This window comes from Misgurnus anguillicaudatus, chromosome 22 (assembly GCF_027580225.2).
Source record: "Misgurnus anguillicaudatus chromosome 22, ASM2758022v2, whole genome shotgun sequence".
NCBI classification, from domain to species: domain Eukaryota; kingdom Metazoa; phylum Chordata; class Actinopteri; order Cypriniformes; family Cobitidae; genus Misgurnus; species Misgurnus anguillicaudatus.
Window position 1 is genome coordinate 3,436,278 of NC_073358.2, and position 72,089 is coordinate 3,508,366.

General features: G+C 37.5%; 1 protein-coding gene across 2 annotated transcripts; it reads right to left on the reverse strand.

Moving 5' to 3' along the window:
* Positions 1-5,044: 5,044 nt before the first annotated feature.
* On the reverse strand, positions 5,045-36,575 carry nrgna (neurogranin (protein kinase C substrate, RC3) a). 2 transcript variants are annotated; one of them, XM_073860674.1, is made up of 3 exons: positions 36,291-36,575; positions 11,732-11,874; positions 5,045-6,640 (listed from the first exon to the last, which is right to left on the reverse strand). In XM_073860674.1, the coding sequence occupies exons 1-3, from the start codon at positions 36,307-36,309 to the stop codon at positions 6,620-6,622; spliced, it is 183 nt and encodes a 60-aa protein (XP_073716775.1). In that variant the 5' UTR covers positions 36,310-36,575; the 3' UTR covers positions 5,045-6,619. The 2 variants fall into 2 exon arrangements, with proteins under 2 accessions (XP_073716775.1, XP_055056385.2); XM_055200410.2 differs by lacking the exon at positions 36,291-36,575 and having other exon boundaries at positions 11,732-11,911.
* Positions 36,576-72,089: the final 35,514 nt, after the last annotated feature.

Here is a 72,089-nt window from a genome sequence, read left to right on the forward strand (position 1 = left end):
GTTATGTTTTGCAGGTCAATACTGCAAAAAACACAAACTTACAACTCAGAAACGCCCACTAACAATCTCCAAACAAATGATTATTCCTCAAAATCTGAATCTTCTTCTATACAGACTCAAATGATTTTTACTGAACAGTTACACTTTTACTCACTGATCGTTTTTAAATTGTCCTAGTTTTGTCTGCATTGATTGTATGGATGTTTTTAGTCCTTGTATTTGTTTAGGTTTGTGAGTTGTGTTTAATGTTTTATGTTCTGCAGAACAGAAACCTGCTGGAAACCAGTTTTTAAACTGAGTCAGGTCCGTTTAAATTGTATCTTAATGTTACTTTTTAACCTTTCCTGTATAATAAATAAAATGAAACATAAGATCTGTTTACACACACACAGAACTACTGAAGAAGCTGCTCTGAGAAACAGCCAATCAGAGCAGAGCTCAACATTATTATTCATGACCCTTTCAAATAAGGTAATAATAGACCATTTCATTCTAAAGACAAATCTTAGGGTTGTTCATGGACACGTAAAACGTTTCTGGATAATTTTTGCACTTAATAAAGTTACATATCTTCTGTGTTAATATCAAAGAACAATTTAACAGATTATTTCAATGCATTCTTTGGCACCTTTAATATTTTGGAAAATGTCCCATAATCTTGAAAGCATTATGATGGCACACCCCTTTTCAGAAAGTCTAAATTTGTACTAAATTGCTTGTGTTTTATGTCTTAATGCAACAGACATAAACAGATGTCACTTAATAAAAAGAATCGTAAATGTCCTTAAGCTTTTGTTTTAATGGGCATAGCATATTAAATTAAATATAAATACACAGCGATACATTTATTTATTATATATTATAAAAAGCTATTGTACAAAAACACATGATTATAATGAGATGTACATTATAAACTTGAATCTCTTTACTTGTAAATCTAGAAAAGTCAGATTCTCAGTAGATTGAAAAAGTCTCTTCCAGTTTTGTCTGGATTGTGCATTAGACAGTAAGCGACTGTGGGTGGTTTGTGGGCGTGCTGTCTGTGATCAGGTATATATTGTTTTGGAGTTATTTAGAAAATATATTTTTTTAAGTCCTCAAAGGAATATATTTGGATTTGAACATTGGTGGGGTGCCAACTGTATGTATGTTTCATTAATCACTGTTTTTTTAGGTGGGGGGTAATAGTACCATTGATACAGTTACAGTTCATAGTTGGCAAACCTTTAAAGCACCAAAAATACGAGCTATCATGAAAACAGTGCATGCTTTTCTGAAGGGACACTGTAGCTTTTGCATTGATAATGTATTATAACACACATTAAAATGAACAAAAAATAGACTGTACAGGCATTTAGAAAAACAAATGCTGGGTGGTGTTTAACCCACAGCTTGGTAAATATTAAACAAAACACACCGCTGAGACAAAAGTTAGCCAGTGCTGGGTTGTTGTTACCCAACCATAGGTTAAAATAACCCAACATTGGGTCATTTCCATCCCAGCTGTGTGTTTTGTCCAATATAGTTGTCATTTTCTCACCGTCAATTGTTTTTCTAGAGGGTTTTCACGACGCGTCATCAGAGCGGTAGTCGCCATACTGGAGGCACTACAAATCACAACAGAGCACAGGCACTGTCAAGGAAAATGGTTAATTATTGCCGTGTTTGAGGTTGTACCATTAGGATAGTTTGATAAAAAAAAAAATTGGAATATTATCGACTTCCAAAAGTTATTAAAACCAGGGAAAGGAATGCAAGAAATTATCAGAGGAGGCGCTTGCGGTTGGCAAAGCTCAAGAAAAAGAGTAGTATTGTATTAGAAATATGATTGAAGTACATGAAGTATAAAACAAGTAACGTTATGCTTCTACTTATTGTGCTTTATTTAATGCCAGTGTGCTTAATTGCTCATAACAAATTTTCTATTGTAATGATAATAATATTTTTAATAGTAAATGGTAAAAACAATTATTGCTTTTGTTTTACTGTGTGCTTATTTTACTGTAAAGCACTTTGGTAGGACACTGGCTATTTTAAATTTGCTATATAAATAAAGCTGACATTGGCATATGGGCTCGGCATGAAAACCAGATAGTTGACTATATCGGGATATGCAACTGAAGTAAGAATCGCCGGGTCGTGATATGTTCACGCAAAAAGGCGGAAAAACGTGTCAGTGTCACGGAAAAGATACACAAATGTACGTGACTACAGGTACATAATTTCGTGATACAGGGTTGAATAGCTATATAGACCAAAATCCCTTTTTGTACCAGGCTGTAAACATATTATTTTCTACTGTATAAAGTTGGCCATTTTAACATGGAGGTCTATGGGATTGACTCTCTTTTGGAGCCTGCCTCTAGTGGCCAGTCAATGAATTGCAATTTAAATCACTTCCATATTGGCTTCATCAGAGAGATCAGAAGGTTGCCCCTTGGTTGAAACAACCGAGAAGTGCAGGAAAATAGAGAATACAGGTTTGGAATGACATGACGGTGAGAAAATGACAGGAGTAGACTTCTTTTAAAGGAATATTCCATTTTCTTAAAAGAAAAATCCAGATAATTTACTCGCCACCATGTCATCCAAAATGTTGATGTCTTTCTTTGTTCAGTCGAGAAGAAATTATGTTTTTTGAGGAAAACATTGCAGGATTTTTCTCATTTTAATGGACTTTAATAGACACCAACAATTAATACTTAACTCAACACGTAACAGTTTTTTTCAACGGAGTTTCAAAGGACTATAAACGATCCCAAGCGAGGCATACGGGTCTTATCTAGCGAAACGATTGTCATTTTTGACAAGAAAAATAACAAATATGCTCTTTTAAATCACAACTTCTCGTCTAGATCCGGTCCAGCGCGACCTCACGTAAATGCGTAGTGACGGGAGGTCACGTGTTACATATATAAAACGCAAATTTGCGGACCATTTTAAACAATAAACTGACACAAAGACATTAATTAGTATCAGTTGACATACAACAACGTCGGAACGGTCCTCTTTCAACACACTTGTAAACACTGGGGCGGAGTTTCGCGTTCGTCCTCTGTGACCTCTTGACGTATTGCGTGTTCACGCTGGCGCATCACGACCGGATCTAGACGAGAAGTTGTGGTTTAAAAGTAGATTTTTTTTATTTTTCTTGTCAAAAATGACAATCGTTTCGCTAGATAAGACCCTTATGCCTCGTTTGGGATCGTTTAGAGTCCTTTGAAACTCCATTGAAAAAACTGTTAAGTGTTGAGTTAAGTATTAAATGTTGGGCTCTATTAAAGTCCATTAAAATGAGAAAAATCCTGCAATGTTTTCCTCAAAACACATAATTTCTTCTCGACTGAACAAAGAAAGACATCAACATTTTGGATGACATGGTGGTGAGTAAATTATCTGGATTTTTCTTTTAAGAAAATGGAATATTCCTTTAAGGCTATACTGGATTGTTTGTAACCCATGACTAGGTAAATAATGGACACGACACAACGTTGGGTTAAAAATGACCCGATATTGGGTTATTTACAACCCAGCACCTGTTCATTTTTAACACAGTGATGTGTACTTTTCACTATTAACCCAACATCTTTGAGTGTATTGAGTGTCTTGTAGCTTGCAGAAATCTTGTGCCACTACTCTACGTTAACTGCTAGATATCATTGTGGAGGCAGAGTAGATGTGCTAAAACTGTCAGGGGACAGGACAAGAAGACATAATTACAGCGTGCTCTACTTTCCCCCATCCATTGTGTGTTGTGTACTGTAATTAAAACACGAGTTCTGGAAGTACTCCAAACAAGAGTGTAGGAAGGATGCGAAGAATAGGGTTGTACTAAACCTGCCAGTCGAACGTCAGTTTGACCAGTATAAAGTAAACACTGTGCACCACTTGTAAAGATTCATGCTATACTGTATGTATTATCTGTACTTGCATTCCCTGGGATTCAAACCCATGCCTTTGATGCATTACAGTGGGTTCTACCTAATCTTGCCATAAATGTCACCAACAGATGATCTGATACATACAGACAGGTAGAGAAACGCAAATGCACCACAAGATGAGCCCAGGCACGGCGGCACGCAAGAAATGCATTTGTGCAAATCCATTTTTAATGAGCATCTGTGCTATTTGAATGGCTACAGTCACACTGTTTAAAAGATTGATTAAGCAATGGGAATATAATTTCCTCAATCACATTTGAAACATGCAGAAATATCTTTTTTTTGTGTATAATGTTTGGACTTTGATCACACTGCATTATGATTATTCTTATTACGCATCTTTCTTAAATGCTAGATTCTGATTGGTCAGTCTTTTTAGATAACTATCGCTCAATATAAATAACAGCTGCAAATCATTTTGACAGGTACAGTTTAATATCACACTAAATTAAATATAAACATGTCTTTTAAAAACATATCCAGCGTTATATTTAAAAATTATTAAACCAAAGAGCGTGGTCGTGACATTTTAACGTCTTGTCTTAACGTCCAAAGTAAATGTGTTTTTTCTTCATGGAAGGACTGCATTTGTTTAAAATGATCAAATAACATATTTCAAATCACTATTTGAAGAGTTTGGTTCCAAAACGCAATAAACGGCATTTAAAAAAAACTAGTTACCACCAAAATCAGTATTTTATCAGGTCAGTATTAAAAAGTAAATTCTTCATTTGATGTAAAATCTGATATCCCCTGTGTTATTCTGTCATCTTTTCTCCCTTTTTTCCCAAAACGCGATAAACAAAATGGATTTATTTTGGAACCCTTCATTTAATGTTCCTTAACTTATATATAAGGTAAATAGCCATATAATAAGCGGGATAATGTATAGGAAGCAGGTTGTTATCGCAAAATAAACCCCGCCTTCAGTGATACAAGAACCTCTGCTTGGTCCTGATTACACTGTTAGATCTTTTTTCTGCGATAGCAACCGGCTGACTATATCTAACCCCCTACTTAGTAGTTGTTTTTCATAGTTGTTATTAAGATTTAAATACCAATCGCAAACATACTGTAAAAGTTTTAGTGAACACTGAAAGTCATTATTTTGAACTTAATTTGCTTTATTAAACAGGCATAAACAAAATTTATGCTAGAAAAAACACTGACCTTTAGTAAATGCATACTTGTATATTGTAAGATTCAGTACAGCCAAAAAGCACAAAACGAAGAAACAAACCTTCTGACAGAGTATTTGGCTTGCCCTGTTTAAGGAAACAAGCACAACACTTGAAAGCTGACAAATCACAAACAAATGTCTAGGTTAAAGCGATACTCCAGCCAAACATCAAAATCACCCCATGATTTACTCACCATCAAGCAATTTGAGATACACTGTAAAAAATACACAGCATTTTTGTCAAATCAACATATATTTTTATGTTACTTTAACTTGAAAATTAATTTCAACTTGATTTTATAAGTTTACAAGCCAAAACTTAAAATAGTAGGTTGAATTGACTTGCTAAACAAAGTTGTTTCATCTTTCAGACGAACACATTTGAATTTCCTCTGGCAAATGTCCTTGGTCTTCCAAACTTATAATGGTAGAAAAGAGGGATCAGGGAACAACTTAAGACTTTGAAGCCCCAAAAATTGCATTCATCCTTCACAGAAGTAATCCACACATTGTAAAAAATCTTTGCTGCCTTAAATGTTTTCGTTGAATAAACTCAGATTTACAAGTAGAAGAAGAAGAAGTTGATGAGTTGCTACAACTTCTAAAATGAAGTTGACTTTTTTCCAACTATGTTTTATAAGTTACAACAACTCATCTGTACTTATTACAACTCATCTCTAGTCAAGATAAATAATAGTAAGTTGAAATGACTTGTAAATCCGAGTTGATTCAACAAAAAAAATGTAAGGCTAAGAACTTTTTACAGTGCACTGCGCCAAAAATAAAGGTATTTTGCATGTAATCAATGTGATTTTGTAGGAAAATATCCATATTTTAAACCTTATAAATGATAATACCTATCTTTCGGTAAAGACGCCATCTTGGACTTATGCAATTCCTGAGAGTCACTATGCAACGTACCCATGGCAACCAACGCTCACTACGCAAAAACGTTCTCATGAATTGTGTGAGTCCAAGATGCCACTGTTACCAGAAGCTAGGTATTATAGTTTAAAATATGGATATTTTTCTTACAAAATCGCATTGATTACTTAGATAAGGCCTTTATTAACCCATTGGAGCCTTGTGAATTACTTCTGTGATGGATGAATGCACTTTTTGGGCGTTCAAAGTTATAAGTCCATTTTTTATGCCATTATAAGCTTGGAAGAGCAAGAAGACCCACCAAAATAACTCCAAATGTGTTCGTCTGATAGATAATGGACATCATTGCTTCAGGGTGAGTAAATCATGGGGTAATTCTGATATTTGGCTGGAGTATCGCTTTAATATAAATTTAATTGAAAATGTCATGCTGTGGGACTATTTCAGGTAAGAAATGATAAAAAAAGAATAGAGAAGTGTAAAAGAGTTTGCTAGTCATGTGCATGGAGTTTGGCTGTTGATGTTTTACACATTGAAGGGTTCTTTTTGAACAAAAGAGCTCTGGTTATTGCAGTGATGGGCTGTCAGGGCGGTGGCGATGTGCTCCTCTTAGCTACTTCTGCTCTCGTTGTTTCTGAAAATAAAAAGACACATATTGGTTTACACAATTTAATAGCAAAACTTCTGAAGGATTGATACAAAATTTACTGTTTTACATCATTTTATGACACTTTTATCCAAACCATTCAAGTTAAGTACATGTATGTAATCCCTCGGAATCAGATCCATGACTTTGGCGTTGCGAGTGCCATGCACTACTAGTTAAAATAAAGGCATTAAATGCATCAAATAGAAAAGTTAAAGTATTGAAAATTTACATTTATGCATTTGGCAGATGCTTTTATCCAAAGCGACTTATGGTGCATTAAAAGGTATACTTTTTTATCAGTCTGTGTGGGATTGAACCCATGACCTTTTGCGCTATTCACGCTCTACCACAAGAGCACAAATGAATAAAGGACAATTTAATGAATTTGTTGTCTTGATTTGTTTTGTAAAATGCACTGAAAACACTAAACCACATTATGTTATATGGGTGATTCTCACGAAACCATTGAAACACCACGGCACTAATGATTTTAGCTTTAAAATGTGTAATATAGTAACATTAAAAAGAATCAGAATTAACACAATACTGTGTTCTACCTTGCACAATGTGTGATTTCAACATAAGAATATATAATTGTAAATTTTATCTCATTTTCTGCTGAAATTCTCATTACCGCAATGTGTCCGGCTGTGTTTGAACATGCGTTATGTTGTAATTTAATCAAATTAACACAAAAATATTAAGAAAAAAAATAAATGGGTGTTTTGCTAGACTACTTTAGATGACAGAAAAAATATTTACTGAATATTCATGTATAATAATAATGAAGAAAAATTAGGAAAATGATGTGTCCATGCCTCATGTTCTCATCCTCCGCAACACTTTTTGAGAACAGTTTAAGCACACATACAGAATTTTTATAAAGTTTGATTTTGAGTGACCAAGCACATGGACCAGTTACTTCAAGATGGCTACCAGGTAAGATCATTTTTTTACAGTTAACTTGAAATATTGTCTTGTCAGAATGCTTACACGACATTTTGATTATCATTACCGCAACAGATGCTTATTAAATGTTAATTTAATTAATAGAAGCATAATACTTTGATTTTAAATGCATGTGCAGAATCTCCAAATTATGTTCTTTCAGGCTTGTCATGTCATTTTGAAAATATGTCAGTGTTGATGTTTTCTGACTGTTGCGGTAATGAGATTTTTAGGACTAATTTTTTAAATTATGTTACAAAAAGTGTTAAACGATAAGTAAAAGTTTTTAAATTAATGTTCCCATTTACTCCAGACTTTGTTTTTCAATGTCTGGTGGGAAAAAAAGTAAATTTAAGCAATTTTTACATTTTCATGCTTCACATTTTTAAAATCAAGTTTTTTGTGAGAATCACCCATATAGCTTCATTTTTTAAATGTAAAAACACATTTCAAGCATTTCAATACTTAAGCAATACAACTAAGAAGGATGCTCACATGACATCAACTGAGTACCATTATTATTGCTTAGCAACAAGCAATTAAGGCGGTATGGCTAGGATACTGCTTAACAAAATTGTGCTCCACTTGCAAACACAGATTTTAGAAAGAAGTGATTGCAGAAGTGATTGTGATAACACTGGCTTTATGGGAATAATACTTAAAGATGTGTTTTGGTGCGTTCTAATAAATGATACGTTTACATGTTAATACAAGACAGATTCAGATTTAGTTTTTTACTACGACCTTAATTTTCCAGAAACTTTCAACTCTCAGCAAGATAATGCATACTTTAAAGGTTTAAAAATCGAATTCATGAGGTTTCTGATAAAATATTATCCCCACAATATTGTTGAATTCTTCATGACACAAACCCCAAGGGTGTTTATTTTACTGCAAAGCTATGACGTAATTTTTGACATTACTGTTGCACATCACTCTGCAATGTTATTTTCTAGACAATTTAAAACTAGTAAAATCAGGCCAGACTGTTTCCGAGCAAGATATTAGTAACTCATAGTTTTATAGTGTATATAAACAATGGATAAAACCTTAAAATGTCAACATGTAAGATGGTATAAGGGCACTAACTAATGACAGCCTGGTAATGCAGTGTGGTCGCTACGTAAAGCAAGATTTGATTCAATTGATTTGTATAACAGTTTTTACAATACACATCAGGCTATAGTTCCATTGCTGTTTTAACCCAGTTACAAATGTGTAAATGAAGAGTTTGGTTCCAAAAAATGAGTTACCGCCAAAATCAGTATTGTATCAGGTCACTATTAAAAAGTAAATTCTTAATTTTAAGCAAAATCCAATATCCGCCGTGTTACTCTGTCATCTTTTATCCCTTTTCTCCCAAAACGCAATAAACGCCAGTCCTCCTTTTCTGGAGAATGCAATAAATCCGCTCAGCAAATCACAGCGCATCATTCCACACATTGTAAACAATAATGGTGGCGCGTTGAATACACACTGAATCCTAGTTTCCCTCATCTACTTTGTACTTCGTGATCAACAAACAAACATAAACAAAATAATACTTTTGTTGGTCTGTGACGGGAAAAAACGAAAGCCATCAAAATCGAATAATTTACGCGAGAGGCACTCGGGAGACGGAAAAATGGCAGCTGTTGCTTGTTTTCCCACCTGCATCAAGCTTCTGTCATGCTAACACATTGACCCCAGAGGATCTTATGAGAAACTTCATAAAAAAAATAAACATTATTTTACTCAAAGTCAACGAAAATCGAGCAGCACCAAAACATTTTACAGCTGATCGCTGTCAAAAAAGTATAACAGCAGCAATGACTAATATGAAAAAGTAAGTGTTTTGATTAATGCCATTAATGTTTATTTTTTAATCAGTGTATACCACTAGTCAACTAAATGAATATAACATGGCAAAGATGAATGCACATATTGATTTAATAGATTTATAGCATTTGGAAAAAAAACTTTATTTATGGATTTATTGCATTTTGTGGAAAAACAATTTCATAATAAATCTTTGAAAATCAAATCATGAATTTGACTTTTTAAAGTTATTATAACCTAAATATGCTATGTGAAAGTTTGTAACAAAAAATAGTGGTTTTCATCTTGTCACTTTCTCGGTATAGCAAACACGTTTTTACCGAAATTAGTCAAAATGGATTTATTGCGTTCATAAACTCTTCAAATATAGCTTTGTATACTACACTGGCTCCTTTGACAAAATGATAAATGCTTTCTCATTTGTAAGTCGCTTTAGATTAAAGCTGGGTTTTTAAACTGTAGGTCGGGACCCACTTGTTGTAGGTCACACAGTAAAGGTGAGTCACACAAAGCCGCTTTCCTGTTGTGGTGAATGACACAGTTTAGTCCAATTAATGACTAGCAATGACAATGATTTTGATATAATATACCATCGATTATTTTGATTTTTTTATTAAACTTAATTTCATTAATAAAACTACAAGCAAAATAAAAACTAGGGGAGAACCGGGGTAAAAGTAACGCGGGGCGAAAGTAAAAAAGTGGTTTTCTCAGAGCCCTGATTACATTTCCAATCCAAACTATGCATCTTTAGCAAACAACCCTTGACAGAGCTGACAAAAATTGCGTTATTTCCTCACTGTTTCACGCGTGTAGGTCCAGAAAGCTTTTTTTAACAATTATAAGTACATTTCTAAAGCGGACGTTACAATACTGATCAATCTACAGGTTATTTAGTGCTCTAACACATCCTGAAGTTTGATTTCTCATAGTTTTTCAAAATAAAAGTAAATTGGGTTTAAATGTCAGGAGTTCCTGTCAGGACAAAAGTAGCCTCAGCCTCAGACATCACGCCCACAGACTGTTGGCTAAACGTCTGATGTTTATCGTACACGTTTCTGGAAGCCCTGTGGGAAAGTCGAAGTCATCTTTGATTGGTTGAAATAAACTGGATTTCCAGGAGTCGCGAGTGTCACGATTAGTTTTGGTCCCTGGAAAACAAAGCTCTGATGTTCCATTGAGGAAGAGAATCAGTCGTGTTCACGTGGATAATAATGACCAGTTATCATGATCAGCTAAACATTGGATTCTCAAAAATATGCAAAATACACTTGTTACTTCTCCCCTACTCAATTATAAAAGAGGTAAAATGCATATTTTTCTCATATTTCAATTAAAAATATGTTGGTGGGTCCCGGGATCAGAGTTGTATAGTACTTAAGTATTTTTACTTTCTACATAAAAGTAAATTTTCAATTATTCGTATTTTATTTGTGTTTTTCTTTGGAAAACAAACATTCCAAAACATATTATCATAATTTTTACTCCACTACATTTCATAATTACAAGTTTTTGGTTTATATTTAATATTTAAGTACATTAAACATCTAGTAATTTTTTGTACTTCTACTCAAGTAAAAAATGTTTTCATACTTTTACTCAAGAAAGTAAAAGTACACAATTTTAATATGCAATATATAATGAATACACAGTATGATTTTATGCTTTAGAATGTAGTGAACATTTTTTTCAAAGAAAAATAAATTTTTTCCCAAGTCAAACACTCTGATAAAGCACAGATGCTTGGAAAATGTAACTAAAATACTTTTTATTATACACTGTACTATACTTAAGTATTATACACCTCTGCCCGGGATAGATTAAACATATTTGAGTGGGTCGCAAAATAAAGTTTTTGGTTTGGGGAGCAGCTGGAGCACTGGATTAAAGCATTTGCTATGTTTAATATGCCCTAAAATGGTTAATAAAACATTTGATTAACAAAAATAATTATTAGTTTAAAATAGTGTGATTTATTGTTATATAAACTCATCCTACATAATGTAAAGAGCATTTTGTAAAAATATAACTTTGATATCTTTAATAGTGACTGAGTAAAGTCATGTCAAAGAATAAAAATTCAAATGATGAAAATAAAACGTTGATGCTCCTTATCTTATAATTACATTATGAGACTTTAGCCTGGATTTTACAGGTGGTACATTTTGAATTCCAAAATATTTAATAATCGAAGTATGTGACGCAAGGGATAAGAAATATTTTACACTAATGTAACATTCATTTGTAATTAAAAAACAGTTTTTGAGTCTATTTTTGTGTCATAAGTAAAAAACTGCCCATTTTGCTAACCTCTTCCCTAGGCTTGTCATCCTTCATTTTCTTCCTGGTCATGTGACCTCGAAACCCAGCTTGAATTTTAGCAGCAGCCTTGTTTGCGGCCGGGTCATCAAGGGGGATGTCCATGATGTCCTCATCTTGTGGCTGAGTGCATCCTTCCTGCGGTCCACAAGAAAATAAAATCATCAGCCATTTCAGTTGTGAGGGCAGATACACAAAAATCCTCCAAAAATCACAACCTAATATTTTGTTTGTGCAAGCACCATATTACGACATCAAGGTACGTGTAAGTGATCAGTGCCCTCAAGCACCCAGCAGCTTTTGGTCATGTTTTAAGGTTTTGTGCCTTATACATCAGATTAGACACATTTTATTTTCTGCATTTGTAAATCTAAAAGTAGTTTCATAAACATTTATGGTTTTAAAGATATTTTGAAGCATCTAATTCACAGTCAAAAGATGATGTTTCATCGCTTCTTCTGGCAGCAGTTTTTCAACGAGTGTACAGCACCGAATCAACCACTTTTGTATCTTTTCTTCATATAAATCAGTCTTTTTTTTTTAAAAGTTGTGACTGTTTGTATGCTGTGTTTTATATCATATAGTAAATATATGGATACATGATTTGCCCTAAATGCCAGAATAGTGTAATCTGTAATATAAATACAATTAATCCTGGGGGTTTCAATTGAAAATCATCATGTCATCACTTCAAAATTATACCCCAAAATATCATTTCATACCCTAATAAATTAAGTTTCACCTGCTGCCGATAGAGGTGCTAATTTAGTAAACACATCTGTTGATCTTATAGAGGAATGGACAAACAACCAAAACAATTGTACGGGTTGGAGGATAAGTTCACAATTCTTCATGGAAAGAGAACAAACTGAGCAGATTTTACAAATTTTAAAGACTTACAAATTAATCCCAGCCACAATCTACACTAAACTGATGATGGACATTTACACCTTATCTAGCAATCCAAGTAAAAATTGGGAACTGCACGCTATGCTCTGGGCTGCATTTCCCGATAATGTATTTTCTTATCACCCAACAAAGACCTTAACTACAGCTATACCATTTCGAGGTGTGTTTCCCGATCTATACCTTAGCCGGATGCTTAAACTTACAATGAAATTGAAATAAAAAAAATTGTTTTGGAATATTGTGGCATTTCTTACAAATGACTTAAATTGACTTGTCCTCATAATCTTTAATCAAAAATGCAACCCCCCCTCGAAACAATCTCTTTTTATTTCCGGTCACGGGGTAATGGAGGTGGCCGGTGCCTGAGAAAAGATTGCAGTGTTTAGCAAATAGCAACATGACCCAACTTCCAACAATCTTACAATTCTACGAATTCAATCAATCCCTACCTTTATTTTATTTCAATTGGATGTATATCACGACGGGGAAAATAAGACAATCTCTACTTCCGTTTCATTGTGACTTTAAGATATACTTTCTTACGTATGGTAAACTTTTTTTTCTATACTGTCTTACTTCTTGGGGACTATTTAAACAGTAATCAAGTGTTTCTGAGAATATGGCATGCAGTTGCCTAAAAGAAAGGTATAAAACATTTGAAAACTTTGCAAGTAAAATCTAATTAAAATTAAAGGAAAACACCACAGTTTTTCAATATTTTACTATGTTCTTCCCTCAACTTTAACGAATGAATACATACCTCTCTTTTCTCAATGCGTGCACTCAATCATTGTACAGCGCGTCGTGAATATTAGCATTTAGCCTAGTACCATTCATTCATTAGAATTAGGGATGGGCACGAGTAATCGATTGCTCGAGTACTCGAACGTGGCACCGATGATCAATCACGAAAACAATGATCATGTGGGTTTATTTATTTATTTATTGTGGATATGGCGGCATTTGGATGTCTGGTTAGCGGTACAAGCGCATGTTGTAGTAAAGACTGGGTCTGGAGATGCGTGTTTGACGTCGTGTCGAGCTGCGCAGACCGGCGTATGACATCAGTAACATTACCATGCATGATTAAAAAACAAACAGATAACTCTGCACACCGACGCAGCAACCCGCCGATCCGCGCAATGCACGGCAGCCCGCCAATCCCGTGAAGCCGGCCACACCTCACATCACTGAGGCACTATGGTTTAAAATGATGCTGTGATTTTCGGAAATACAGTCAGTCAGGTGCAAAATCTCATATTTAAACATCAAATGTCAAGAGATACAAGAGAGCCATCCGAGCATTAACATTACATCTTGACTGAAAAAAGGTAAGGGGACAACACGACACAGCTAATCGCTAAAATGATAGCAAAAGACTTAAAGCTGCTTAATGAGAATTAAGAAGGTTTCGGAAAACGCAGCCCTGTTCATTGTTAAATTTAAAGGTAGTATACCTACTGAACCTATAGAACCTTTAGGGGCCAGTCACACCAAAAGTGTTTATGGCAGTTGCAGGTGCCTTTTTTGAATGATATTCTATAGGCAGTGCGTCGCGCCTTGAGTTTGCAAGCGTTTAAAGCGCTTTTGGTGTGACTGGCCCCTAAGGCGGGTTTTAAAACTGTGGGTCGGGACCCATTTGTGCGTCGCACCTTGGGATAAGATGGGTTGCTTGGCTGTTGTGACCCATGACACAAAAACTGGTTAGTTATGGGCGGCAGTGGTCGAGTGGTTCATGTAGGTTGTCTACAAATCGGAAGGTTGGTGGTTCAATCCCCGGCTCCACCTGACCAAGTGTCGAGGTGTCCTTGAGCAAGACACCTAACCCCAGCTGCTCCCGACGTGCTGGATGGCGCCTTGCATGGCTGACACCGCCGTCGGTGTATGAATGTGTGCGTGAATGGGTGAATGTGAGGCAATATGTAAAGCGCTTTGGATGGCCATTGGTCTCTGACAGCGCTATATAAATTCAGTCCATTTACCATTTACCATTTACCATTTAATGACTAGCAATTACAAACATTTTGATATGATATACCAAATGGTATTTTGGTATTGCATTTATATTTCATTCATCATTCAAGAGAACAAAGGTGTGTTTTCTCCATATTTCCATTAAAAAATATTGTGGTGGGTCCTGATTAAACCTGTTCAAGTGTGTCACGAATTAAATGTTTGGGATCCCCTGCTCTAAGAAACTTTCAAGATGAAAAAAATGTTAATGGCTTCTCCATTATCACCATAGGGACCTTCAAACAAAGGTTCTTCTAAACTGTTTCATTTTAGAATATAATATTTGTATAACTTATATAGTTTAGCACAGATAACCAGCAATATTATTAAACAAAAGAAAAAAAACTTATATAATTTTATTGTCTGATACAAAATTTATATTTCCAAAATCTGTTCTCTCTGAATAAAAAAACATTCAACTGAATGTGATCTTTTATTCTCATTATCTTGTGATATACAAGCTGGCACTGATCCCCGGCGAGACTCAAGTTTCCAACAGCTCGACAAATTTCTCTTGCCAGCTGGGAGTGCGTTATAGTCAAGGGACTGAAGCTAAAAGCATTCAAAGCTTCACCACCGAACAATTCGAGGATCCAGCTGCGTGGGCTGGAAACCTGACAGTCCTCTGAGGTTTCAGCAGTATTTTGCGGGGATAAACAATGATCTATTACACAACAAACAAGGACTCTGGGGCTCCCTGTGATTATAACCCATAAAGCTCTTTATGTGTCAGAAGCACACAATCTTAGGCATCCTACATGGTTTTTTTTACTTCTAATGTAAAGTTGTTTTAAGGATGTTTATCCTGGAAATCGATATATAATACTGATGATATTCTGCAGCATAACTCCTGTTCAACCAGATGTCTAAAAGTGTTACTAGCAACAGACGAGCATGACGGGTACTGTCAATCAATATGATCACTTGAGGAATCAGCATGTAGATTTTGAACGTCCATGTCACTAAATACCAAAAAGTATTTAAAGGTGCAATGTGTAAGATTAAAGAGGATCTATTGACAGAAATTGAATATAATATACATAACTATGTTTTCAGTGGTGTGTAAAGACCTTACATAATAAACAAAGGTTTTTATTGCCTTAGAATGAACCGTTTTTATCTACTTACACTGCGTGGTCCCCTTACATGGAAGTCACCGTCCTGTTTCTACAGTAGCCCGTAACAGACAAACTGCTCTATAGAGCACATTTGTCACTATGTTGTCTCAGACAATGATGTGTTTGTCCTGTGGTGGCTACCATAGCTTTACTATGCATTTCAAAAAGGATGGGTGACCTTTGAATCTAGCCGTTGATTGCAATTTACAGTCTCACTACTAAATGCCGTCAAAACACCCTGACTGCACCTTTAAAGAGGGTCGCACACCGGCCGCGCAGCTCAGCGTCGCACCATTCTAAAAAACTCAAACATATTGCTTTCTATGAGTATACACACACCGCCCAGTTACGACTCAGGAAGTTGCTCAAATCCCTGTCGCGTCACAGAGTGCCATTCACATAGTTTAACATTAAATAACATCATATTTGTCCCAAATCATTAACGATTAACATTGGCTGCTAACGTATATTTTGCATTTTGAAATAGACGCTATCTGATGAAGCTTGTGCTATTTAATGTGTACTTCCGGTTTACGATACCTCTGAGTTGTCCTAGACGCGACTCGACGCGACGCTGAGCTGCGCGGCCGGTGTGCGACCCCCTTAACTATTTCCCCGCCATTGACGAGTTAACACTTCCCTGCCTATGACAATATTGCTCGGCAACCGTATTTCTGCTATTTTCTGCCAGGTGGTGCTCTTACCCAACTTATAAAACCCAGAAGCAACCCCTTAGTAAAAACTCTATGTACTGTATTTTCCGGAATATAAGTCGCATCAGTCAAAAAATGCGCTTTGAAGAGGGAAAAAACATTTATAAGTCGCACTGGACTATAAGTCCCGTTTATTTAAAAATGATTTCACAAAATCCAAGCTGAAGAACAGACATTTAATCTGGAGAGGCAAGTTATTCAACTATACAATAGCACAGAACAGCAGGCTGAATAGGTGTCTGTACATGTTAAAGTAACATAAACAGTTATTTTCATGATACACAATAGCATACAGAACATACCTGAGAGGCTGAATAGGCTAAATTAACACGACAAGGCAAATCAAGTTCAAAAGGTCCCAAAGTGAATTCACTGAATTCATTGAATAACATAAATACAGGAGAAGTATACAGCGGACTCTCGCGGCTGTAGACGGTAATGGTTTCACTTGGTTCATATGAAATAAAATTTGACGTATAAGTCGCACCTGACGGTAAGTTCCAGGACCCGCCAAACTATGAAAAAAATGTGACTTATAGTGCGGAAAATATGGTATGTTTTGATCATCGCTCTGAATCTGATCTATCAAAGTCCTTCACAAAATATTTGAGAGGTGATAAAAGAAATCAAATGAAGATAGGATAAAACTTTTTTATGAAAGCAGAGGGTCTGTTCTTTCATTTTTGGAAGGCATTAAACTATTTTGAAAATCATAAAAAAATGCTGGTTGGTGACTCTTTTTTTAAAAAAAACACTGGCGGGGATAGAGTTAAAATCACTACCAAGAATCTTTGACATGGTAGCCAAAACTCTGCTCTTTAAAAATTTTAATTTAAAAACTTAATTAACAATTTACATTGAAAGAACGTAGTGTTTAGTCTTAGTAATGGTATGGCAATAATTTAGTAATGGTAAGGCTAGGTCCATATAAATGTATAAAGTCAATTATTTGGATGTTTCTGTACCGCATTGGACCACAACCGTTACAGACAGTACAGACAAAGTGTATATGGGCCGCATTTATAAAATGCTGCATAGAAACCATCCTAAATTTAATCTTACGATCATTTCTCTCAACGTCCAAATCCATTACAAGCGGCTAACATGGCCTATATTTCCAAAATATCCAGCACTTGCACAGGATTACTTCTGTGAAGGCTGGACTTTTTTGTAAAAGTCATGGACCCTGTTTTCTACCGATATAAAGCTTAGAAGAGCATGGCATTTACTAAAATAACTTAAATTGTGTTAATATGAAAGATTATGAACATATATATCTCCAGTGGCTTCATTAATATCAGAGGGTAAGTAAATCATGGGGTAATTTTCATTTTTTGCTGATCTATCCCTTTAAGATTTGATGTGCTGTTGATTCAGAGATGCTCATCTGACTACCTTTAATGTAATGAATGGTTATTAAAGCTTTTACATCAGTTTGAACCACTTCTGCTATTTAGCAGTGACCACTGCCAAGAAGACATTTTCATCCACAGAAATTATGCTCAATAGATTTTTTCAAACGTTACAGATGGTTGTGCATGGAAATCCCAGTAGATCAGCTTTGTATGAAACACTCAGACCAGTCTGTCTAGCACCAACAACCATACCACATTCAAAGCGACACAAATCACTTTTCTTCTCTACTCTTTTAATTGTGTAGCGAATTTGCGGGAGGAGGGAAATAACGTTATTTGAAACACTATGAACCTCCGACCGAAACACTACGGGGATTCCCAAGGGAATCTTAGATTTTAGCTCAAAAGGGAATATGTATAATTAACTGTAATTAATTATACAAGTTTATCAGGTTTTACCTGGCGTAGCAGAATTAATAATAACAATTAATTAATATGTTCGTCCACCGAAGACATATATCCATAATCGTATATTAACGTCTAAGAAATGTTAATTTCATGGCCTTTAAAATTAACCTTCTCACTGATATACAGTGCTACTCGCAGCGTGTAGCTGGATCAAAAGGCAGAAATAGTGACTTTAATTTCGTGAGCATTGAACACAGAAACAATTCAATTGTGAAAATGCAAACCGGTTTATTAACTATAAAATGAAGTACACATAACGACTAACTAAACATACACACATACAATAACATAAAACATAGATGAGAAAGAAAAGATTGAAAGAGCTAGAGAGAGAGAGTAAAAGATTGGCAAAGCACTATTGCTTAACATCTGCACAAACCATCGGAAAATCTCTAAGTAGCGCCTTAATTTTCATAAGGGGTAAAGCTTAAACATCAGCGAGTAAGACAAGTTTATACTTGCATTTGGCTCTTTGTGTTTTCGTTGCGAAGTTTCTGCTGCACGCGGTGCGAGCAAGGAGAGAGAGAGAGTCCAGATGTGTTCGTAAGATGTAGTCCGTTAAGTTGTTTCGTAGGGCGGATTGGTCCGCGTGGTTTTCCGAACTCTAGCGCAAAGTGCAAGCCAGGAAGACTGTCCCGAAGAAAGACGGGGCTCAGAGAAAAGATGATAAATCCAAGGGACTCTGGTTGAGTCTCAGCGAGTTTCCAAACTGCGCTGGCGGGTTACCTAAGTAACCGGGCGATTGAGCGCTCATGAGTGAACTAAGCCACTGACTGAGATACTGAGCGAATCGTTCGAATTGAGCTATTGAGCGATGATCAATGAGCAACGAGCAATGATCTAATGATGGCTTGGGCGATAGGCCGTTTTGACCTTTCACACGCCCAGCCCATTTTGGGTGTCCGACCAATGTGTGAAGTGTTCGGTCGCGCGGGGAAACAAGCCTTTGTTCTTTCAGACCTCACATTTGCGTAATTGCATAATGATAAAACTTTGTTTCCATAACTCTTCAAATCGATACTAAATGACATTGATGCGGCTTATGGTAATATGATACATAGAAATGATTGGGAAATAAAGAGTAGATTAATTTGATACTAGACAAGACATGGGTTTAAGATCACGTTGAATAATAATTTCATACCTAAGATATGAACCATGCTACAGTGAACAAAATCTAACTAAAGTGTTAACACACAGTTACATCACACATACATGATCATGCAGTAAAGGGATATAACATATATATACATTTAAACAGCTCCTTGTGATCTTTGAATGTGGTTTCATCACAGACATACAGTCTGCGCCCCCTGTTGTGTCTCTGGCGATATTCGTTTGAACGGCTCTGATGGAATTCCTTTGAACGTCCTTTTACGACGGCATTTGTTTTAATTGTTGCCCACTTTACAGCCTTGATAGGTGATAGAGGAGACAGGGTTATCTGATTATCACAATTTTAGGGCTGTTGAAATCCAGATGCCCAATGGCCTCTATTTGACTCCGAGCCATTTGCTACATATCCCCCCTTCATGGCCACCAGGGTCTTGAGAGACTTTGGTGGGCGATGGTTCAATAGGCGATGATTGGAGAGGTCATTTGGTCTGGATGGCAGGTGTATCTTAATTTTCTGCAGCGCTTCGGCGTGCCTGCAGAGGGGTGATTTCGATGAGGTTGGGCTCTTGCTCGGCTTGTGTGTCTTGCTTCCCACGGTTCCGCTTGAAGGCTCGAGAGGCGGCAGCTGTGCACTTGTTCACTGTTTCCTGCATCCCGCTGACTCTTCGGTACAGGATGAAAGTGAGGCCAAGAGTAAGGGCGTATCCTACTCCTGTGGAGAGGCACAGTACCGTGTCAGCGGCGGTCCAGGCTCTGAAAACAGGGAGGCTGTGCAGAGCTGGCATGCGAGCAAGTGCCTGGAGGGCAGTGTCGATGGGCGTGACATCAATTAGTTGGGTCCCCCCTTCTGCAATCCTCATCTCCAGTTCAGGGTCTAAAGTGAAGTTGTGGTCCCTGAAGAAAGTTGAAAATTCCAGTTCGGTGTGGTACTCCTCACTAGGAAGGTGATAGAGTGCGAGTTCATCGATGTGAAGAATCGCACCTTTTGGAACTTGGATCCACATCGTCTGGTTTGGTAGACTGATGCGGGTGGCTGTGTCGTGTTGGTCGTAGGTCAAAGTGGCCGTGCTGGCTGGGGTGTTGACCAGCCATCGGTCACCTACGATTTCAGCTTGGGTGTTAGTGACCTCGGCTCGTGGTTTAGCTGAGGCAGGACAACGAGAGTCAATCTTCATGGGCCGCAGCCCACAGATGCCGTCAGTGTTGTCCTGAAGGAAAGGTTTGCTGGGGCGGAGATAATTAATGTCTTTAGTGAGGCTGCCCATGTGCAGGTTTGGTGCAAGGTACAGCTGTTCATTGCTGTCATGGTAAGCCACCACAGTGGGGGTGCGTATTCTGATGTGGGTGTTTCCCTGCCAGAAGCCAACATTGACAATGTCTTTGAGTCTGTAGATGTTGTGTGACTCGATGATTGGCAGGTTTACCAGAAAAGCAAGTTCGCCTTGTTCAGGGGCTATGCTTAGTGGAATTGTGCTACCTAGGGAGTAAGCCAGATGTGCCTGCAGGGTGTTTGTTGGGCCTGCAGTGGCAGAGGATAAAATGGTCTGTACCAGGCTTAGGGGTACCAGGCAGGGTGGAATGGCTGCTGCGGCGGCTCCGAGTAGAGCTCCCAGGAACCGCTTGGGACGCTTGGTTTGTCCGCCAAGACCTGCCTGTGTGACAGTCACCTTCTGAAGTTGGTACAGCATGTGTTTAATATCGGCCTCTGCGTGAAACATAGCGTTCTGCGCCCATCGTTCTCCTGCCCAACTGGTTTCTGGTGCTGATGCTGTGTAGTGTGCTCTGTAGACATCACAGGGGTTGAGTCGGACATAGACTTTTTGGCTATGTGTTCTGCAGTTCGTGATCAGGAGTCCAGGTTGCTCTTTAAGGACGATGCCTGGGACGGGACCCGGCGACACGATTTCAGGTTGTGGCCACCCCCCCTGTAGGCTGATGTACAGAACAGTGATCCACAGCAGCATCCTGGTGACAGAGAGGGAGAGAGAGAAAGAACAATAGGCGAGCACTACAGGTCCTTGTTTGGTCAGGACAGTTCTCTTTCTTTTCATTGGCGGCTGTTCCCTAGGTGGCAGAGTTCTAGTGATGAGGCAGTGTGGAGGAAGTTTGGCCTGGTTAGTGTTCGTCCCCCCTTTACTATCATGCCACAATGTTGAGTGTCTCTTGACTTGGTTCTGGGGGACCCATCTGAAAATTGGTTCCTTCTGACTCCTGCCCATCTTGATCTGGTATGCAATGGGGGAGAGTTTGTCCACAATCTCATGAGGTCCTGTCCAGTGTGGCGGAAATTTCTTTGACAGCTGACGGTGAGCTGTCTGAATTGGCTGAGCGAAACTGCAGTACCAGATCTTAGTCGTTTGAAAAGCGAAGGTCGTTCCCGGATGAAGTTCATCCAGATACTGGTGAGTGGTGTGTGCTGTGGTCTCGATGGTGTCATTGGGTGCTGGAAGGCATTCTACCAACTTTGTGAATTTGCAGATGACCGTGAGAAAGTATTTGTTGCCCCTCGTTGACCTGGGTAATGGTCCAACCCAGTCTATCTGGAGGTCTGACAATGGGAAGTTGACACCTCTTTTTTGAAGTGGTGCTCCATGGTTTGGCTTAGCCGGTTGGAACTGGCAGCAAACCAGACATTCCTTGATGTGTTCTGCTACATCGTGCTGTATTCCAGGCCAGTATGCCACCTGTTTCTGTGTTTCATATGTGGCTTTTGTGCGGTGGTGTGTGGCACATGCTGTGTCATGCGCGTACATTAGTATGACCCCCCTATGGGCCTGAGGAACCACAAGCGCAGGTGTAGTGCGGTCACCAGGGACATACCTGAGGATGTTGTGTTGTATGCACAGCAGGTGCCTGACATCGTTGAGACGTTTGCGGGTTGGAGCAGCAGACACGTCAGAGTTTGTGATAGGGTAGGTGGAGGGGTCTGAGAGGTGGTTTAACATAGCTTGGGTAGCGATGTTAAAGGCTTGTAGTTTCTGATGATCTGCATCATCCTGCATGGCATCTGCATCTTTTAAATTTTGTTGCACTTGTGCCTCAAATCCTGGGTATGGCTCTGAGTCTTTGGCTGGATGCAGAGTGCAGAGCAGTGAACTTTTGGAGTTTAGGTCTGAGACGAAATTCCCGCGGCTGGCTGGGGGGTCGTCCATGACCTGTGTGACCTGGCAGTTTACCTCAGACGATCTGGCTGATTGAAAGGGTAAAGGTTCTCGCACTTGAGCCCAAATTTTTAACTGTTTAAAGTCCATTAAGGGTTCAAAGCGGTCTAGCAGGTCTTTGCCAATGAGGAGAGGGTATGAGTCCATTGGTGAGATGTACACAGGGTGTATGATGCTCATAGGACCGACTGTCAGGTGGATGGGAATCACCTGTTGCAGTTGAACTTCAGTCTGGCTGTAAGACTGCACATTCAGCATACACCTTTGGGGTTTAAGGGTCAAATTTTGGGCTTTAGCTCTGTTCTGGAGTCTGGTGAAAAGCTGGGATGACATCAGCGTTAGGTCAGCTCCGGTGTCGACGAGGGCTTCTAGTTCAACCTCATTTTCCAGGGTGATGGATAGATATAGCTTTTTAGCTTCTCCTCTTTCGATCAGGTTTCCCAGGAGGCTTGGTACTGGGGCTGTGGTATTAACGGGAAGGCAGTTAAGGCTGGTTTCTTGTGACTCTGTAGGGAAGGAGACACTTAACACAGCACTCTCTGGTACTTGCAGGCTTTGGTTTGTTGGTGTTTGAGATATTGTTTGTATGCCAAAGTCTTTGGTTTGTGGGATGAATAAGGAGTCGGGTTTGTCTTTGTGGTCCTCCTTGTGGGGCCTGATTTGGATTAACTCCTTCAATATTCTCAGAATCTCTGCTGTCTCAGACGTGTCTGTGTCACTCTGTTTCTGGGGTAGTTCAGACTTAGCCTTGCTCTGTGTGTATCGAGACTGATCTCTCTGTTGACTGTTACCAGTATTTGATCTGCCAGGTGCAGGACGGTTACCTCTAGGTCGTCGGCCAGGTTCCCACGAGCCGCCACCCTTCTGGTTGTCTGATGAGTTTAGCCGGCTCCATGACCTCTCGGCGCGTCCCATTTGGTGCTTGGGACGAGCCCCTACATGGCCGTACCATTCCTGGCTGGCTGTAAAGTCTCTTGACCCTCTTGGCCCTCTGTTGAAAGGTCTTTCACTGTGGCGTTGTCGTGCGCCCTCCAGTGGTAGTTCAGGGTACAGTTCAGAGACAGGGAGAATGACAGGGTTTTTAACAGTCTTTTCAGAGGCCGCTCTTTGTTTACTATAAGCTTTATGGGCCAAGTCCCGCAGCTGCCTGGTTGTCATAGTGCGAGGGCAGGCCATAACCCCTAAGTGTTGGCTTACTGTGAAGTGAAGATTTCGCAGGAAGAGGGTCCTGAAGTTAAAGTCCTCCTCCATTCCTGGCTCATTCCGTGAGCCAAAGTAAGCTCGCCTGAGTCTGTTGTAATAGGCCTGTGGAGTTTCGTTTCGGCTTTGTTTGAGGTCCATTGCTGTAACAAGTCCTTGTTCTGCCTCTGGATCCGAAAACTCTTCTATTAAAGCCTTTTGCAGCTGCTCGTAATCCATCTTGACGTTTTCTGGCTGCCGGTCAAGGAAACTCCTCACCTCACGACTGGAAGTAACCCGTAGCAGATACAGTTTGTCTCTTGTGGTTACATTTGGCAGTGTTTGCAAATAAAAGTCAATGTCCTGCAGGTAAGAGTGGATATCATAGCCACCTGCAGGCTCTGGGGTAAATGTTGGGATATTTCTAGCCAGCTTGTCAAGGTCTTTGGGTGCCACGCCGGGCATGTCTGCAGGTGACCTCGGGAAATTCGTCTGTCCCCACCCCCCTATGGCAGTGAGAGGTTCTGGGATGCTGGCTGATGTCTTTAACAGTGGGCTCCCGCCCCCCTTTTCAACAGAAAAGCTTTGGTGGGGGGGTGCAGGCTCACTGGTTGAATGAAAGGGAAAGGTTGCTTTTTCCCTTACTTGTTCAGCTTGCAGTTTATATGCATAAATGAGTTCTCTTTGGGCGGAGTCAAGGTCGTCCCTCGCCTGGTCTCGTTGCTGAGCCAGAGCTCGACCTTCATCTCGAGCCGCTCGCAGGTGATTCTCACAGGCCTTCAGCTTGGCATCACGTTCCTTCAGTTCTGCCTTTGCTCTCACCAGAAGATGTTCAGCCTGCTGGAGCTTTCCAGACAGCTCTTCTCTGGCTGTCTTTTCCTGTTGCTCCTTGTGCTCTGTGTCTGTGCGGAGTTTTGACAAGGCCTCTTGGAGTTGCCCAATCTCGTCCTTTAGTCTCCAGTGTTTCTCCTCCATCGACGGGTGTTGATCCTCTAATCCCTGTGTCAGCTGAGCTAGACGATTCTGCGCGTCCTCCTGATTCCTCCGTGCCTCGGCCGCTTGGAGCTGTAGAGCTGCTGCATCCTGTTCCAGTTGGGCGATGTTCCTTTCGCCCAGTTTAAGCTGGATGATGAGGTTGTGAGCGATGGCACCTGTGATCTTGGCTATGTCCTTGTGACTGTAGCTCCTCGTTGGGTCGTGGGCTATGAACTTGTCCAGGGTGCCGTCGAGTTGCTCTCTTTCCAAGTGTTGCAGTTCATTGGCGAGGTTGGGCAGGAGTTCAGATGTCACAGCGCTGAGCCAGGCCTCTAGCTGGTCCCAGTGGTTGACAGGGCTTGGTAATCTGGACATGTTCACACACTGGTAGAAGAGAAAACACAAAGAGCCAATGCGAGTCCGCACAGTTCAGCGAGCTACGGCAATAAAATATATATATGTGGGCTATAAGCTTATTATCAGGGCCTTTCTCCGGCGGCACAGATAATCAGTGTGGGAAATAAGGGAAAAATTTTAGTAATTTGTCGCTTTGTTAAAACCTATAGGTCGCCTTGGACATTTGGTTATTCGAGCGTATTACTAATGAATTCTCCTAATGGTTTGTGCAGTTTTGCTCTTTCAACCCAAAATAAAGTGAATCAAAATAATTAAAATTAATTAATTATAATGATAAAAATAAAATAAAACATAAAGCAAGGTTGCTGGAAATGAAATTAAACAGGAAAGTGAAAAGAGAGGAAAAAACAAATAAATAATAAAAATAATAATAGAAAAAAAAAATAATAATAAAATAAACTGAAAATGGGAATTGAGACAGCCAACAGACGAAGTCCTAAGGCTGGGAAAATGAAGAGGAAGGAGGTGGAAAAAGGGGTTTCCTGTTTCAGCTTAGCAGGTTCTCTACCCTAAATTTGATGACAGGGCCTTACAGGGAGAGGGCACTATGGAGTCATGTGAGTTAGGGGAGTGGCTTAGCTAGATTGGCTGGGCTAGACCCAACCTGATAGGGATCTGGTGCCTCTAGTGGCTATAGAGGGGAGAAAAGTGCATCTCTTTTACACCAACACTCGTTGACTATTTAAGGAAACCCAGGGTGGAACACAGAGACAAGGCGCTTCCCTGAGCACGCAGCCAAGAGTGCCGGGCCTTCTGCCCTCCCCACCTCGACCGCTCAACAGTCACACCCTTCACACCGCCGGGCCGCACTCAAAGGTGTCACCCACCAACTGGCACTGCCGCTAGGGCTTTTGTGTGTCAGCTGGCAAGGTTAGCGATTGGAGTGCCCGGTGGCAGAGGTTGCACTGTGTCTTGCTGCCTAAGGTGCTAAAGGAGGGAGCTACCACACCACCCCGACTGTACACACTCGAGTCAGTTCAGCGGGACCGGTCTCTTGTAGAACTCACCGCTGGCGAAGCCTCTGATTCATCTATCAAGTGTTAGCTTTCAAGAGATGCACAGGGGCTTATCCTATTGCACCAGTTAAAACATAAATGAATTCACTGAGAATGGGACTTATGGGGCTGAATTCTATTCACAGTAAAGGATTGATTCAATTAAAATTTAAAATAAATCAAACTGCATTGAATTTAAATTTAAACTTAATTAAAAATACAATCTCTACAATAGAAAAGAGAACAGGAGAGTAAGGAGTGAGAGAGACCAGCAAAAAATGAAATAAAATAAAAATAAAATAAATCAAAATGAAAATAAAAATTAAATAAAGAAATAATAAATTAATAAAGCCACAGCAATATTAATTATTATTTATAATTTAAGACCATAACATTCAATATGTAGGAAATAAAACTACAAAGTAGTAGAATAACCTAGTTATTGAAGTAAGGTCAAAAATCCAAGTTTGATTCCTGTCACACACTCCCAAAAGAGTTTATGAGAGGACCAAACGAGCTTTTCCCACTAGATGGCGATATTTCGCCCAACAAACAAAGAAAGCGGAAGTCAGACGTAGAGTAATGGAGAAGAAGAAGTGTTAGACACTCAAGACTGACATCTAGTGTCAGAACTAGGTAGTACGCTTTAAACTGACAAAGATTCGCTTCTATACAGTAATTACATCGGCGGCCGCTGCGTTGCTAAGACGACGGATGTAATTTGCTCGTGTTCAGCCGGTGCCTCTTTTGGCTTACGTTACCGGGACACGAAATAAACAAGAATCCAACGTGCTTTATCATACGTTGTGACTATAAATACTTGATCAAGTTTTTATCTCCTTTAAAATTGAAAAGTCTTACCCTCGGTGCTTACAATTTTAAAAATCCACGTACGTGAATAAAATGGAAAAATACAATAGACAGCTTCTCTAATTGTAAATCATTTCCTGGAGATTTAACAAAAAGGCCTTATCAGATGGGAGTGCTCACTCGACCACCGCTTCGCTCTAAATAAAGGAATTCTACTCTTTATTAGGCGGAATCAGACGGTAATGCAGCGTATTTTTTTAATACGGTTACCTTAAAGACTGCAGTTAACTATACATAACAGGGGCGCGAGTCTGTTACGTCCTGAAAATGATACAGGAAAATACATTTTCATTCATACAAAGAAAGAACGAAATCAGTTATAGCTGATAGTTCTTTTTCCTTCACACAATGCAAAAACACATTTGATTTGTAACTGGTTTGCTCAGAAAATAATGTTTAAATCTGCCCGCGCGTTCTCCACCATTATATGTAGCGAATTTGCGGGAGGAGGGAAATAACGTTATTTGAAACACTATGAACCTCCGACCGAAACACTACGGGGATTCCCAAGGGAATCTTAGATTTTAGCTCAAAAGGGAATATGTATAATTAACTGTAATTAATTATACAAGTTTATCAGGTTTTACCTGGCGTAGCAGAATTAATAATAACAATTAATTAATATGTTCGTCCACCGAAGACATATATCCATAATCGTATATTAACGTCTAAGAAATGTTAATTTCATGGCCTTTAAAATTAACCTTCTCACTGATATACAGTGCTACTCGCAGCGTGTAGCTGGATCAAAAGGCAGAAATAGTGACTTTAATTTCGTGAGCATTGAACACAGAAACAATTCAATTGTGAAAATGCAAACCGGTTTATTAACTATAAAATGAAGTACACATAACGACTAACTAAACATACACACATACAATAACATAAAACATAGATGAGAAAGAAAAGATTGAAAGAGCTAGAGAGAGAGAGTAAAAGATTGGCAAAGCACTATTGCTTAACATCTGCACAAACCATCGGAAAATCTCTAAGTAGCGCCTTAATTTTATAAGGGGTAAAGCTTAAACATCAGCGAGTAAGACAAGTTTATACTTGCATTTGGCTCTTTGTGTTTTCGTTGCGAAGTTTCTGCTGCACGCGGTGCGAGCAAGGAGAGAGAGAGAGTCCAGATGTGTTCGTAAGATGTAGTCCGTTAAGTTGTTTCGTAGGGCGGATTGGTCCGCGTGGTTTTCCGAACTCTAGCGCAAAGTGCAAGCCAGGAAGACTGTCCCGAAGAAAGACGGGGCTCAGAGAAAAGATGATAAATCCAAGGGACTCTGGTTGAGTCTCAGCGAGTTTCCAAACTGCGCTGGCGGGTTACCTAAGTAACCGGGCGATTGAGCGCTCATGAGTGAACTAAGCCACTGACTGAGATACTGAGCGAATCGTTCGAATTGAGCTATTGAGCGATGATCAATGAGCAACGAGCAATGATCTAATGATGGCTTGGGCGATAGGCCGTTTTGACCTTTCACACGCCCAGCCCATTTTGGGTGTCCGACCAATGTGTGAAGTGTTCGGTCGCGCGGGGAAACAAGCCTTTGTTCTTTCAGACCTCACATTTGCGTAATTGCATAATGATAAAACTTTGTTTCCATAACTCTTCAAATCGATACTAAATGACATTGATGCGGCTTATGGTAATATGATACATAGAAATGATTGGGAAATAAAGAGTAGATTAATTTGATACTAGACAAGACATGGGTTTAAGATCACGTTGAATAATAATTTCATACCTAAGATATGAACCATGCTACAGTGAACAAAATCTAACTAAAGTGTTAACACACAGTTACATCACACATACATGATCATGCAGTAAAGGGATATAACATATATATACATTTAAACAGCTCCTTGTGATCTTTGAATGTGGTTTCATCACAGACATACAGTCTGCGCCCCCTGTTGTGTCTCTGGCGATATTCGTTTGAACGGCTCTGATGGAATTCCTTTGAACGTCCTTTTACGACGGCATTTGTTTTAATTGTTGCCCACTTTACAGCCTTGATAGGTGATAGAGGAGACAGGGTTATCTGATTATCACAATTTTAGGGCTGTTGAAATCCAGATGCCCAATGGCCAGGCCCGGATTAAGAGGACTTTGGGCCCTGGGGCTATAGCAAACACCAAAGGCCCCCCTTCATCTGATTGCCAAGCCAGTCTTCTACCGCAATAGCCTACATATTTTTTATTGTTATTTATCAATGTATTTAATTAATGTTTTTCTTTATCATTATTCATTATTATTATTTTTGCACACTAAAGAGTTCAGGCTATTTAACACAGTAACCCTCAACTGCACAGATTTTGGGAACATTTTATTGATAAAACATGTGTACTCTATGTAGTGCATTTACTCCAGATATGAACTCAAAAACATAAAGGTTGCCAAAAATCAGCAAAAACATTACTCCTACTTCAGTCATACTTCCTCAATAAGTACTTAACCATGAATTATTTAGGTATAGTTCAAAAACATCACCCTCATGTTGATAGCATGAGGGTTATTAATAGCCTACATTTACACTCCATTTACAATTACATAAATGCTATGATTGTTATTTTAGAAGAGTTTATTGAAGAGCTGATATACAAGGTGATTTTGGCTACACTACCTCTCAAGCATTGCAGAGCTTTACGCCTGTTTCACACATACTCCATATGCAGTGCGTTTGCTGTGCGTAATTTTTTACGTAGCCATGTTAACAGGTTAGAGCTTTCACACAGCATACGTATGCGGTCCGTCCTATCCGTTGCAGATGCGGTGCGGTGCAGCAGTGCTGCGATCGTTTCGGCAGCGAGTCTATTTTTGCTGTACGGCACGCAAGCTGCACGCGCTGATTTAAAGTGATAGCGCATGTTTTGTGGTCAGAATGAACACGGATTTACACAAAAATGCAGTAATTTCGCTCTAAATGGATGTAAATAAAGTTTTTCAGTAGTTTTTCTGTAATCTTATTTGTTTAATCCCAGTATGAAGCAATTAAGGCAAAACACTTACCACGAGTTAAAAAAATTATATGTATAACATCTTGTTAAATATTCTACCGTGTTTATATACATTGCATATACATAAAGTATGCTATTAATTTTACCATTGTTTAATTATACTAACATAGTCTTTTAGTTTTTATTTGTAAAACAACAGTAACCAAATTTATATTGTCTTATAACAATATCCATGACCATTGACATTTTAGTTAAACTAAGGTAATACAAATCATAATCAATCTGACAAAAACCGCTTTGTCAACCGTTAAAATTATGGTTAATTTTTCTAAAGAGAACTATACAAAATGATCTGTTTGATAGACGGGGAAGCGCACCTGTCAATCAGCGCTATTATTACAGAGCGAGGCGAGACGACCGTGCTCAGTAATATGGAATAATGTGTTGATCTTGAATGATTGTAAGAATACATTTGCTTTAAATATAATGTTTGTCATACAACGTTTTGGGAAATAATAATGATTTTTTTCAATTGTTATTGAGCTTATGTAGACTTGTTGCAGTTATAACAGCGTGTTTGGCGTATTTAGAGTTTATTTCAGTAATAATGCTGTTTTTCCGGTAATAATAATACAATTTGCATGTCAATCTTGCTTCCTTGTCTGTTTATTCATGTCATTATGCTGTTATTTTAATTATTTGAGAATATTTCTTGCCATATGAGCTTCATTGCCGTTATATAAATACTCTCGTCTATGCAAATATATAGGAAATGTAGCCTATAACGTAACCATGCCTGTCACCTATATTTTCTCTTCAAAAGTTAAAATGCTAATTTATATTTATGATATATGTGGAGATAAATAGACCTTTGATCCTTTAATGTGTCCTGTCCATTACACTAGAGATTTTAAACATCCTAGTCTATCAAATAATATCTAAAGTATATTGTTTTGTGAAGAAAAAAAACACAGCAGTCTCTTTAGTTTATAAAACTCGCGGATCGGGGACGAGGCAGGGGGGTGAAGCTTGTTTTTCCTTTTTTTGTGAACCACTTTCACTTTTTTCAGCATTTTTGAACTCCAGCGGAGATGGGTCTGTCTGCAAGAGAGGGGCGTAACTATTGCTCCAGCGAGAGTTTTATAGCGCTACAATGTTCATGAAAGCATAACGAAAAGAGGCGTTTCCCAACGTCATGGAGCAAATTGTAGAGTTAATTTGATTGGGCGGTGAATTATATCATTCAAGTCACATTTTCCAATAACGTCTTGTTATTTTATTATACACAAATCAACCACCTATGATTTGACAATCTCATTTCCTCCAGCCAATCACGGGCCCCCTAATCCCGCGGGCCCTGGGGCTTCAGCCCCACCTAGCCCTTATGTTAATCCGGCCCTGCCAATGGCCTCTATTTGACTCCGAGCCATTTGCTACAATTGGTTTCAGCAAATCTTCTTGACTATGTCCACAAGCCTGCACACATTAAGTTGTTGCAACGTCTTAATATGTAATGCAACTGTCTTATACTGTACTTCTAATGTAAAGTTGTTTTAAGGATGTTTAGATTTGTTTTTAAATCAAGTTAAGATTTGTTAATGATTTTCTGCAGCATAACTCTGGTTCAACCAGACGTCTGACGGTGTTCCTAGCAACAGACGGGCATGACGGGTATCAATCATCAATCAAGGAACATCTTGCGTGAACTTAACTTGCAAGTTTCTCATCAGAAAGACGGCCTGTCAGTTATACAGATGGCCATCTGTCTTATCAACCACATCTTCAAATTACACACAGATAATTGCTGTTCCTAGAAAGTTCTGGACCAGATTTCTGTAAACACACAACTCCGAACCCACGCAAAAGATGACTTGTGTAACATCTCCGACTGTTTCTGCTTCTCCTAAAGATGACACATAGGAAGGTACAACAGTGCTAAAGGGAGAGTTCACCCAGAAATACAAAAAAGTTGTTTCAAATCTATATGAAATTTTTTCTTTCTGCTGAACACAAAGGACGATATTTTGAAGACAGTTTTGGAGCACTATTGACATCCATAGTGTTTTTCCTACTATGGAAGGCAATGGTGCTCCTGCTTCCAGTTTAATTACAAATACCTTCCCTTGTGTTCCGCAGAACAAAGTAATTATACAGGTTTGGAACAACTTGAGGGTGAATAAATCATGACATTTTCGGTGAACTATTCATTTAAAGAGGACATTTCACAATACTTTTTTAAGATGTAAAAAATCTTTGGTGTCCCCTTCATATGTAAATATGTAAAGTTTTAGCTCAAAATATCATATACATGTAGATAATTTATTATAAGATGTTAAAAACACGTCACTTTGTACGTGTGAGGAAAAATAAAATGTCCTTTAAAATGCAAATGAGCTGATCTCTGCAACAAATGGAGGTGTCGTGTTTGGATAGTGCAGATTAAGGGGAGGTATTATCCCCTTCTGACATCACAAGGGGAGTCAAATTTCAAATACTTATTTTTTACATGCTTGCAGAAAATGGTTTTATGGTTACTGGGTTGATCTTTTTCACATTTTCTAGGTTGATAAAAGCACTGGGGACCCAATTATAGCACTTAAAACATAGAAAAGTCAGATTTTCATGATATGTCCCCTTTAACTAAAGAACATTAACATGTCGAGGGAGATCGTAAGTGTAATGCATTTATAAAAATACCCATTTATATATAAGACGTAAGACGCTTAGGCAATTCAATGCAAATGTCAACCTGATCATGAAAAGTACAACGTTTTCAACCATACCGATATCTCAGATGTAAATATTTGATGTTTTCAATTTCCATGCAAACTCTCTATTAAACTTTTAAAAGCATTTTTTTGTATCATGTTCCATAGTTAGGTAAGTACAAATTTCAGGATTGTCATGTCCATAACGGATAAATGTCACATCCATGTCCATGTTTCCCTCATCTAAAATAAAAAACATGAGCATTATGGCTGAACGATAAATCGCATGTTATTGTCATTGCGCATCTCATCAATAAAACCACTTCCTTGATTAGTAATAAATCGCCATCAGCTGCTTTCAGATGGAGCCGAATTTACTACACAGAGCTGTAGTTCACTGACAAGAGGGGAAATATCACAATCATAATTGCGGATGAATCACCTGCGATTATAAATGCGATATTTCCCCTTTTGTCAGTGAACTACTAATAATATTAATATTACGTTTTGACTGCAAATGTCAAATCCATAATACTGAAATTGCCAACTTCAAACTTAAACATGCAAACAAAACAGAATCATTTTAGCACCACATTGCTTGCATATATATATATATGACATATATATATATATATATATATATATATATATATATATATATATATATATATATATATATATATATATATATATATATATATATATATATATATATATATATATATATATATATATATATATATGGGATGCTCCGATCAGGATTTTTGCAGCCGATACCGATCACCGATTTGTAATCTTCGTGATCGGCCGATACCGATTCCGATACCGATTTTTTTAAAGCTGATATGCAAGCTCTTTGATGACTGTAACTGTTACAGTCTTTCTAAATAAAATAATACCACGGATGTTGCCTTTGTTATATTACTTGCAGTAATTAGGTATATTATTGTTTTAATAGAGACTCAAATAAATAAGCACAACAAATATTTATTCTGCAAAGAGAAATTTTATATGGCTTTAAAAAGGCTTATGTCTCCTAAAAGTACTGAAAATAAAACACTTCACAGACTTTACTGTATTAATTAAATATACACGCATTCGTATTAAGTATAAAAATTCTTTAGTCAAGAGCAGAGAGTGATTTTATTGAGAGATGAATTAGGTTACTGCAGCTTTAAGACGTGAGAGAGAGATCGCTCTTTTCACGTGCACTGATGACAGGCTGCTGTGTGTGGGCGGCGGCTGAACGCAGACAAGCAGCTGTGAGGAAAATAAAAGTTTAAACGCTCAAAACTTTAAGACGCATGCAAATAAGAAACTTTTGGCATGAGGATGCAATTGTCCGTGATAGATATGTGTTGTATACGCTGTTTGATGGGGATGTGAAGACGTCTTGCGCTGTTTACCGGAGCGCGTCCTCCGGTACATACGCATATCTCTGTAAAGGCACAGAGAGACATACAAATCTGCACGCTGCACATGAGCAACAGGTTGTAAAAATGCTCGCGCTACGTAAAAAATGTCTTTTATTGCCGCCGCATTCAGGATCCTTTTGATGACAAAAGTAAACAGAAAGATCGGTTTATGAGATCGGCAGATTTAGCGAGCACCGATCGAGTCATTTAATGCCATTATCGGCCGATACCGATCGGCGGCCGATCGATCGGAGCATCCCTAATATATATATATATATATATATATATATATATATATATATATATATATATATATATATATATATATATATATATATATATATATATATATATATATATATATAAATATTTAGACACAAAACATTGTCACTAAAAGTACTTCTGGAATTGACCCCTTCGCTAAGCCCCGCCCTCCTTAGTTACTGTTGCTACGCCTGACAAGCTTAACATTAACATTCTCCTGCTTATAAGTCTATAAGTTTACCCCAGGAGAGCAGCAATTGGATTGAGTACTCAGGGGTAAACCGTCCATTAACAAAATGCTCAAATATTTTTAAAGTATGACAGTCAGCCTCCGTCTTGCTTTTAATCACCTTATTTTATGTTCAAATACATGCATTATGCCTTTTATACTGCTTGATCCATGTCCAGCAGGTTTTAGGTTTCGGGAAGGGAAAAAATTCCACCACCGCGTCCAAAATTTTAGGATCCCGGGTATCAGATTTACACAATCCGTACGCACAATGCTTCGGTATGTTTCCCTCGCTCGAAAGCTTGACAGACCTATCGCGTCTTGTGGTTTAGTTTTTGGGCGTGGCTTAACAAAGGGTCAATTTTGTAGTTTAGTATGTTTTTGTAGCCGTTCAGTAAATGGAGACACTTCCTATGTCCCGGTAAAGCATGTTTATAGCATAATAAACATGTTATTATACCCTATTCATTCCGGGTAAACCACAACCCTCCCACACACACACAAGAAAACAAAGCAGATTGATTTATATATATCACAAAGACACATTTCAAAACTGTTAATTTTCCAAGAAGTAACATTTTTACGTGCTAAGAGCAAAACTGATAGAAAATTCTCCTCAAAAGAAAACAAAATCATGAAAATTCAGCATGGCTGCAATAAAAGTCAAGGTGTATACACCTTTAAATGTTTTTTCCTATTTTCCTCTGCCCAGGTTACATTTTACTGGAGCATAAATGCTACTAAAATATGTAAAAAAAAAAAAGAATAAATAATGCTTACCCTTATTGTCAATCAAGTACTTAAGGTAATGATTTGTTTTAACTAATTAATCAGACTCTGTAATTGTAATGCACTTATTTTCCTAAATTTTGTCTAAATGTTTATTCATTTTTAAATGTAATGGTAAAAGTGTACTTTACATCCACCATCCCAGAAAGCCTATAATGAACTCAACCTTCTTGATGGGTTATTATGTAACAGCTCATGAAATATACAATTGCACGCTGCACAAATCTAAGCTCCTCGAATATAAGTAACATTGAACAATACTTTTATATAAAAGTATTTTATAAAAATGACAAAAAAAGTAAATTCACACTTATCAGACTAACGCCAATAAACTCAGGCAGTGTGAAAAATGAGTATAAAAATATTTTAAAGAAAAATTGAACTTGACATTAATAACTTATTTTAAACTCGAGTAAGGGCAGCCGGTAAATTGGAAAATATCGCCGCACACTTCAGAAGAAATAGCCTACAGTACCCATGTCATGTGTAGGCTACTGTATGCGTCCTTCCCAAAGTGCCCTTCAAGGGCGTAAAAACGCCGTTTGAAAACGTTATACGAAGGACATAAAGAACAGGATATGTGTATTTTCTGTTTCGTGGAGAAAACCCGCTGCAAAACGCGTTATATCTTATATTTAACCAATATTTAACGACGCGTCGTCCACGCAAACTGTTGAAGCGAACACTGACCAATATTCAAATAAATATTACTTACATTTCCATAGTATTCGTTCCTTAGACAAGTGTTTCACTCTACTACAAAATCTTAAGTAATTTACCTCACGACTCGACGAACGCCAGTTGAACAGTTAAAAAAAAATCCAACGGCAATAAACAGGAATGAGCTTTTACTGTATGTGAGTAAATCTGAAGTTCTGTACAAACACAAACACGGACTCCACTTCGTTTCGACAATCCATAGCGACTTGAGATGACAGGTTTGTATAGTTTGAGGTTTGTTGTAAAACTATAATATGAAGTCTGTCACTAAAGATGTAATCTCTCTGTCAGCCTGTGCTCGCTTCTCTGGATCTGCTCTGACTGTAGATGGTGAAGCGCTGGAACGGAATGGACCAATCAGCAAACGCGAAACAAACACAGTAGTGTGCCATTTATCACATTTCCTTCCCTCAGACTTTTCAATTTAATATTGTTTAAGTACTTTACAAAATGAACACATTTGATATGAAAAACAAAGCAAGCAAAAGCAAAGTGCCGTTTTCGAACAGATGTTTTAGATGCTTCCTGACAGATGATTCCTATGCACAATAGTTTCTTGTATGTTGACACAGGTGGCAAGTATCAATTTACAATAGCATAGAGGGAGTGCTGTGACAGTATTTGGGTAAATGTAGTTACTGTTAAAATCTTTACTGCAGAAAATATCTACAAAAAACGTTGTATGTGACAACATCTAACATGCAGTAATACTTGGTTAGATTCAACTTAAGAACGTACTGTATACTATACTATTTACTATAGTAAACTGTAATAAAACGTCTAGACTATAGATCCCTTTAACTTCCTCTCAACCAAATATTTGAGCACATTTTTAGTCAATATATTTTAATGAGAGGAGTACCTTGGCTGATTGAGCAAAATATAAAAGAATAAGTCTTGTATCTTTTTATTTATAAACCAATACTTAAAGTGACAAATACTTAAAGTGACATATAACACAAGCACCAAATCTAACCCTAAACCGAAGCGAAAATGGTTTGAAAATAGGACAAAAAAGTTGAGTAACCAAAACGTGAAAGTGACACAAACAGAAAACGTGACATGCTCACGTTCAAAACCGGCAAAACGTGACATTTTCACGTTGGTTCATACGTGAAATAGTCACGTATTTGCGTGATATAGGGTTGCAACGAGCTATCTCTACTATGTGCTTGAGGTATGTTATGTCAAAAAACCCTCTAGATATCAGTGTGTCAATCAACAGCAATTTTCACAACATTTCTGCTTAGATGGATGTCAGTGACAAAGAAAACACTCCTGCCATGTGAACTGTTTTTGGTGAATTTTGCAAGGAAAGGATATCACATCTATGAATATGATATATATATATATATATATATATATATATATATATGAAGAGTTTGGTTCCAAAACGCAATAAATCCATTTTGACAAATTTCTGTAAAAACATGTTTTCTATACCAAGAAGGTGACAAGATGAAAACCACTATTTTCTGTTACAAACTTTCACATAGCATCTTTAGGTTATAAAAACATAAAAAATTCAAATCCATAACTTCATAACTTGACTTTCAAAGATTTATTATAAAAACAAATTATTTTTTCCACAAAATGCAATAAATCCATGACGTTTTTTTTTAAAAACTCTATCATTCTATTCAATCAATGTATAAATGTGCATTCATTTTTGCCATTTTATATTCATTTAGTTGAACAGTTGTACACAATGATTAAAAAAATAAACATTAATGGCATTAATCAAAAAACTTACTTTGTCATATTAACAACACTGTTATTGCTGCGGTTATACTTGACGTCGTCGCTTAACATTTTTCACAGCGATCAGCTGTGATTTTCGTTGACTTTGAGTAAAATAATGGAAAGTTTTTCATAAGATCCCCTGGGGTCAATGTGTTAGCACGAGTGAACCTAGATGCTGTCGGGAGAACAAGCACCCGTCTCCCGAGTGACTCTTGCGTAAATTATTAGATTTTGATGGCTTACGTTTCTTTCCCTTCACAGAAAGCCACCACAGGTTTATCAATGCTATTAAAGTATTATTTTGTTTTTGTTTGTTTGTTGATCACGAAGTACAAAGTAGATGAGGAAAACTAGGACTCCATACTCATCGACCACCATTGTTTGTTTACATTGCGTGTAATGGTGCGCTGTAATATGTGGAGCGGATTTATTGCATTCTGTAGAAAAGGAGGAGTGGCGTTTATTGCGTTTCGGGAAAAAATGGAGAAAAGATGACAGAATAACACGGCGGATATTGGATTTTGCGTAAAATTAAGAATTTACTTTTAAACACTGACCTGATATAATACTGATTTTGGCAGTAACTCATTTTTTTCAAAAATGGCGTTTATTGCGTTTTGGAACCAAACTCTTCATATACACTCACCTGAAGGATTATTAGGAACACCTGTTCAATTTCTCATTAATGGCAGTTGCTTCAATGCATTTAGGGGTGTGGTTTTGGTCAAGACAATGTCCTGAACTCCAAACTGAATGTCAGAATGGGAAAGAAAGGTGATTTAAGCAATTTTGAGCGTGGCATGGTTGTTGGTGCTAGACGGGCCGGTCTGAATATTTCACATTCTGCTCAGTTACTGGGATTTTCACGCACAACCATTTCAAGGGTTTACAAAGAATGGTGTGAAAAAGGAAAAAAAGGAAAAACATCCAGTATCGGCAATCATGTGGGCAAAAATGCCTTTGTTGATGCTAGAGGTCAGAGGAGAATGGGCCGACTGATTCAAGCTGATAGAAGAGCAACTTTGACTGAAATAACCACTCGTTACAACCAAGGTATGCAGCAAAGCATTTGTGAAGCCACAACACGCACAAACTTGAGGTGGATGGGCTACAACAGCAGAAGACCCCACCGGGTACCACTCATCTCCTCTACAAATAGAAAAAAGAGGCTACAATTTGCATGAGGTTACCAAAATTGGACAGTTGAAGACTGGAAAAATGTTGCCTGGTCTGATGAGTCTCGATTTCTGTTGAAACATTCAGATGGTAGAGTCAGAATTTGGCATTAACAGAATGAGAATGTGGATCCATCATGCCTTGTTACCACTGTGCAGGCTGATGGTGCTGGTGTAGTAGTGTGGGGGATGTTTTCTTGGCACAGTTTAGGCCCCTTAGTGCCAATTGGACATTGTTTAAATGCCACGGCCTACCTGAGCATTGTTTCTGACCATGTCCATCCCTTTATGACCACAATGTACCCATCCTCTGATGGCTACTTCCAGCAGGATAATGCACCATGTCACAAAGCTTGAATCATTTCAAATTGGTTTCTTGAACATGACAATTAGTTCACTGTACTAAAATGGCCCCACAGTCACCAGATCTCAACCCAATAGACCATTTTTGGAATGTGGTGGAACGGGAGCACCGTGTTGAATCAATGCCACGTAGAACTACTGTAAGGCAGTTCTGAAAGCAAAAGGGGGTCAAACACAGTATTCATATGGTGTTGGTGTTCCTAATAATCCTTTAGGAATGAAATATATGTAATTTGAACATTTTCATTGAAAAGGTTCAAATTACATATATTTCAGCTGCAAAAATATACTTATCATTTTATATTTTATACTACATTTTATACTTATATATACATTTTATACAAACTTTTATATTTTGGCCAGGAAAAATATATATATTTTTAAATTTATTTGTTTCCCCTGAAATACATTTTGAAATACATGTTAAAGGGGTCATGGCATAAAAATCAGACTTTTGCCATGTTTAAGTGCTACGACTGGGTCCCCGCTGCTTCTATCAACCTAGAAAATGTGGAAAAGATCAACCTAGTAACTTCGTTTTGGTAAACCATTCTCTACAAGCACATGAAAAAATAGGTTGTTGAAATTTGGCTCTCCTTATGATGTCATAAGGAGATCTTATTATAATAATACCGCCCTTTAATCTGTACTATCCAACCACAGCACTGCCATTTAGTGCAGAGAAAAGCACAATTGAGTTTTAATTGCAACAAACTACCATTATTGTGATCAGTGTTTGAATTTCATCAGATCATTTGCATTTTAAAGGACACGCCCAAAACGGCACATTTTTGCACACACCTACAAGTGGCAATTTTAACATGCTATAATAAATTATTTTTATAGTATTTTGAGCTAAAACTTCACATATGTGCTCTGGGGACACCAAAGATTTATTTGACAGCTTAAAAAAGTCATGTGCCACGGCCCCTTTAATATATAAAGGTTAAAACTAATTCCAAATATATTTAATTAAGCTTTACTTTCTACAAAATGTATTTATTTTGAACATATTTTTGGGCAAAGAAATATTTTTTTTTGCCGTATGGGAATAGATTCAAGCCAATGGCTCTGTAGAGAGCTGCTGGCTGCTCAATCTAGAAGTGTCATTACAACGCATCCAAGGTTAATTCTTATCACACGATGCATCAATCAAAAAGAAAGTAGCTGTTTTTTATTCAGAATAAACAGTGTATTCAAGCCATACATCGATTGGCATGTTCCTTATGCTTGAACCCATGACCTTTGCACTGGTCAAAGGTACATATTGGTATCTGAAAAGTACACATTTGTACCAAATCTATACTGTACCTAATTGTATAGGACCTTTTAAAGGGTACTGCCCTAATGACAGCTTTGATCATTTTTTAGCAGTGTCCCGGCTAAGCTACAAAACAAGCTACAGGTTTTGTCAGGTAATGACAAAGTGATAAAGCATTATGTTAGCAGTGCAAAAGGTGATAGGTTCAAACCCAGGAAACGCATACAAAACGTATTGTAATGCATTCTAAGTTGCTTTGGATGAAAGCGTTACATCAAATGGTACAGTTAAAAATACAATTTAATAAGACCGAATTATTCACATTACATCAAAGATACATTACAGTAAATTTATCATGTCCATTTAGTACCGTGCACCTTTAAATTGTAAAATAATAGAGGTCGAGAACCATATGGACCTTTTCCAGATCTGACAATAGATAAACCTTCTCACAAAAGATACGATACGTGAAGGAATTAAATTATTATATTTCACTTGAAATCTTCACACTTGGATTTAACTCTTTTTGATTTCCCATAAGACTTAATTGGAAATAATCAGTGCAATTTCATTCATTTTCCTCCATGAATATTTATCCTATGATTGTACTGCCACCCAGTGGTATTGTGTGAAAGCTGACAACATATGTGTTTGAATACAGGCACTTGTTTTAGTAGTACATCCCACACAATATTTCTTTAAGGCTTCAAATGTGTTACAAAGATTGCATAAATTGTATGACTCATGTGGCGTCACCCAAAAACCGATACAAAAATACTGCAGCCAAGTAGGAAGAAATGATCCTTTGCAGAACCTGTAAATAACATTAAAAAAAAAGACATCAATGATCTATAATAATTTAAAATCAGCAAGAATCAAGTATTATGGGAATTGACAAAGTTGTAGGAAATATTGCATACCTGACTGATTTACCCTGCCTTTTGGTAGTTCAGCAGAGATCTCTAAACAGATATTAATAAGAAATTGTTGAGTCAAAGAAAGTTTTACATGATATAATATACAAGATGTACCCGACACATTGGAAGTATGCATGCAAAATAGAGAATTTAATTGTAGAACTGAAAGCAAATGATGACGGGGGTTTCTCAAACCCTTTAACTTTTTGCCTTTAGAGCTCAAAGTAATATGGGTGCAGTAATTCAACATAAACCATCACTTTAAGAATAAACATTTATTTTTTGTCATTCAGTATTAGTATATATAGCCTACTGTACTCACCTTCCTTCTGTTTCAATTCAATGGTGAAGTCAGAGAACTGGTGAAGTTTGCTCACAGAGCACACATGCTTGCCAAAATCCTCCTGCTTCACTTGAGCTATAATGAGAGTAATATTCCCCGGGCTGTAGTGCGCCATGTATCCAGTTGTGCAGTTGCTGTATGTTTTGTGTTTGATTAGATGACACAGCAGGTGGTTTCTGGGGCTTCTCCATTGTACAGACAGCTGCTGGATACTTCCTTGCATCTCAAATTCATACTGACATGGCATTTGAATCGTAATTCCAGAAGAAGACCACAGCGTTATGGCTGTGACTGTGAGGCATTGTGAAGGAAAAGAAAGGACACTCATTAGTGACATAATTTTTTAACCCTTATGGAGACGTTTTTATCCACTGTGTGTTTTTTTTGTCTTAATTTTGCCACAACTTTGTTTCAGCAAATAAAATAATTTTGTTGACAAATCTTACATTAACACATATTTTGAGAAAATGCTTTGAATGTTTTCCAAAACTTTTGTGTTGTTCGTTGATGAAAACATTCACTAAATTAAATGGCCGTACATTTTTTTATGCATAAATCTGTTAATCAACCTCATGACTGATCAAAACTACCAAATGTTTACCAACATTCCAGGATTTTAACTATTTAACTGCCAAGTTCATATATGATGTCCCTGATAAAAAAACACACAAACAAAATATCTGATTTTTAATATGAAAAGTGATTGTGGACTGGATATTTTTTAACCTTTATCACAGTCTTAGGCATGTCAAAAATTAGTAAAAACATTGACTTTGATGCATTGTTAGTTTTGTGCAGCATCAATTTCTCCATCATTTACTGTTCGTGGCTGTTTTTGCTCCATTGACTTCCATCCATTATAACGTCATTTTTTGATTGCAAAGCCATGGCATCATAAAATCATGCATTCTTGATTGTTGGTGGTTTTTCCTTTTACAAAGAGGTCAAATTTGTCATTTGTGCCACCATGTGGCACCATTAACACTTTAGAAGGCCTGTGCAAAAACAAAGCTTAATTTCTGGCTTGTACATTGAGTTATATGAAGTATAACAGCATATTATTGTGTTTGTTTTTACATCCGTTTGATTTAGTGGATGTTTTCATCCTCAAACACCACAAAGGGTAGTGAATTTAAACAATGCGCAAGGGTTAAAAAAACATGTTTGTTGAAGACACTGGATTTGTCTGTATATATATATATATATATATATATATATATATATATATATATATATATATATATATATATATATATATATATATATATATATATATATATATATATATATAATTATCATCACTTATTACACGGCTCTCTGGAATGCTTGATTCTGATTGGTCAGTTGAGACATTTGCAGGTTTGTTCTTTTCAAATAATAACCGCTCCAAAGTAACAACGCATAGCCGGACTACTTGTATGTTTAAAATTCTTCCGCGCCAACAAAGATTACTGTTTGGCGCCATCTTGTGACAAACACTGGACAACCACAATTAAGAATGGAACATTTTGACATTAATTTTAACATGTACGGAAAAAACAAAACATTTAAACAGTGGATCGAAGAACGAACAACGACAAGACACAGAGAGCTTACTGAGACTGAACTTGACAAAATAGAGCATGACAGCTACGAAGCCAACACAAAAAAAAAAAACAGAATGGGCATTAAAACTTCTCAAAGACTGGCTAAAAGAGAAAAAAATGGAGACAGACAAGTATGAAGCAGAGGATCTTAATAAGGTATTACGATCATTTTATGCATCTGTGCAAAGTTTCCCGGACGGATAAAAATTTTAATAACAAATATGCCAATAAAATGTTTCAAATTCATATTCATGTCCAGTTTTTTTTCTTATGTGGCAAGTAGCCGTGTAATTTGCCGTGTAAAGCCCCTTCAGTGTGATACAAGACCCTCCGCTTCGCGTCGGGTCCTGATCACACTGTCGGGGCTTATTTCCCAATAACTACCGGCTGCCTCTACATTATCCCTTACGCAAAAGTTAGAAGGTTTTTAGATATTTAGAGCACAGACACTTTAATTTAAAGCAATATACAGTGCATTCAAGGTAATTATGTTATTAAATTCACACACAGTCTGTGAATCTTGCCTTTGCTCTACTGTAGGAACTACAGGAGTGCTGCAACTGTAACCAAAACGTTGAAATAGGATAAAATCTAGTAATTGTAGTATTTTCTACGGCTGGTCAGTATTCACATTTAAGGACACGAGCAAGCAATAGCAATTCAGGCAGTCGTGATCATATTGATAGTGAAGAAGTAAAGGAGGGATAAAAATACATACAAACTGAAAGAAATGGAAAAAAGCAGAAAAAGAGCATGGCTTTTGGCATTTGGCTTTAATAGATTGTCATGCTTAATCTGTATCACATTTGCTTTAGAAAAATAATTTTTTCATTAAATTTTCTTTTAAATAAGTCACAGACTTACCTTTTAGAATAAAGTAGAGTAACATAAATCTCAGTGCTTGAAGAGTCATTTTCAGCAGTTTCTTCAAAGACTCTGAATAAATGTTATTATACTGTATTTACAGACGTCTTAAATCAATTCTTCCTTTAATTCATGAAAATCAATTATGTTATGACCTTTGAAACTGTTATTAGAAGTGATTTCTTTCTAGGTTTACCACACCACACACTTTTGATTTCATAGCCTACCCCCTTACATGGATCTTGCTGCGTAGTATAATTTGATCCAGGGTTCTTCCAAATCAATAATGATGTGCCTGCAGAAAATATTGAATATCCAACAAATTTAAGGGAATTTGCCTTTAAAAATCCCATCAATAATAAAGATTTTTTTATTGTGATAACTTTTTATTGTAATAAATAAATTTTGTTAAGTGAAAAATAAGTGACCCTCTCTCTCTCTCTCTCTCTCTCTCTCTCTCTCTCCATGTTGACATAATGACATTAGTAGATGTATAGCGAAACATGATTTGACTGACTTTTTTACTAGTATGGATCATCTAAAATGTTCTTACAAATCGAATTTTTATATTTCCCCTTAGAAGTACACACAGATGCACACATGCACGTATATGTATTTATATTTTCTATGTGTACTTTGCTGTTGACACTTAGAATTTTCACTTTCATTCTGGTTACAGCTTTTATTCTGCTTAACACACTTGTTTCATTTTCCACATATAGAAAAGAGATTGTCAGACTATATTATACAAACAGCCGAGTCTGAAATACTAAAATGGGGCGATCACATGAATGCATACAATTCTCCCAGCTTGAAAATAAATATAGTTGTGATACGTTTACCACTTAAAAAAACATCTCTGTAACACAACCACCTATAGCTATGCAGCTATAGTGATCAACGTACAGAGCTCTGAACAATATTATATATTGTTAGTGGCAATTGCTGTAATTTGCTGTAGCGACCAATCAAAATTCGACCTGGGGTCACAGACTGTCCTTCACTAAAATATTGCTATTTTAGCCTATTATTAACTCTAGGAAGACAATACACTGGGCAAATGTGAAAAGGGCACCTTTTATCATTAAAATCACATTCAAAATAAATGGTGATCTGAGGGGCGGGATAGTGTGTATATTGGTGGTATTATACTCTATCACATTCTGGTACTATACAATGTGTTTTCATGGTTTATGGTTAAAAAACACATTATTACCATACATTTTTGTAGCTCCAGATATCCTGTCTTCCTCAAACGCTCTGATTTCGTACAAAACTTATAGATCTGAAAAGCTCTGTGTCCCTGATTGGCCAGCTAATCTGTACATTGTGATTGACCTGAATACCTTTGACATCAGGCAGAAATGTGACGCTCCTTACCATGTTTGAAAGATTCGCTCACAATGCAATCCTGACAGGGGAAAACTTACAAGCTGTGAGTCAGAAGCGGGGGGGATTATGATAATGTCGGTTTTGTCTACATCACAGGAAGGAAACTGTTGCCTACAATCCGTGTGTTTGTTGTAGTCCAAGAAAAGAGATTTACATTGGAGACAAAAACTGGCGTCTTAACTTTGGGGTTTGTAATTTTTGCATATCGTTAACATGTACTAATACACACTTACACACCAAATTAAATGTAAAATTGTTAATTGGATAATTGGTGCCCTTTAATGCTTAAAAAGCACATATTAATTCCTGATTCTGCAAAACCTTATTCTACATCCTTATTCCTACCCAATTCCTACCAATACTTAAACTTAACATCTACTTTACTAAGTATTAATAAGCAGTAATTAGAACTATGTCTGTGACCAGAATAATTCATGTACTTTTATATGTTTATTCAAGTCTGTTAGACTGAACTGTTAGACTTTCTACAGTTACTTACCACAAAATGTCCAGTAAAATACCATCATTTACTTTTCCGGTTCATTGCTGTGGTATGCATTGCATTGTGGGTATTAACGTTTCATTTGCAGTGATTTGCTGTGTGTTTTGGGTTTGCGGTGGACTGCTGTAAAACAACAGCAGTAGTGCTACTGTAGTTGATTAAAACAGAGTTATAAAAGCATGTAAAATGGAAAAATAGAATGTATCTATGAAATGAAATACATTTTATTTGTTGTGCTTTTAGCAGTGAAGCAAATTTCAAAATGTGAATTGTTTTTCAGCAGTGTAAATAATTTATTGAGAATTGTAGATAGAAACAAGAAAGGGATTATGGATAAATGCTTGACCGTCAGATTTGAATATGACCTCAAGACTTCAAAACATTAGTGACGTCAATATTTCGCTCCTTGGAGTGTCGGGAGAGTGACAGAAGAGGCTACTTGGAGAGTGTAGCGAGTAACTTTTATTAAGTGACTCTGTGGCAGTGTGGTAGTGTTACTGTAAAAAAAATCCGTAAAAATTGCAGCTGGGTTGCCGGTAACTTACCGTAGATTTAAATGTATGTTATTTACTGGCAACATTTTGTTCAAAGTTAAATGAACATTTAACATTTACAAGTCTTTGTCTTTACAGAGTAAAACTAAAAAAACAGCATCAAGCTAAATATTATGGGAAACAAAATCTAAAGCAAAAAAAAAAAAAAACAGAAAAAGGTTGATGATGATTTCTGGTTCCCAGAATGCTTTGCATGAGGGTGTTATTGTATAGTTTTATTCTGTAAAGATAAAGAATTGTTAATATTTACAATTTATTAAACTTTGAACAAACTCTTGCCAGTAAATGACATAAATTTAAATTTACGGTAAATTACCGGCAACCCAGCTGCAATAACATTGTAATTTCTACGGATTTTTTTTACAGTGTACGACACGGTCGACCTGGGTTTGATTCAAGGCATTATATTTTTTAAAACTAGGTTACAGTAAGGGTACTATACTGTAAAATGGAACTGTGGTAAAGGCATCATACTGTAAAATACATGTACAGTTATGGTACTGTAATGGGGCAGTTACAGTAACTTTACCGCATATATACAATAAAAAGTCTAACCGTGTATCTTTGTATCATTTACTAAAGTAATTAGTAATAAGTAATTAAATACTATACTTTTTGGAGAGAGTAATTTGTACAGTAATCTAATTACATATTTGAAGATGTAATTAGTAACTAGTAATTCATTCCTTACCCAATACTGGTAAATTTTTTTTAAACTTTTTCAAGTTTTTAAGAACATTGTAAGCTGAAAGTAACTTTGTATAGCACTTCTCATACTATTGCTTCCCAAAGACAAATATTGTTATCGCTTTGGATGAAAGCATAAATGCCTTAATATGAATGTAATGCTAGGCTTTCCAATAAGGTGCTATAGAGGTAACCAGACTCTAATGATCCGCACTGACCAGTTAGACCTAATCGGTCTTTATCTGTCATGTGAAAGGAACCTATTTAAGCGTTAGTGGCAGAGGACTTTCAAGTGAGATTAAATCGCTATAGCAGCATGTGGGTCCATAGACCTCAGCTAATTTCTTCACAGTTGTTATAAGATTTCATTGCCATGCTCCATTACTCCTAAACCCCCAGAGAGAAAAAGACTGAGAGCCACACAAACCCTCACACATGCACACAGTCATTCGCTGCGCTAGGGTGAGCAGCAGATTGTGGATATCTGTCAATTCAGCAACATTAGCAATCTTTTCATGACTGTCTAATTATTGCCTGGAGAGGTCTGCAAAACGCAGCAGCATGGTGGATGTAGTCAGCAGATCTAAAGGCCTTGTGATGTTATACATCCTTTTCTCCACTGGAGGGCAAAATACACTTACACATTTTGCTTTCGTCACTATCAGAGGAGTAGTTCAACCAGAAATGAAAATGGTTTAGTTGACTTCCTTTTTTCAAATAAACACACACAAAAAGATATAAATTTAAATGCCACCATATTATCTTCTTGCATGGTACTTAAAGGCGGGGTGCATGATCTCGGAAAGATGTTGACATTTGAAATCATCTAAACAATACACAACCCAGGCAACGATGTTGGTTAGTAGACACGCCCCTTACTGCTGATTGGCTACAAGTGTGCTTTGGTAGTCAGCCCAACTCTCTTTACCAAAGTGTTTTTCGAAAATCACACACCCCGCCTTTAAAATGGTGAAGCTCCAAAAGCACATCCATCATTAAAAAATCTCCAATGGCGTAATATACGTCTTCTGAAGCTGAACGATATGTTTGTTCAAAAAATAAAACCAATTATTTTTTAGTTTATATTTTGATATAAACCAGCAGATCCTAGAGATGCATTCAAACATTGCGGATCAACTTTTCCTTGCGTGTCTCTTGACTTGTTGTCATATTTCAGCTCACCAAAATGCATACAAATAACATGCAGTGTAATTATCATGCAATAGATACGGCAAAATCCAATATTGCATGCATATGATACGCCAGTCCTTCTCGTTCACTTAAATGGCCCATCTTTTCATTGGTTTCTCATTTGTTTTCTGTTTTTTTACCATTGTTGCTTGGGTTAGAGCAACTTTTTTGTGCATAAAATGACATCCTAACCCAAACCCCGATTTTAACCCCAACTCCAAGCGACCATGATTTAAAAATAGACAAAACATGGAGAAAGCTATATATTGAATTACATCCTAAAGCAAAACCCAAAACTAACCCTAAACCCAAGCGAAAATGGTTTAAAAAAAACAGAAAACAAATCAGAAACCAATTAAACGACAAGCAAAGATGCGCCATATAAGTGAACGTGAAGGACTGGCGTACCATATGCATGCAAAATTATAATTTTGCGTAACTATTGCACAATAATCACACAGCATGTTATTTGTACGCATTTGGTGATAATGGGTTGCATATTCATTTATTTGTCACAAGAACCAATGAGATATCGACATGCCGCCATGTTTGAAGGTATTGCTCTTATCTGCTTGTATAAGAAGAAATCATGGTAGCATTTAATATAAAATTTTTGTGTTTGTCGATGCCAATGGTGTAGTGGGCAGCGCTCCGACATGTGGTGCTTTCACACTTTCGGCAACCCAAGTTCGATTCCCGGCTCATGGTTGTTTGCCGATCCCATACACCTCTCTCCTCCCTGTACTTTGTTGTCCTCTCCTCACTTACTGTTAAATTAAGGCAAAATGCCCCCCCCCCCCCAAAAAAGATTTTGTTAAACTTGTGTTTAAAGAAAATGAATCAGATATATCTGGAATGGCAGCAAATTATCTCATTCGCCACCAGCCTTTTTTTGAAAAGTTGCCCGCCAGCATTTTTTGTGATTTTCACAAAAGTTTCCAAAAAAAAAAAATTTATTGAAGAAAAAATTTTCTTCTATAAATATAAAAACATACAAAAAAGTAAATGAAAGAACAGACCCTCTGCTTTCAAACAAACAATAAACAAGCAAACAAAACGGGAAAAACTGTTAAAAACTGGGAAAAACACCCTATCTATTTTTTTAACTGCTTATAAACTCTTAAATATGGGTATTTTTCTTCAAAATACATTTTTGCGTTTTTGTAAAGAAATGTAGGCATTTTTGTAAAGAAATTTTGTTAGAGATCAGATTCAGAACGATTATCAAAACATTAATGCAGTTTAAAATTAATAAATAATTTTTTGCTTCAGTTTTTTTATAAATTAGGGAAGCGCCATCTGGTGGATAATCTTGGTATTACAGATAACCCTAAAACCTCATCAGTAACATGTTTTTTATGCAAATGTTTTCTTTTAAATGACGAGATATCTCGTCAATAGCGAGGAAAGAGTTTTCACTATTCCTTTAATTCATACAATTAACACCAACATTTTCCTCATTCCACAGTTGGCCGGGTTGGTGTTTGGAATGCTGGGAAATCAATGAACACACACCACAAAAGCCACTTAACACACCGATCTAAGAAAAACAAACAATCAGGTCTGTTTTCCTTGAAATTGGATCCATGATCTGGGTGTAGTTAACACCACACTTTAACAATGAGGTACAGGAACATCCCTTTGGAGCAGTGTGAATATTCATAGGTTATCTCACTATGTTATATCAATGTAATTCCAAAAACATCTACGCTTATTGCATTCTTAATATCTGCAAAAGCATCCACAAGGATGTTAATTTATTACATTTATTAGATAAATTATTAGATAAGTTGATATCTTGCACAAACTTAACACTAAATAGAAGCAATATTGGTGCTCCGCTATTATTTTAAGTTAGAATTTGAACAAAGATCTGCTTTTATGATGACACCACGAAATCTATTAGCATCAACAGAAAGAATACAAACAGATTAAAGCTATGGGAAATAAGCATGCTTATATTGAATCGCTAAACACACCAAGGGACTAAATATCAATTATTTCATTCTGTAATTGTTTTCATTTGTGAAAGGAATGGTGATAGCCATGGGAAAATAAGAGATAGGTGTATGATTTACATATAGAAAACAATACAGTGTAATGCTCCTTAAGGCTTATCTAAACATAGTAAAAGTTTTTTTAAATGACGCCCCGGAAGGAAAATATTATCCCGAGGGAGTGAGTCAGAACATTCCCAGAGCGTGCAACAACAAATCTTCTTGTCTTGGTTACTTGGCAACATGATGCATTGCATTATTGATCATCTATTGTTGTATCACAGGTAGCTAAATACTTTATTGTGTTTATGTTTTATACTTGTGCAAATCCTGCTTCCATTATTTGGTTGTGTTTTACAAGGAAAGTGTTTATTTCGATTGTGTGTACTGTTATAGGTGCTTAATATGTCTCGCCAATTAGATTTTGTGAGTGGTGTTTTATAAGGCAAAACCCTTATAGGTCCTTAGTTTTTCTCATTTATCATCCACAATAAAAAAATGACCTCACAAGCCATATAATGTGCAGTATCACTACAGTGTCAGCAGTATCATTCACTGGACAAACTACGCAATGAATTTTAATGAGCAATAGCAATAATGCCGAATGCCTGAGCAAGTATACTAATCATGCTCATTTCCTAGATCACTATTTAATACATTTTAGACTTTTACCATGGTGACATATCGGTCTAGAGTAGACTTACCTGCAAAGAGAGCCACAATTAAATAGATAAACATCTTTCTCATGCCAAAATATTGGGAGCTAATTGTGCCGTATTGTGAATGCCTCTTTTCAAAGTGTACAGTAGAGCATGTAAATGCATAATATGGAAATGCATAATATGGTGCTTAACTCTTTCACCGCCAGCGTTTTTAAAAAAAGTTGCCAGCCAGCGCCATGGTTTTTCATGATTTTCACAAAAGTTTAATGCCTTCCAGAAAATGTTCTTCTTCAAATATATAAACATACAATATACCAAATGAAAGAACAGACCCTCTGCTTTCAAACAAAAAAATCAGTTTCATCCTACCTTCAGTATTTCTTTTGTAATCCGCTTTTGAATATGGGTAGGTTTCTGCAAAAACACCACATTTTGAGCAAAAAGCAGAGATAATTCAATTTTTGTGACGGACTTTTCATAGAGATGCCATTCACAGCAATCTTTAAAACAGACACGGACATGCAGCAGCTTGACATAGGGCAATACTTCCGGTTTTAAAAAGTTGCAGAAGGGGGCCACCTAGTGGATAATAGCGGTATTGCCGAAAGACGGAAATACTCGTCATTGGCGGGGAAGCGTTTTCTTTTGATTGACGAGATATCTTGTCAATGGCGGGGAACGAGTTAATATTACAAACTTTTCTACAATTCTTACATTTTATTGGTCTAAACAGAAAAAAGAAAAAGGTGGGAAAAGATTAATCAGACAGGATCTGCATAAGGATAAATGTCTGAAACTGCAGAAAAGCTTAAAGGGGTGGGCACACCAACTCTCTGCGCGCAAAAAAAAGTCAGAGTACCGGCGCTCAGCGTGGACAAAACCAGCCAGCTGCTGGCTTTTTTTTAAAGCGGTGCGCTTCTATTGGAAACAGGTGAAACCATATGCCGGCCGCCAGCATAAATGCCTTGGTGTGCACGCCCGCTAAGGGGGTGTGCACACTAGAGGTCTTCTTGGTTTCAAAAAAATGTACCTGACCCTGACGTGCATAAATATGTATTTTTACAGAAATGCCCGACCTGAGACAAACCCCAAAAATTTGACCCGAACCAGTGGCATTATTTTTTAACCCGAATGTAAACGGCACCAACGTGTGTGCAGTCTGCAGACCTGCACGCAGCAGTCAAATAGAAGAAACCCTGCTGGTCTCACAATTTGGCCTGCTGCTCCATTTGTTTTACTTGGAGCTGACGATGACACCAAGGTTACTGCTAAAATGTAAATTTAAAATTGATTGACATGTCAGCCACACAATGTTGCAAGTGCTCTTGGCAAACAAAGAAGAGGTTTGGAAAGGACATTGACGCACAAACGTGAGAGAGTTCGGGTTTTTGCCGCTATTAATATACCCGACCCATGTCTGAGGCACACGTGAAACTTTTAGACTAGATCCCGATCGGGTCTCGGGTCGGACCTCGGGTTTTTGGATCTAAGTGGACCCATAAAGAACTCTAGTGCACACCAAAGCTTTTTAAAGCAACACTAAAGAGTTTTTGCTCTTTGCTCCCTCTACAGGTTGGAAGCGGAATTGTCCATTACCACTGCCATAAATAATTTAGCCTACTGCAGCAAAGCTGGCTCTGATTGGATTGTAACTTGCCGTAAAGCAAGTTTTTGTAGTTTTCACTCGAACTACAGGATCGCGATCCGACGGTTGGAAACTCCTTTAGTGCGCTTTTGGCCGATAGAGGGCTGCAAAGCGAATGTGAAAGTGCCGTTCACCCTGTTTTGAGTGGATGAATGACTGAAACACCAGGCAGACGCCGACTGACAGCTTTTTTTAGCTGAGCACTTTGCTTGCTTTGATACTTCTGCTTTGTTTATCAGTTGTTGAACAATGCACGGTTGGTTGTTGTGATATTTGTCCCGACCTTCCTCCACTGTGATTGGACGCCCAAGTGAGAGTGACATTGACAAGCTGTTTTTTTCATCCAAAGTTGAATATATGTTTAACTAAGTTTGGGATGAGCATGGTCATGTGATTCAACCAATCAGTGCAAAGAGGTGCCTATAAATAGCAGTCCCTCACCTCTGTCCTGTGACAGAATTTTTTTTGCAGCATTCCTCCTCCACCTTCTCACCTCACTCTCACCTAGTTCCATTTATTCCAGTTAAAGAGGGGGTATTACTCCGGATTCGGGCTAAAATTCCGAGCTTGGAGCACTCTCCTCGGACAACACGCCAAATATGCTTTATCTCATTTCCTATCAGTTACATGTTAATGCAAACTCGTGAACTCTTGGCGCTCAGCGTTGAACACGGAAAAACCTGCCAGCTGCTGGCTTTTTGTTCCAACAATTGAAAACATACGACGTAAATGCTTTGGTGTGCACGCTAACTACGGCTTTCAGAGTTTCTCAATAACATAAGCAAATCCTGGACAATATCCAAGTTTTCCCTTAAGGAGGGCATTTCCTGCCCTGTCGAAGTGAATGCATTGCTTATACCTAATTAACAGGAACAAAAACCATCTATTATTTTCCTAAAGTAGTCTTTGTAAATTGCATCAGCTCTTCGTGGCTGACTAATATTAAAGTAAACCTCAGGGGCGTCCTTAAATGCACCTTGAATATGAAGTAGGGACCTGGAGACCTTTTTCTTTTAATTAAAGAAAAAACAACTGCTAATTTCTAAACATATGTTAATCAGATTTACATTAGCAAATGTAGGTGTAGATACACAAATTGCTATTTTTTAGTATTAAATATAAATAAAACAGACCCTGATTTAAAGCAGCTTAAATATTGTGGTCCTAAAAGCCATTTCCACCAGTTACCTATTTTTGGCTGACCCTAATACAAGCAGGGAGAGAGGTGGGCTTTCTTCTGTCAGACAAGCGAGTATGACACCACCCAAGAGTAACCATGGTGATATGTCAGTAGAACAATGGTTATGTTCCTGTTCTACAGCTCTCGTCTGTTAGCGTAGCAAAACCACCTACTTCTACCTCTGTGGATTAGCTGATCCTTGACATGTTTTTAACTGGACGCGTGAACAGATCCCGCAGATGGAATTGTTGATAGAATAAATAGGTTAATCTCACATAACCTGTTGAAAATGGCTTTATGTTATGACCACTGTAAGCTGTCACGAAATTGAGTACACCCCTCACATTTCAGCAAACATTTTAGTATGTGAACAGTTTGGTTCCAAAACGCAATAAATCCATTTTGACTTATTTCGGTAAAACCACTATTTTTTGTTACAAACTTTCACATAACATCTTATAATAACATCATTAAAAATTTACATCCATAATTTGATTTTCAAAGATTTATTATAAAAACGGATTATTTTTTCTGCAAAATGCAATATATACATTATATTAAGTTTTTTTCAAAATGCTATAAATCTATTAACAGTAATGGCATAAATCAAAACACTTACTTTGTCATATTAAGAACACTGTCATTGCTGCTGTCATTCTTGGGTTGTTGTCGCTGAACTTTTTTGACAGCGATCAGCTGTAAAATGTTTTGGTTCTGCTCAATTTTCGTTGACTTCGAGTAAGATAATGTAAAGTGTTTCATAAGATCCCCTGGGGTCAATGTGTTAGCATGACAGAAGCTTGATGCTGTCGGGAGAACAAGCTACAGCTGGCATTTTTCTGTCGCCCGAGTGCCTCTCACGTAAATTATTAGATTTTGATGGCTTACGTTTCTTCCACGCCACAGAAAACTATGCAGGTTTATAAATGCCATCAAAAGTATTTTTTTACAGTGCATGCAGCGTTGAGTCCATATTGCTGGGAAATTAAATTAAATTAAATTAAATTAAATTAAATTAAATTAAATTAAATTAAATTAAATTAAATTAAATTAAATTAAATTAAATTAAATTAAATTAAATTAAATTAAATTAAATTAAATTAATTAAATTAAATTAAATTAAATGTTTTGTTAGTTTTTTTTTCTACGTCAGAAAATTTCATAACCCTCTGTGTGAGGAAGAACAAGTTCGGTTAGTTGTCAATTTTTTATGTATTGTGCACATACATAAAGTTAAGTATAATCTTTTGACATGCCTGTTGCATTTTGTTAAGGTACTTAAAATTATTTGACAGCATTAACACTTCAATTTGTACCACTGTAGTTGAGGTCAAGAAAAATATTCATGATGCTGTTATAAAACTATTTGACAGAGTATTAACACTTAATGACATTTAATGACCATTTAATGTTAACCCATAAAGCTAGGTGATTTCATGTTTATGACAGATTTATGACAAGTTATGATGTATTGGTTTATGTCAAGTTGTCATAACAAAGAGATATCAAACAATGTCATCTTTGCATTAAAAATGACATAATTGAACAAATGACACTTAATGCCAATTGCCATAGACATGCAAAAAAATCTGCTTCATGTTTATGACACGTGTCATGTCATGATTATGAAGGTGTTGTGTCAGTCCTATGAACACCCCTGACCACTGGATGTTGAACATGGCACATCACGGCAAATTAACTCTCTGATGATTTAAGAATAAGTATTGTATTTTTGCATCCTGAAGTACGCGATTGCATGATTGGTAGATTTTGAGAGTTCTCACAGCAGGCGATAGGCAGGTGGACTCCTCCAGATGGTCAGTCGGCCCCTGGCTGTGAAGGATCCATTTGTTCTATCCTTTGCGACCCAGTGAAAGATGGATGTTTTTCTAGGCCGCATAGAAATTGGACCGCCTTTGTTGCGCCGCTATGACACATATGCAAAATTCACAGGATGCAGCCACTGAATTGGGATGTAGCAAAAAAAATTGCTGTTTGAATATCACATTGTGAAGTCTTTCCAGTTATTCCATTGTTTTATTGTACTGCTTCATGTTATGAACATTGTAATTGGATCTTTTCGGATTACTGTTTTTGCTTTGTTTGCCTTTTGGATTGCTTAACACTTATCATTGGAAGTGGCTTTAAGACCGCAGAGAATTTCACACATTTAGCAGGAAAAGCTGTAAATAGCACTTTGAATGGGTGATGCACTGGGTACTTCATGAATAAGATGAACACAATGTGCATTAAGGCATTAAAACATCATTAGGTCTCATTCAACCCATTTGAGTGAATGCATTGTAAGACAGATGCCAAGTGTCGTGTTGTAAAACAGGTTAATGTAATACAGCCTGCAAAATGAATGGTAGTGCAAAGGAGACTCCCAGCTTTATTTATTTTTGTATTAAATCTCCCTCACGGGGTTTGTATGGTATATAATTGCAAATATTTAAGCACATCTTATCGGGACAGGGCCTTTTTGACCAATACAAATCCATGATTTATTCTCTTAAATCTTATTAGCGGCTGATACAGGACTGTTGTGCTGGAGACATAAACAGTGCTTATGGCACCTTATAATGATTCTTCCCAGCCAGTGTTTATATTGGTCTGTTTAAAACAAAGGCCAGCGATGAGAAATCCAAGTAATGGAAAAACTGATTGAGGTCAGATCAATACTAAATATTGGAAGAGATAATCTGTGAGCCCTTGCATGAATGTAAAAATGCAATTTTGAAATAAATTCAATAGTATAGATGTCACTTAGAGCTCTTATATTCAGTCAACAATGACATTGATGATGCAGCAATTGGATCATTTATCTGTCAAAATCAATCTTATATGCGATTACTAATTTATTCTCCCATATTCTACTTATTGAAAAAATAAACACACGGCCTTCTCTTGAGTACATTATACGACTTATCAAATCTAGTGGCTTCCCTGTAGAAATGAGCGTTTATTTACAGTGCACATTTCATTATACAAGCATGGAGAAGCAATCAAAGCATGCTGATTTGTTCAGGTGGTTTATAGTCGCCGTAACTGGAAAAGCTCAAGCTACTAACAATATTCATACCATCTCTGAAGGGTCAAATATGATGTTCGACTGAACGCTTCTACATTGAGACTTAGATCAGTTTATATAGCATATTGAAAATGCCTGTAAAAATAATAACATCAATATATATTGATTACAAATGCAGTTTATGAAAAAAATACATAAGAAATACATTTATCAGTGGGGCAATACGACAATGAAAATAAATTACAGTATTACTGGCGATAGCTGGCAGTAACTTAGGGCTCAGTCACACCAAAAGCGCTTTAAACGCTTGCAAACGCAAGGCGCGACGCACTGCCTTTTTTAAAAAAGAGCAGTGCAGCGCGGCTTTTCATATTGCTAAGCAACCACCGAGTCAGCTGTCTTGTCAATCAAATATTGAAGCGTGAGCGCTCTTTTGCTGTTAACTGTCATATTAGCAGAAACTTTAAAAAGAGGACGCTTGCTCTGACCTTGTTTGAGGATGAGAGGAGCACAAACACGCAGGAGAGAGTGAGCGAGTGGAGTCCGGTTCTTCAAAGCAACTGTAAACTTCCCTCGTCACAACGTAAGGCCCGCCTCTCCCCTCATTCGATTGGACAATGGAAGACGCGAATGACGTCAGGCGCTCCTCCGCTCTCAGCGCTCCTTCAAAAACGCGTGCGCGGCAGGCGGCAGAAAACCGCAAGGCGCTCCGCACGCATAAACAGCGCGCAAACGCGCCCTGCCCATAGAATATCATTCAAAAAAGGCGCCTGCAACTGCCATAAACGCTTTTGGTGTGACTGCAGCCTTACTGTAGATTTTACATTTATGTTATGTAATTACTGCACTGCAACAAAAAAAAAATCAAGAAAAAATGTTCTTAGTATTTTTGTCTTGTTTTCAGTAAAAATATATAAAAATTCTTAAATTAAGATGCATTTTCTTGATGAGCAAAACGACAAATAAAATAATTGTAGTTTTTAGACCAAAAATAACAAATTTAAGTGATGTTGTGCATAAAACAAGCAAAATAAATAAATAAATAAATAAATAAAATCTGCCAATGGCGTAGGCACATTTGTCTTGAATTTAGTGTTTAAGAAAAATGTTCACGATTTTTTTGCTTACCACATTGGCATATTTTTTTGCTTGTTTTATGCACAAAATCACCCAAATTTGACATTTTCGGTCTAAAAACTAGACTTATTTTCTTCACTCTAAAAACAAACGGTGCTATATAGCACCAAAAGTGGTTCTTTGCTCGTAATCATAAAAGAACCGTTTTAGTGCCATATAGCACCGATGAAGCACCTGTGTAGAACCACATAGTGGCATGTAGAACCATATGCTATATGGCCCCAATATGGTTCTACACCGGTGCTGCACCAGTGCCATATGGCACTAAAAACGGCTATTCCATGATTACGAGAAAACAACCACCCTTGGTGCTATATAACACCGTTTGTTTTTAGAGTGTTGGGTCGTTTTGCTCATCAAGAAAATGCATCTTAATCTAAGAATTTTTGGATATTTTTACAAGACAAAAATACTAAGAATTTTTTTCTGGAAAATAATTTTTGCAGCGTGGCAACAGTTTGCTCAAAGTTAAATGAACATGAAACATTTTTAGTCTGTATCTTCTACAGTAAGTTACTGGCAACCAGCTTCATAATTACAGCAATTTTTACAGTGTACCCATGCTACGTAAGATGTGCCCATGTTTAAAAAAAAAAAACCTTTCCGCACAGAATTCAGCACGGAAATACTCTGTCACACGTCCAACTGCTCTTTTGACACTTTGCCTATACATAATTATCAGTCTTGTGACCTTATACGTCATTCCAGTTGCCTGCCGCCATCTTAAGTACCTACCGAGTACTGACTAGCTAGCTTGCTACAGTTTACAGCATATTTTTCGCCACATATCTTATTTTCTTGTTTTTAGTTTGTATATTCTATACATTACATTCATATAGAGTAACGTGGGGTGCTTTAAACAAAGCAAAGGAGAGTTGAATCCAGGTGCAAAAGAGGTTTATTAATAAAATCCACAAAAGGGTAGGCAAAAAAATCTACAGGGTAATCCAAAAGAGAAATCCAAATAAACAGGCAAGGGTCGAGGCAGGCAGCAAACAATCAATATCCAAATAAACAGGTCAAAAACAGGCAGATACAGGACAGGATACAGGTTAACAGGTAGGCTAAAGAATAATCAGCCGTGATATTATCAAAAGGAAGTGGCTTTATACTAAACAAACAGGAAGTGAAAAGTGTGACATGGCATGATTTCAAAATAAAAGCCCAAACAGTACAGGGTGAAAAAAACCCTTACATATAGCCATAAATATGATGCATTTACATGTCATGTCATAAAAAAATGAGCCCATGTGTCTCGTGTTTTAGTCATCTCCACTGATATTTTTATAATCGAAAACAGCTAACATGACAAAACTGTAAATATATTATGAACACAATAATACAAATTTACTTTATCCGAGGGCAGCTCCACAGTCCGGTGCAATTTCATTTTTATACAGTCTGGTATTTTTGCACCTTGATCGTGCTCTTTATCACCTTCTCCAAAACACTCTCAACACAAAAAAGTCATCTGCAGTCGCGATCCACAATGGAGATTATATAACCTCTGGAGAGGTTTCTCAGCGGCTCTGTGAGAGGCTAGCCGGCCTGCTGTGCTACCAAAAAAAAAAAACATTCGGGTGCGCAGACTGTGAACGCATGTCTCTGCATGTGTAAGCGCAGATTTGCACAGAAGTACATTTTACTGACGTAAGTTGAATCCTTGTAAACGTTTTATGATTGGTTACTACCCCATCAATTAAAACTTTGCTGGATCAGCAATGGCTGGCTTCATTTTGGCTTATTCAAAGCGAAGGTGTGCAAAATGACACCTTGCCTACCCAATGTGCGCTTCCAGGACATTTTAAGTTCTCAAACCTTATCTGATTGGACAAAACAGAAAAATAATGCGGAACAGTTTAACGAAGCAGGAAGAGATTGAAACATGATCGTAAGCGTGCATGTAAATAAAGGAAGATCTTGTGGATTTTTCCCTATTTTTTGTTGCATTTTGAAGAGGGGACCATTACATTGCAATGTGCGCTGAAGTTTTTTAGATATGTCAGAAATGATCAGAACCATATGGCAAGATATGTGAGTACTGACATTCATATTAATATGTGGTCTGTCTGCATTTTATTTAATTTTATTTTAATATGTTATCCTTTTCACTCCAGTGTATTAATTGCAAAAACAAGCTCAGAACATGAAACTTGAGTGTTTTAGCTTTCAAATAATGCAAAGTTTATGATTCATGATTGAATATTTGATGTAAAACAAAGTACAGAAACACATTGACTGACGTATCGATCTTGCCGAATCAGGTACACAAGATGGCCGTTGATGAGTTTGAGAAGTGAGTGACGTACGCGGTTGACGTCATCTTATAGTCATGTATATGTTTAGCCTGAAGAAACCAACTCTTAAACTGTGTTAATAAGCCAGAATGCATGAAATCCCATTAACCCCCCCCCCTTTAATTATTATTTTATTACTTAAAATTCTTGTATTTCTTTTATGAGCATTGCCTTTATGAAAATTTGTAATGAATATGTTCATAATTGCTTGACTGTCCCCATCAAAATAAGTTGCTTTCTTTTCTGTACTGTTTCCCAGAGTGGCAGCAGCGTCGATTTATTGGAGTCTGCCTATTCTAGTGGAAAATTAAGTCTGTGGGGTGATACAGGTTATGTTTTGCTTTTCAAAGACAAAAGAAACGAGGGGAATGTCTCCTTGACTGACTTGTTATTTATCCTTTTATACTGTTCATGTGCCAACAGGATTAAGTTTAACAGCGAATAATAAAAGTAATCAAGTTAACCGTGCCTTTAGCAGGTTAAGTATTTGTAAAATACCAATCATTATTGGTATGTATGGCTTTTATAGTATTACCTTCTAATACCATCACTCCTAATAATACCACACAGTTTAGTTTCATTTTTCTTTTCAAGGGTACATACAATAATTGAGCTGTTTTGACCCAGGTCACTAACTTCCATCGTCTAAATAAGAGTTTGTTACGGTGTATCTATATTAAGATGTAGAGCATCTTCAAGTTACATTAGAAAATCCATCTGAAGGTCACAGTCGTACAAAGGCACTGTGTTACTATCCACCTAATGAACCACACACATGATTCAACTCAGAAAATGAAATAAAATGGTGACAGCACTTGAGGTGGGTGGTGGCTTTACGTGACATCAGTGTAAATGCTAAAGTAAATAAATTGCCCTAACAACACCGAGCTATTGCACTGAAAGTCAAGCAGCAATTAAATAGCTCACTGATCCAAGGCATTATGGGAAAAGTAATAAAAGGGATCTGAGGCTTTCTTTTGGGAGATACAAGGAAGGCAGGGCCGTGGTCAAAGGCGAACAACTGAGGCAATTGTATTGGGCCTTTCCAGCAAGCAATTTGGCCAAAAATTTACATCTAATAGACGTCTAACCATAGCCCAAGAATAGACGATGCGTATATGCTTAGAACATGCAAAAGAAATGAAAGCAAACACATTGAACATCTGTTGACTTTGCTTACATGATGAAATATCATACATCTCGCAAGGTATTTTGGCAAAAAGATTTACTCATAGTTGGACTATATTGGGTTTAGCCATTATTTCACTGCCTCAGTTATTGCTTGCTGATGAAGGAAGCCCTACTCATTGGGTCTTGGTAGTGATGTAGTACTCGGTCTCGATTTCTGCTTTCTTGTTCCTTTAAAGACTCGGTCTTGACTCAGTCTCGGACCACAGTGGGAGGAGAAGGACTTGTAATTTCAAGAAACCAATTTGAAATGATTCAAGCTTTGTGACATGGTGCATTTACCTGCTGGAAGTAGCCATCAGAGGATGGGTACATGGTGGTCATAAAGGGATGGACATGGTCAGAAACAATGCTCAGGTAAGCTGTGGCATTTAAACGATGACCAATTGGCCATAAGGGGCCTAAAGTGTGCCAAGAAAACATCCCCCACACCACCACCATCAGCCTGCACAGTGGTAACAAGGCATGATGTATCCATGTTCTAATTCTGTTTATGCCAAATTCTGACTGTCAACAGAAATCGAGACTCATCAGACCAGGCAACATTTTTCCAGTCTTTAACTGTCCAGTTTTGGTGAGCTCGTGCACATTGTAGCCTCTTTTTTTCTATTTGTAGTGGAGATGGTTGGTACCCGGTGGGGTCTTCTGCTGTTGTAGCCCATCCGCCTCAAGGTTGTGCGTGTTGTGGCTTCACAAATGCTTTGCTGCATACCTCGGTTGTAACAAAGGGTTATTTTAGTCAAAGTTGCTCTTCTATCAGCTTGAATCAGTCGGCCCATTCTCCTCTGACCTTTAGCATCAACAAGGCATTTTTGACCACAGGACTGCCGCATTCTGGATGTTTTTTCCTTTTCACACCATTCCTTGTAAACCATAGAAATGGTTGTGCGTGAAAATCCCAGTAACTGAGCAGATTGTGAAATACTCAGACCGGCCCGTCTGGCACCAACAACCTAGCCTGGCTACGCCCTCCTACGTTCTTCCGCTTAATTTTTTTTTCGCTTCAGAAGAACGTCTGGGACTGCTCTGTAGAGTTTCGTTTTCTCTGGCAAAAATCTGCAGGTCCAATCAGCGAACAGCAGGGAGTGGCTAAGAACGCAGATGTTGAGGTCGTTAGCGACTGGTTATGGCAGATTCAGAGTGACTCTGGCATATCCAATAGTTTTAAACTTCAACAGAGGACCCTCCTTAATGGAAGTAACGCTTTGCAATGGAGCGTGGCCAGACTCTCTGTACAAATGAAATTTGTTGCACCAGGCTACCAACAACCATGCCACACTCAAAATTGCTTAAATCACCTTTCTTTCCCATTCTGACATTCAGTTTGGAGTTCTGGAGATTGTCTTGAACAGGACCACACCTCTAAATGCATTAAAGCAACTGTGATTGGTTGATTAAATAAAATTGCATTAATGAGAAATTGAACAGGTGTTCCTAATAATCCTTTAGGTGAGTGTATTGCCATGAGAAAGGCAAGTTATATTATTTTTCTTACTTCACGAAGTTCTCAATATTCATTCAATCAATTTATTCATCTAAAGTGGACTGCAACAGCATTGTAAAGCCACATGGTGCACTGGATTTTCACATTCATATCAGATTTCTTTAATACTGCAGATCAGACTTTTCCTGAGGGGTAATGAGATTACATCCGTTTTTCAGATTTTAGAAAAATACCCTGGTGAGCTCAAGTAGTTCAAAGACAAAATGTTTTTACCATAATATCAAAAAAGTCATAGATTTCAATGTCAACTCAAACATTTTAGTCGAAATGATCTGCGCTATGCTAAGCACATTTATTTTATGGCTTCGTACCCTCAAGGTATGCCAACAACTATCTCATTTGAATATTTTTATTTCTTAAGACATAAAATTGATACTTAAATGAAACATAAAGCATTCCATCTGTGTTATGAAAGAGCAACAACTGAAAACAAAGAGCAACAACAAAAATGAACTTAAAATGAAATAATATAAAAGTTGAGATGTATAATTGTTTGGTGGTATCAGCAGTATTTGTGCTAATTAAAACCCATTTCCTCTGTGGCACAAAGTATTAACTGTCTGTTTAAAAAAAGACAGTTTATCTTTGTTACCTTGCTATTTGGATTGCTTGTGTTAAACCATCTGGTTTAATTCAATAGACATCCATATTTAAATGTGCATACAGATTTAAACCTTAAACAAAAAGAACATCAATAATGCCCCGACTTCCCTATCCGCCCCCCACTCCAACCACTCCTCCCCACATGCACTCCAGAAGCATGTGACAGGCACGAATCCTTTTTTCCTTTCGAGGGCATCATCATGTGCAGGAGATTGTAAAATAAATTAACACCTGGTTGAAATCACTTACCTATAAGAGGGAACAGGGATTTACACTTGTGGGAAAAAATAGCACAGCTAATTGATGCCTCCTCATCAGAGATGTAGAAAAGTGATAAAACTGATGTCAGCCAACACGGTGTACATGTGAAAAAATAATGAATACAAAAATATGACATTGGAAAACACAAACAGTAAATAAATAACTATAAACATAACACTTATATTATAATGCATCCTGTCTGCAATATTGAGCAACCAATTGTACACCGTTATCGTGGGTTCACACCACTCGCGTTTGAGGCGTCAAAATCGCGTCTACCACGTCTAGTTTGCCGCTTGAACATTTTGAATGTATTCGCACGTCTTGAGCGAAGTAGACGCGCGAAAAAGCAAGCATTTGACGTGCGTCAGATGCGAAATCAGCTTCTTGTGGGAGGAGCAAGTGCTATGCGGTTGTCTGTTTGCAAGCTGGCTGATATTGATCGTGCATTCATCGAGAGAGTTACCGGTTTGTATTTGGTAATCTTACTATAGGGGGAAAATAGTTTTAAAAAACTGTGGGAATGCCGCGGGTCGTATATAGCTCCGGGTGACTGCTAACGGACATTATCAAGTGTTCCTCCATGTTGAATGAGTGACTCCGGGTGGAGCTGGCGCCACAGCAGCAAGCAGGCTCCTGATTGGTTAACGCGGCGTGAAAATCCGCCAAAGTTAAAAAAAAATTATTCGGGCGTCAGCCGCAAATTCACGTCAAACGCAAAATGCACAAAAAGCACCATTTGCGCATACCGCGCCAGACACTCAATTTGCGGCATTCGCGCCACTAGACGCGCAAATGAGGTGGAATCGCGTCAACCTCCAGATGCACGTCGAAGCGCCTTCACATTGACTTAACATTGAAATCACTCGTGCTTGACATCTCTACCGCAGCTGGTGTGAACGCAGCATTAAAAATAAAGGCGATTCTTCACAGTGATGCCATAGAAGAACATTTTTTGGTTCCACAAAAAACCATTTAGTCAAAGTTTTTTTAAAGAATTATTTCTTTTTTACATTTCTATAATCTGAAAACCTTTTTCACTTTACATTTATCCTTGTTCTGTGATGTGACATGTAGACACATTTTTTTTGGTTTGGTCTGTTATGCCTTAGAAGCTTCTGAAAACCTCTCTCAGAAAGCTGTATTAGGGTGGGGGGTTTTAAACGCGTAGTTTTGCATCAATTTGGCTTTCCTTCGGGCTTAATTGGCAACCTCATTATGAAATGCAAGCACTTGATGCTGATTGGCTGCCTTTGCTGCCACTCAAAAGAATGTAAACTTCGCCGTCTTCAGAACACGAACAGACCAAAATTTTACAGATAGAAGAGCACACCTCAAAACTTCAACTTGAACTTCACAAACACTGCTGCAATTTACTTCCCGTTGAAGGCGAGAGTCCGAATGTATGGAAATTATTTTAAAGGGGAGGGAATTGAATGAGAGTGGGGGGAGTGAGATGCATTTTACGTAACATGTATCCGTTGTTTAGATTAGAAATGTCCGCCAGAAAATGGCCCAAAGAAGGAATTTCTATAAAACGGAGATGTTCAGAATGTCTAGCACTTCTCGTATGTTCGTGAATGCGGGTAGAATACCGTTATTCAATTAAGACAAGGTAAAAGTTTTTTTCATTCTCTGTCACCTTTTGTGAAGCAGAAAGCTTCTTTAGAAGTTAAAGGTGCTTTAAAGAACCATTTAGAAAGAAAAAGGGTTCTTAATCCTGGAACTTATAACTGGATAAAACTGCTAATTTACAAGAATATATGTCAGATGCATCTGAACTCTTATATACATCGATCAGCCATAACATTATGACCACCTGCCTGATATTGTGTTTGCCACCAAAACAGCCCTGACCCGTCGTGGGATGGACTTTTTATTTATTTTTGGGAAATTTACAAAGCAACAGAATAATTTTTTAAGTGCATTGGAAGGTAAGTATGGAAAAGGTGTGAAAGGCAGTTGTTCAATTGGTTGACAAGGATTACCAATAGTTGAGTTATGCCAAGGTTGAGCTGAAGGTGACATTTCTTCACCAAGGCTGAGAGGTCTAGAAGGCAGACATGGGGACTTGTGACTTGGTGACTTGGACTCGAGTCGACTCGAGTCGCTATTTTTGTGACTTGTGACTTGACTTGACAAAAAATAAAATACTTGAGACTTGACTCGGACTTGGAAGTTAAAGACTCGGGACTTGACTTGACTTGAGACACGATGACTTGAATGACTTGAGTGTTAATCACATCATGTTTTCAGTTTGAATATAAAATATACAAATAATTTTAAAAAATACAGTTGACGCAGCTGGAGCGCAGGCGTTGTCATGACTGAATCACGACACTATTATCAGCTCTCGTACCTTACGCACGCCACGCCCACTTAGATCAGATATCAACATGTCAGCCGGAGGGGTACCGAGGGTCATCGCTTTCGGCTTCAACAAGATGTCAAAAGATGAACAGTGCATTGCAAGACATGCAACATTAAAATCACGGGCAGCCACGTGACAACCTCCAATTTTGTCCGTCATTTGAAGAGCCATAGTAAGTGCTTGTCATTCTGGTTAGTTGGTAGATAGCTAATGTAATAATCGCTAAAGTAGCCATTAACCCTCATCAATGATGAGTCATTATACCGTGTTGGGGACAAATGTGGGCAAAATAATTAAGATTTTTTTAAAATACTTCCCTTGATCTGAGCGGTATGAGACTTGGCTACTTTTTCTAAGTTTGTAAGCGTCTTTTGCGCGCTCAAGTTCGTTATTTCAAATGTAGGCGCACGAACGGAAGAGACGCGCACGCGGTGTGACGCGCTCATTTTCTGGGCGCAGCCTTGAGCATTCAGAGCATTACACAAGTGTGTGTGTGTGTGTGTGAGAGAGAGAGAGAGAGTGTGTGTGTGTGAGTGAGAGAGAGAGAGAGAGTGTGTGTGTGTAAACTATGTTTGAGAGAGAGAGAGAGAGAGAGAGAGAGAGAGAGAGAGAGAGAGAGAGAGAGAGAGAGAGGGAGGTGTTCAGAGAGGAGTCTGTTGTATTTTAATCTGTTATTTGTTTTATGGACTCAATGTTGAAAATTGCAAACATTTCAAACAAGGTTGGCAGAAGTGAAAAATAAATAATTTATGAAGTTACAATTTTGTTTGATTCCATGATGTATTTTACTGAACATGAGTATTTACAATGCAAATCCAAATTATTGTAATTAACTGTTACTTACGTACTGTATATCTTGTCTTTTCACTTTATTAAGATCAGATTCTGCAGGTAAAATTACAATAATAAGGTGACTTGACTTGAACTTGACTTGACCTATTACAGGACTTGACTTGACTTGACTTGATATAGCCTGTGACTTGACTTGACTTGACTTGCCCAAGACAAAAAATACTTGGGACTTACTTGAGACTTGAAGGTTCAGACTTGAGACTTACTTGAGACTTGCACATGTGTGACTTGGTCCCATCTCTGCTAGAAGGCATTAACTTTATACCCCTATTTTTATTTGTTATTTTTTTAAAATTGAACCGTAAACGTTTCTAAATACACCGTTAATGATTGACAAAATATAAGTGGTGACTTTCCTTATCTTCCTTTATAGGTTCAGCAGAAAAGTGCCAAGGTTAATGGATATGTTACAGCCATAACGCGATGGGGTGGCCAAGGGAATAGTGTGCAAATCAATTGTTCAGCCGAGCTAAAATCCCATCCTTTCCGGAAGATGGAGATGTATAAAGTTTATGGCCCTGTCCCAAATTGCACACTTGATGTGCACTTGTGGTCTTGTGACCTTTGATCGCGCCTGTCTGGGAAGTCCACGATACCATAGGGTTTCTCATTTGTCACTTTAAGTTTCAGAAGGACACTCACAAGCACCCCTTTGCGGCCGTTACGCTCTGAGCCAGCACTGCTGCGGACTTCGCAGAGGACCGTTACCCATCAGCCCATGCAGCAAAGTGTTGCGAGGGCAAAGGGTGATATTTGGGATATAATGCTGGGCATGTGGTATTAAAGTGATCAAAGATTTTTTATTTGTATATACGAGGTTAAAAGTTTATAAGGTGATACATGTTTTACAATGATTGAACCTTTGAGAAAAGTGCTAAACTCAATGCACTAACCTGTCATAAATGTGAATGAGTTGTTTTGGATTAAAAGTGTCTGCCAAATGACAAATAATTGAAACCAAGCAAAATTTCACACCTGAAATATAATAAAAATCTTAAAGGATCTGGAGGATAATAACGGGGAGTAGAGGGTTGTGTTATCTGAATCATCATCAATCACCAACCTCTCAAGGACAGACTGAACGAGAATTTTTTAGTGGTGGGTCGTGGGTTGCTTATATGATTCTGAACTTGGATGTTGCTTTTAATAGGAGAGTTTTTTTTTAACTTTGTCTTGGATGTGTATCTTAAAATTAATAGGCAGAAATTTAAATCTAACCAAATGACCTACATTGAGTTTAGATGTTTGACTATATTTTATAATTACCATTTTGACTAAACAGAACACAGTGTAAAACATTGTTGAGATTTCTTCTACAACTCCAAAAGAGACTTTTTTGCATTATAAGGAGTATGAGTTTAATGGAGCTACAGTTGAGCTACAAGAAGACTGCTAACTGTGGGCGCTTGACGGCATTTAATGCTTTAGTTGATACTTCTGTTTTGTCTATAAAGTGTTGGACGATGCGCCGGTTAATTGGTGTGGTATTTGTCCCGCCCCTTCTCCACTGTGATTGGACGACTGAGTGAAAAATGACATTAAAGAGCTCAGCGTTTCACCCAACTCTCGGCGTTCAGCACTGAGCGTGGAAAAAACTATTTGCCAACTGCTGGCGTCGCTTCGTCTTAGCCGATGGTGTAGTGGGCAGTGCTGGGGCAGATGCACTTAGGGTAATCTGAATGATTCTCGGCTCAATGTACTTACCCTTCTTCCCACTATGGCAAATAAAAAACAAAAATTGCACACAAAATGCAAAAACGCTTTCTTTGAAAACTGAAAAAAATTTGGCCACAGGAAGAAAAACTGCATTTAAAATAGCAGGTAATTATTTAACTTCGCCAGGGTTCGTCGCTCTAGCTGGAGGCAATAAAATACTCATAGCAGGTGCGCTAACAGTTTGAGGTTTTGACTTTAAAATGTCATCTTGTTGTGTTTAGGGCTGCCAGAATAGAAGGAACAGCAATTTTGGTTCAAAACTAAAGTTTTACCGGATCCCGGCAGACATTCCTTCACAATTGTGGTTGAATGCAATACGGCGTACAGACTGGACGGAAACGATCATAAATAATGCTTGTGTTTGCAGTGCACACTTCACATCAAGTAAAATAATGTATTAATATGTACTGGTGTGTTGGTTTTATCTTGTACAAATCAGCAAGTTTCTGTTTTAAGTCGCCAACCTTCAGCGCTATTGTTTAGCTTAAATGTTAAACAAACATACAGCGATAGATATGTGTGCCATCCTTTGAATGGTCTCGTAAAATAATCCACATTGCTAATCATAGTTAGCCCAGCGATAGGCAGAGCTGGTAGATTACTTATGAATTGTAATCCGTTACTGATTACGAATTACATGACAAAATTTGTAGTCAGTAATAAAATCTCTTAGATTACACGTCGTTGGTAACGTAATCTGACTACTTTTGGATTACATTTAGATTACTTTTGACATCTTATTTGATTTCAAAAATATAAAGAGGGGGAAAATACATTCAATTCTATTTCACCAACAAGAGCCTTAAAAACTTATTTTTAAAGTGCAATATACGGACAGTTAATACTTTACAATACTAACACTGATTTACTTTGCTATTAGTGTCAACTGAGAGTAACACACTGAATAAAACAAAATCACTCTTTATGAATTTAAAACATATTTACTTAATTTTAAGTAAATAAAAACAAAACAGCTACATTGCAAATACAATATTGAATTTCACATAATTCACTGCAACAATACTGCTAGGTCTAAAATTTCACCTAAACTGAAGTGTTTCTTTAAACCGCAAATTTCTTTAAAAATAAAATGGTGTCTATACATCCAGTAAGTTTGATTTTGACATTGGTGGGGAAATATTTAAAATAGTATTTTTGTTATCATAATCTTATTTACAGGTTACAGGGCAAAACCACAATTTTTTACAATAATTCTATTTTATTTATTATTTTTGGTTAATTTTAACTTTTTTTGTGATTCCAGTATAAATTTTGGCATGGCAAGTTAAAAACTGAACCAAAATATTTCCTCCAGATCTGCTTAATTTTAAATAAAATAAGTAATACGTAAAAAACAGACAGACATCGGTGGTTATATGTACATATAGATTCATTGTTTGGTCGAAATTATTGCGGGACAATTCAGTATTCCCTGGATATTGGTATGGACATGTCCGTCCCTACCCAAATCAGTGCCTTTGCATCCAGTGATCAAAAGCTGAGTACTTCTCCATTTTGCATCTTGTCTAACATAGACGGAAGGTAAATTTATTATGAAAAATGTAATAAAATAAGAGATTTGAAAAATAGTGAACATCATAGTGCCATAGTGTGAATAATATGTAATCCATAAAAAAGTAACAGTAGTCTGATTACGAGTATTTAAATATGTAGTTTAATCAAATTACAAGTACTTGATTTTTGGAATCTGATTACGTAATCTGGATTACATGTAATCCATTACTACCCAGCTCTGCGGCGATAGGTTACATTAGACAATAAGCCTTGACAAAATTCCCCAAACCACCTGAAAGTAGTTTATATGTTGTCTAGGAAATATCCAAAACCTGGTTAAAATCGCGAAAGTTAATTTACAAAAATAGCTGTCACTGTCCTGCAGAGTCGGTGACTGTACATATTCGGACAGTTCTGAACCACCTTCTGCATCCGTGTTTAATAAATCCCTCCTAAAACGTGTCAACACGCGGCTCTTTTTGCCTCCAGCTAAGCCCCGCCCACCCGGAAACGTTGCAATGTTTACAAACACTTTTACGTATCACTTATTTTTATGGGCACTTCCCCCGGAAAACCACGCCCACACGTCAATCAGCGGGAGAGCAGAGAGCCAAGTCACTGGCCAAGTTTCAGGCATCACTTCACGCGACAGCTTTGTTTTATATCAAGACTCAACAATGGCATAAAAGAAGAAGTGTGTTTTTGGATGTAAGGAGAAGAAAGCCAGCATTATGGAAACAATGTATATAGTTTGTTTATCTGAACCACTGCTTTAAGGGACTTTTAAGTCTTTATCATATTACGTTCCTTGAATGGCTTCGGTTCTTCTAGTATTCTCAAGACTTTCCAGATCTTTTCATTGCCTATTTTTTATTGTTTAGCAGTTGTAAAAGTTTTGTACTTGAAATAGCAAGCTATTCTAAATACATATGCTTCTGTCATACTTCTGTTAAAAGTGTAACTCCAAGGAGTCTATAAATTGTTGTCATGTTATTGGATGAGTTTTGTGTGCATTGTGTTATTTGTCTTTTCAGGTGTCAATGCTGCAGAACTCTTTTGTTTAGCATATATGCAACACATTTACTTTCCAAGAAATCCCTGCGCTTCTTGTTGCTGTCCACAAACAGTTTGCTGTTGTGGTCTTTATGATAAGTGGCTTTTTGAAATACAGTATAATAAACCTTTCAGAATATCTGAAAAGTCTTTCAAGGTGTATTTGTGACTATATGACAGTAAATAAAAGTCAGCAATCAAGAAGTTTTCCAAGCTTTTCTGTCCATTAATTGCACTATTTTTACCGACTCTCTACGTGGGTTCTTGGCACAAAGCACAAATTACTGCAAGGCCATGACTGACACCTCAAATTAAATAAAAAAACTCCTACTCACAAAAGGATCTTTGGATGTTTAATGACCAGTTTAAGAGTTAGTGTTTAATCCGTTT

Bases quoted from the DNA above. Each gene is read 5' to 3' on its own strand.
- nrgna (XM_055200410.2), bottom strand. From the start codon at position 11,905: ATGATTTTATTTTCTTGTGGACCGCAGGAAGGATGCACTCAGCCACAA. The intron at 6,641-11,731 runs GTTAGCAAAATG...TTTTATTTTCAG, and splicing joins ATGACAAGCCTAGGGAAGAG to AAACAACGAGAGCAGAAGTA.